General features: G+C 44.0%; 6 protein-coding genes across 6 annotated transcripts; 1 reads left to right on the plus strand and 5 right to left on the minus strand.

The window, feature by feature from the left end:
• Positions 1-738: 738 nt before the first annotated feature.
• On the plus strand, positions 739-2,693 carry nanp (N-acetylneuraminic acid phosphatase). Its single transcript, XM_083658025.1, has 2 exons — positions 739-881; positions 1,379-2,693. The coding sequence occupies exons 1-2, from the start codon at positions 792-794 to the stop codon at positions 2,018-2,020; spliced, it is 732 nt and encodes a 243-aa protein (XP_083514151.1). The 5' UTR covers positions 739-791; the 3' UTR covers positions 2,021-2,693.
• Positions 2,694-2,717: 24 nt separating this feature from the next.
• On the minus strand, positions 2,718-16,703 carry polr1b (RNA polymerase I subunit B). Its single transcript, XM_083658024.1, has 15 exons — positions 16,572-16,703; positions 15,841-16,014; positions 14,652-14,798; positions 14,015-14,147; positions 13,353-13,489; positions 11,628-11,851; positions 10,895-11,066; positions 10,160-10,328; positions 9,018-9,299; positions 7,078-7,211; positions 6,763-6,933; positions 5,363-5,519; positions 4,305-4,501; positions 3,954-4,204; positions 2,718-3,611 (listed from the first exon to the last, which is right to left on the minus strand). The coding sequence occupies exons 3-15, from the start codon at positions 14,724-14,726 to the stop codon at positions 2,729-2,731; spliced, it is 2,985 nt and encodes a 994-aa protein (XP_083514150.1). The 5' UTR covers positions 14,727-14,798; positions 15,841-16,014; positions 16,572-16,703; the 3' UTR covers positions 2,718-2,728.
• Positions 16,704-19,042: 2,339 nt separating this feature from the next.
• LOC310795901 (mitochondrial ribosome-associated GTPase 1-like) lies at positions 19,043-30,679 on the minus strand. The gene is made up of 11 exons (XM_083658004.1): positions 30,552-30,679; positions 28,192-28,274; positions 27,652-27,759; positions 26,337-26,423; positions 26,178-26,234; positions 24,428-24,518; positions 24,270-24,331; positions 24,015-24,111; positions 23,125-23,206; positions 22,922-23,034; positions 19,043-20,998 (listed from the first exon to the last, which is right to left on the minus strand). The coding sequence occupies exons 1-11, from the start codon at positions 30,652-30,654 to the stop codon at positions 20,907-20,909; spliced, it is 975 nt and encodes a 324-aa protein (XP_083514130.1). The 5' UTR covers positions 30,655-30,679; the 3' UTR covers positions 19,043-20,906.
• A 3,577-nt stretch (positions 30,680-34,256) lies between these two features.
• On the minus strand, positions 34,257-36,428 carry LOC310796434 (G2/mitotic-specific cyclin-B2-like; the record flags this gene model as incomplete). Its single annotated transcript, XM_083658617.1, has 7 exons — positions 34,257-34,458; positions 34,588-34,664; positions 34,751-34,861; positions 34,995-35,135; positions 35,347-35,583; positions 35,668-35,826; positions 36,213-36,428. The coding sequence occupies 7 exons, from the start codon at positions 36,426-36,428 to the stop codon at positions 34,257-34,259; spliced, it is 1,143 nt and encodes a 380-aa protein (XP_083514743.1).
• Positions 36,429-42,466: 6,038 nt separating this feature from the next.
• On the minus strand, positions 42,467-50,655 carry LOC310796435 (eukaryotic translation initiation factor 2D-like; the record flags this gene model as incomplete). Its single annotated transcript, XM_083658618.1, has 8 exons — positions 42,467-42,565; positions 43,939-44,093; positions 47,210-47,496; positions 48,959-49,066; positions 49,168-49,258; positions 49,382-49,465; positions 49,548-49,738; positions 50,600-50,655. The coding sequence occupies 8 exons, from the start codon at positions 50,653-50,655 to the stop codon at positions 42,467-42,469; spliced, it is 1,071 nt and encodes a 356-aa protein (XP_083514744.1).
• A 1,305-nt stretch (positions 50,656-51,960) lies between these two features.
• On the minus strand, positions 51,961-53,902 carry LOC310796436 (uncharacterized protein; the record flags this gene model as incomplete). Its single annotated transcript, XM_083658619.1, has 2 exons — positions 51,961-52,405; positions 52,497-53,902. The coding sequence occupies 2 exons, from the start codon at positions 53,900-53,902 to the stop codon at positions 51,961-51,963; spliced, it is 1,851 nt and encodes a 616-aa protein (XP_083514745.1).
• Positions 53,903-71,309: the final 17,407 nt, after the last annotated feature.

Raw genomic sequence — 71,309 nt, forward strand, 5'->3', positions numbered from 1 at the left:
AGATTTACAGAGGAATGTTGTTCCAGATACATAAAATGGCAAGTTTTCCGATAATCACCCAGGTAGTCGACTAACATTTTTCCTCATAGCTTTCGTCTACGAAATCAACACTGCTATGGATGCATGTCTCTCCAGCTAGTGGTGCACTCCTGTTCCAAACTCACACACACTTTTCCACAACTACACCATGTATCTGAAACAATGTTTACTTACGGTCAATGTCATCAAAGTTTCTGAAGACCATCTCCACGTGATCCCACTCCATAAAGCTACATTTCCCAATGAAGGGCTGGGCAAACACCACATACTGATACATATTTCAATTCAAATACATGTCACTCTTGTGTTAGAATGAGTAAATGGGCATTGACACTGTTTTTATATAACCCTTGATCAATTATCATTAATCTTTTATCTTTTCTTTTTTATTTGTCTGTAGGCTACATACGTGCACTGCCAAGAGTAGCGGCAGCATTATAAACCAGAGACCAGACTATATCAAAAACATAAATACACAGTGGCGTCTTTCATGCATGCTAGCAAGCGAAACTGCTGTCTGTCTGACCACAGACTGTAGAAAGAGACGCAGGATAGCCAAGCGAATGTGATTGGATGAACGTTTGACGCTAGGCCAATCACAGGCAGAGAGGGTGCCTCCAGCCTTCGCCATCATCCGGGAAAAAAATATCGCGTACAGTAAAGTAAACAGCCAGGCGACCACTTCCGCATAAACTACAGTACACGAACCACACGGAACCACAGCTGGTAACCTGATAAACGTGGTCCCAGCAATGGATGAGGAACATGTGAAGGCGATATTGTTCGACTTGGACAACACACTCATTGAAACATCTCGTGCTGGTGCAGTGGCGATACAAAAGGTGAGTTGATTAAAAATCCTCCGTATCAGATCAAGTTAACCAGGTGCTCATTCAACTCTCAACTACACAGAATAGTACGAGCAGTTAAATGGCAAATTCAAATGTGTTGAAAGAATGATAATATTTCAGCCAACGTCAACTCAAAGGAAAGGTCCAGACCAGAGTAGATAGAAGACATCTCCATTCACTCCAATGGACCGGTTTTTTGCTCTCAAGAGTTCCAGGAAGTAAGGTCCTGGATTAAGCAGCACTGTCGAGTTGCAGCAAAATAGACAGTTTGTGTTGTACTCTGAAAGGGTTTTCCCCCCTTGAATCAAATTGTACTTTATCAGCTTTATTTTAGCATGCAAAAGTAGCGCAAGACCCATTCCTGGCTGTTCATTGGCTAATGAGTCTCGCATTTTGGCTAACTTTAAAAATTTAGCTACAGCCTCTTGTGGTTTATTGCTTATACTGACTGCAATTTGACAAGGTCGTGTGCCATTTGAATCTTACAGACGTGTGAACTTCTAAGGAGTGCCCTGGGCCTCGATGACAACACCATCAGCAGCATCTGTGATCAGTTCAAACACAAGCTTCTGCATGAGACATTTGACCCCGCAGCTGGCAGATCCATAGACCAGGTGCGTGTGGGCCACTGGCAGGACGCCATCCAGGACATCCTGGGTAGTTGTCCCACACCCTCTCTGGCAACCGACTGCTACTACCTGTGGAAAAACAGTCGCCTGGAGATTCTTGTTCTTTCTCCTGAAATATGCAGCCTGCTGAAGGAACTCCGGAGCAGATACAAGCTACTGCTGCTGACCAACGGGGAAGCTCAGACCCAGAGGGAGAAAGTGGTGGCGACTGGATGCGAGGAGTTCTTTGACGCCGTGGTGGTCGGGGGAGAACATGCAGAGCAGAAACCGTTGGTGTCCATCTTCAGACTGTGTTTCCACCTGCTGGGGGTGGAGGCCCAGCACTGTGTTATGGTTGGAGACTCCCTGGACACAGACATTGAGGGAGGCTTCAATGCTGGGGTGCGGGCTTCAGTTTGGATCAGCACCACAGGAGGCACTCTGCCAGAGGGTTCAGTTAAACCAGACTATACCATTCCAACTGTGTTAGACCTGCCAGGTGTTTTGACAGAACTGAAATGACAACTGCTGATTTAAACAAATCATGTGTGGAGCAATCAAATGAGGAATATCATTAGAAAAACTGGGATGTTGTGGGAACTTTCTATGCAAGTCCAGAGATAAATAACTGAAATATCTTCCAACTCGAATCATATTTGCAACAGGTGACATGCCTTAATATAGTGCACAATTACTGTATGAACGCTACTAAATTGTACTAAACAGTAATTTTTTTAATCTATAATTTATCCAGGAGTCGAAAATAAAATTTGGTCAGCACAGGTGTCGACACTACTTTATTACGATTATTAGTAAGACCATGTGAATCAATATCAAGGAACAAGTAAATTACAATAGTTAATAATTATTTTACTCAGAATTACAGAAAAGAATTGACTCATTATTTATGCATTCCTTCCCAGAAGCCCTCATGTGCAGCTGCTCGTCTTGGTCTATCAAATCAATAAACCACCTTGGACAAAGGAAGCAAACCTCTCAGGCACTTGGCTACTCTGTTATATGTGTAATATGTATATATATGTGTAATATTACATGGCTGTATACTTTTATTTTTGTAGCACAGTTCTAGTATAGAACTATAAAATACGGCAAAATATTTCAACTAAATACATAGAGCCATTCCATAATACAATGCAAAAGTCTTGAGGGGGCATGATTTGTACTTGCATAGAGTTAAGACCTGCATCTTCACTCGGTGTCCTGCAGGATTCACTTGACGTCTAATTTGACTCTGATATTCATCGCTGCGAGCTCCGCAACAAAGTAGCGGAAGACGTAAGGAACCGACACCGTGTCGATGGAGTCGCTCTTCCCGCACAGCGTGCAGACTGTCTGGCGGTGGCGCATGGCCGACCAGGCGGGCGGCGGCTTCTCCAGCAGAGGGGAGAGGAGGCTGCCGCAGTCGACGCACACCTGCGCCACCGAGCGGTCCGAGCAGTTGAAGAGGCGGTCGTGGAGCAGGAAGGAGGAGCCGTGGGCCAGCAGGGCGTCTCGCTCCATCTCCCCAAAGCGGATGCCTCCCTGGATGTTCCTCCCTCCCACCGGCTGGTTGGTCACCTTGTCCCGCGCGCCCGTGGTCCTCACCTGGAACTTGTCGGAGACCATGTGACGCAGCCGCTGGTAGTACACCACGCCGATGAAGATGTCCGCCTCCAGCTCCAGGCCGCTCAGCCCGCTGTAGAGGCGCTCCGTGCCGTAGTGGTTGTAGCCGGCGGCGCGCAGCATGCGGCCGAAGTGCTCCAGCGCCGAGGCCTCCTCGGAGAAGGTGAAGGGCGTGGCGTCGTGGCACAGCCCGTGCAGCGCGCCCGACTTGCCCGCCATGCTCTCGATCAGCATGCCGATGGTCATGCGCGAGGGGAAGCCGTGCGGGTTGAACAGGATGTCGGGCGCCATGCCGCTCTCCGTGAAGGGCATGTCCTCGGCGGGCCACAGGCGCGACAGGATGCCCTTCTGGCCGTGGCGGCTGGCGAACTTGTCGCCGATGGTGGGGTTGCGCGGCACTCGCATGGTGATGCAGACGCGCGTGAAGTGGCCCGAGCCCGTGTCGTTGCCGCAGACCTTGATGTTGTCGACGATGCAGCTCTCTTGGCTCCTAAAGGCAGAAGGAAAAAAAACAGATTTGCGTTGGAAATCTTCACTCACTCTTTTGACAAACAGTGAAACCTACATGTCTCATCACACAAATTAAACATTCTGGTACTTGTCAAAGGTGGTAACTTCAGTCCTAATTACTAACAAATTGATAGCACTTTTACAGACAGAATCTCCTCCAGATGTATTGACAAATGTTCATTATCCTTCCCAAAATGGATATACAACATTCTGGAAGTGGCTTCTTACTTTCATGCTCCCAAAGTGAGATTATCTTTAGGAGGCTGAGAAAGACACAAACACTAAAAAGATGTGAGCAGGCATTGTAAGTGTTGTGACCTACTTATAGAAGGTGGGGTAGCTCTGGCCAGTGTTGAGGTTGATGTAGCAGTAGTAAGGGTCTCCGTACTGAAGCCTAGTCCCAATGGGGGGCAGTCCATCCTCGTCCAGTCTGCCATCCACCTTAGGGTCACCTGGCTTGGTCCCAAACACCAAGGAGTCTACTCCCTTCATCTTGTCCGACAGGTCCACCAGCTCAGTCTTGTAGATCGTTCCGTGGGCGAAACCCCTCTCATACGATGACTTGTTCACGATCTAGTAAGGTGAGAGCAGGTCAGGATGTTTATCCAGGTAAACAATAATTATTAGTTCTCTTCAGTAGTGTAAAAAGAGTAAATTCTAAGTAATGTCTCACCATGGCATCTTCCATGTCATAGCCGGAGTAGGATATGACTGCCACGATGGCGTTGGTGCCGATGGGGTAGTTGTCCATGTTGTAGTGGTCGTACATGTAGGGCCTGACCAGTGGGCTCTGTGGGGTCAGGATGCGGTACAGCTTGTTATCTGAGCGGTCCTGGAACGAGTGGAGGGGGAATCCCATAGTCTGCTTACCTGCAAAGAGAAAGCAGGAGTTAGAATGCTTCACGCTAGTAGAGAGGCAAAGTGGAACGTCACTTCCTGCTTCAGCACTGTACCAGAGATTTTCATCCGCCATTTATTTCCCCATAGACATTTCGTAAAATGCTTATAAAATAGTTTTTGCTTTGTCGAACCAAACGGTTCAGCTAACGCTATAATCGGGAGAGACCATAGAACATTTCACTCGGACCAAAACAAAAAAAACAACATAGAAAAAATATTTTCTTTAAACCCAAATTCTTTTACATTTTGGTCCCAGTGAAATGTTATGCGATCTCTCCCGTTTCTAAATACCGGTATATCTGTACCGTTTGGGTTGAACCAGTAAAACTATATTTATATGCATTTTACGAAATGTCTATGGGAAAATAAATAGCGGGTGAAAATCTCTGGTACACTGCTGAAGCAGGAAGTAAGCGGTCACTTTGCCTCTCTATTGTATGCTCGGTAATTCAATACAGAATTCCGAAATCAGCTCTCACTTAACAAGTGGCTTAACAGGTTATCACATCTGCATCACTTCGGACACGTAGGTTTCAACAAGCTGACTGATGAGAAACATTCGTCCAGCTACTAACTGTCTCATTCTATCGGGCCCAACCCGTTTCAACTCTCAAGGCACTGCTAGTGACCCGTCTTAACAGAACCTCTACCCAAACAGAGTCGCCCGTATTAACGACAGCTGCACTAGGGCAGCATTGCATATTGGCAGCATCCAAATGATAGTGAGAGGTAACGGTTTCAAATTAAAATTGAACTCAAACCCAAAATCTGCTTTTATATTGAATTTCACGGACAAACTATTTTCAGTCCATCGGTCAGTACAAGACTTACCCATCTGACACTGGTACATATTCCTGGGACTTTGGTTGTGGTCAGAGTATGGGATGAAGTTGGCCACCACACTCAGCATGCTGTGGGGGAAAAGCTCCTGGTGCGTGGTCACTCCCGGCTCAATCTCATCCTCCATGATGCCCACGTTGATGTAAAGCTGCAGCAGGGCAGAAAGAAGACCGTTACATCCAAACTACAGAACAGGGGCGTATCTACGGGTGGGCCTGGGTAGGCACAGGCCCACCCACCTCTTGCCCTGGCCCACCCAAAAAAAAAAAAAATGTAATTGGTTGTTTTCTAGAGGCAAACTTGCTGCTGCATTGCTAGCCAATGGTTTTGTTACTTTTGTAAAAACGCAGGGCACATCATCTCCAGAGTCTAATGCATGACAACTTCATGACATCTAGGAATTTTGTTCTCTCTGTGGATAAATAAACCAGAGGGCGTCTTGTTCAAACTTGAAGCAGCCTCAGTGTTGTTATTTTTTAAACTCACAGCAGTATATGGATCAGTGGTTCTAATTTCTGTATAAAGTAACAGTATACACACAAGTATAAGCATTCATGTATGCAACATTTGGCACCTATATGTAACCTTTTAAGGTTGAGATAATTGTATTATCATTATATGGTCCAAATATTTCAGTAAAGCACTTGAAACACTTGAAATATTCTTGCTTGTGTGGTATCATTCTACTTGAAATGATGGTCAAATGCATTATTTTTAGTAAAATAACACGTCAAATTTTTCGGGCGGAATCCATCCAATCCAATGCTACAGAATCCAACAAATCGGTCTGTGTGTTCAGGTACTGGTCTCGTTTAACTGCCATTAGGGCTGCAAACATTCTTGATTCATCTGTCGATTATTTTAAACCAAGTCGTTATGAATAAATAATAATAAATAAATCTATAAAATGTCACAAAATGGTGAAAAATGTCGATCACTTTTCCCCCAAAGCCCAAGATGACGTCCTCAAATGTCTTTTGTCCTGACCAACAGTCCACAACCCAGAGATAACCAGTTTACTGTCATAGAAGACTAAAGACACCAGAAAATATAAGAAGTTGGAACACAGGGATGCAAACTCTCCAGAGTGAAAAAGGTGACAGATACCAAGCCAGACACAAAACCACTCAAAATCATTCAATTAAGTGCCCTATTTTGGGATCAAAAAGGTGACTATCACCTAAAGGTGACTAGTTTGCATCCCTGGGAACAAGATATATATATATTTTTTTTTCCATAAAAAGTTGTCTAAACGATTAAGCGATTATAAAATAGTTGGCGATTAATTTTCTGTCAATAGACTAATCGATTAATCGAATAATCGTTGTGGCTCTTAACTACCATAGCAACCTTATCAATAATTATTGACAATAACACAGTTTACATGTTACCTGTTCGAAGGTGCCAATCAGCTCTTGCTTGCCCAGCGCCAGGTTGCGGACGGGCCGCACCATCCGGCAGGGTGTGGTGAAGAGGTAAAGGCCCGGGTACAGGCTCGCCTTGCCAGTCTTGGGAACCAGAACTATCTCAGTCCAGGGGGGGATCTTCTTCTCTTTCATCACCTACAGGTGTGCATTATAAATATCAGCACTGCCACCATGCATGCATGCATGCATGCATGCACACATACATACATACTTCAATTATTTCAAAAGCTGACTGTCACCAATAAATTACAAATGTACAACATGCGTGCCTTAGTGTACCTTGAAGCTGCGCAGCGAGTCAACCAGAATGGGTGCCAAGTCAGTCTCCACCCAGCCCACCACGGCCCCGTCCAGCACCACGGGGTAGCAGTCTGAAAAGGCCTGGCCAGGAGAACCGTCCACTGGGGTCACACCTAGGCCACCAGAGAGAGAGACACTTTACACGGTGTACTTTAAATTAAACCAGGTGTTTCCATAAGTGCCAGCTGTCAGGCAAATCCAAATGGCCGGACATTAAAACATTTTCCAGCCAGCTGGCTACTTTCTTACGGTCACAATAACCGCAATATTGCAATACCGTGCTATAGACAAGCTAACCGCGGTGGATGGCAAGCAACCCAGCACAACTGTGCTGTTATTGTGTGTAATTCAGAGGTGTCGCTTCGTGAGATGGCCTCTAGTTTCCGTGCTGGGTGGTGTTTGGACCTTCAGTCCAAATCACCGTGCTTAAACATGGCAAAGTATTGAATCACATCACAGCCCCCCTCCCTCCGCTGCAAGCGGAGACTGTAGTAGGTGATATGCAAATTGGTTTGTGACATCAGTTATCCCACCCCACATGGTATGCACTAGAGCAGCCATTCCCAAACTGTGGGCTGGGTCGGCCCACTGGTGGGGCATGAAGGTATTGCAAGTGGGCCACAAAATCATTTGCAAAACATTACGATACAATTATTTAATTTGTAACCAGTTATTTGTTAATTAGCCTATTGCAGACAGAAGTGTGGTACTGACACCTCTGTTTGTTTGTTTGTTGTACGTGTCATTTTGTTGTGTTGGGTTGCTGTTCTGCTTTGCTTTATTGGTCTATATGTCTGCAACCACATGTTTGTTTATAACAAAAGCCAATAAACATATTTTTCCCCACAAAAAAAGAACGGCTTAATTTAGCGGAATTGTTCTCAGCTATCTTGCACCACTCTGCTTAAAGCAGCATCAAAAAGTAATCACCAATTTCTGGCAGCTGGCAGGGTCATTATGAACCAGCAGAATAAATCTCACCTTCATCACAAGACAATGACTATGTTTACATGCACACAATATTCCGGTTTTTGCCCATATTCGGAAAATGACAATATTCCGACTAAATGAATGATCCACTAATATTCCCGTTTACATGCAGCCGTAGCTCGCCCTCCCCGACACGTGAGGGAGGGGGGGGAGAGAGAGAGAAATGCAGGTAGGCGGAGTTTTTCTGTTGAGAATAAACAGAGGAGCGCTTGGTCCATTTCAGGAGCTTGCTGCTAGAAAGTTTGGCATTGCGGTATTTGCACATCCAAGTCTTTCATAAAAAGTAGGCTAGCCTACGTTATTAGCTACCTCGCAGGCTCGCAAGCATTTTGGACTTCTGTGCAGGGCACCACTCTCTCTTTAAATCGTTTCTCATCTCCTCCCGATCAGAAATGTGGGCTTTTCTTTTCGCATGCCAGAGATGATGGATTATATGATTATATCGCCTCTAGTAAGTGCTTTATAGCACACATAAGCTGACCGCAAACAGGCAACATATGCTTCGCAAACAGTAAAAACCCTGATTGAGACGCATATTCCCGAATGCGCTGTATACATGATCAAAGAATCCTCCTAAAACCTGAATAATACTGGAATAACCCACGTGTCTTAATCGGAAAATGCTAAATTCGGAAAATGCAACTGGAATATGCCGTTTACATGACCCTAATCAAATTCAGAATATTGTCATTTTCCGAATAATAATGGAATATTGTGTGCATGTAAACATATTGAGTGTCTCTGCTCCAGCATGAGGCAGCAGTAATGGGGTGCACATGATATGAAAAGAATGAGTGTCACCCATTCGATGCAGGAGGTGTGCTCCTCCTGGCCATAGTACACTGCCACACACTGTGTTGATCCCCAGGCTCATTCCAGCACATGTTTCCCAGCCTGAGGTAGGTAACAACAAGTGGGCACTCACTCACCCAGGGAGCAGAGCAGGGCGGGCAGGGTGTTGGTGGGCAGGGCCGAGCAGACGATCTCGCAGCTGGCCGTCATGTGGTTCATGAGGCCGCAGGGCTCCCCGTCCGGAGTGTGCACGGGGCACAGGAAGCCCCAGGACTCGGGCAGCAGCTTCCGCACCGACGTGGTCCTCATCTTGGCGAAGGCGGCGCCTCTGTGCACGCAGCGGAAGTGCGACAGGTAGCGGATGAAGTTGAGCTTGTCGGCGACCACGCACAGGCCCGTGTCCTGCAGCATGCCGAGGCCTTGGGCACAGAGGGAGGGAGAGAGCCGGGTCACGATCATTTCCCTTTTACAACGGGGCAGAGCCGTATAATAACAGAGTTGCGACATCTCCATTCACTCCAGTGGACCGGTTTTTTACTCTCAAGAGTTCCCGGAAGTAAGGTTCTGGATGAAGCAGCGCTGACGAGTTGCAGCAAAATGGACAGTTTGTGATGTACTTTGAAAGGGTCCGACGTTTAAAGAATCAAATTGTATATTATCAGCTTTATTTTATGCATTCAAACGTAGCGCGACACCCCTTCCTGGCTGTTCATTGGCTACAGGAGTCACGCATTTTGGACCTCCACTGGCGCTACTCTTACTAGATTGCTCTGCAATGGGGGAACCATATAATATGCAACTACTCGTTTTAGCCTTCCTGTTGGGTGCCAGTTGGGTGGAGTTTGCTGCAGAGGACAAGATGACGAGTGCCAGTACGTTCAGACATTCAGAGGAAAGCATTGAAATCAAATTATCTTTGTCAATTCTACATGAGGTTATTTAAATATATCCTGATAAATCCTACCAAACTGGATTAAAAGTTAAACTATGCTAAGATTTAGCAATACAATATAAATGAATACATTAAAATGAAATACAATTTGCCCCTGAAGCTATTGGTACAACATAATCTACAAACAGACTGAAGTAGTCGCGCACGTCCACCAACCTTCAAGGCAGGTGCAGGACCAAACAAAGCAGCAAACGTCTGTTGATGGCTATTAAATGAACTAAAGGGGAGCTACAGTGTGTGGACCTTATTCTTTTTTCCTTGTCTACAACTTAATCTACTACCTGATCTGAATCTGATCAGGCAAATGGAAGCCTCATACAGCCATACCCGTCTTGGAGGTGAGATTCCCAGTGGCCAGCAGATACTCAAAGGGCTTGGTCACATCGGTGCCCAGGTTAAACATCTTCAACAGGTTTTCGGTGGCTATTACTTCAAGTTTGCCGCCCCTCTTGTCCATGGCCAGCTTCACAGACACCAACCAGGCCGTCAGTCTCTCCTGTCGGCACATTGTAGGTGTCATACGGTAATCACAATAAGATTCAAAAGAATGACGTACAATTTATTCAGTTGACGTATGTTTAACGGTACTTGAATGTAATTTTCTGGAGATTCAGAAATCGGACTTTTTGAAATTCAGTTGATCATTAAAGGTGCAATAAGAAAGAAACATAGGTCAAAATGGCCATGATATCTCTTCCACTGTTTGATAGAATTCAATATCAGTGACTCTACAATTACTGCCGGTTTGCAAAGATTTCTGTTTTTCAAAACTCACTTTCGAGCCCGTACTCTGTCCTATCATCATTAATAAACTCTCCGACTCCAAGTAACAGTCCCATTACTCTGTCCTATAATGAATGAACTCTCAAGTAACAGTCCCATTACTCTGTCCTATCATTAATCAACTCTCAAGTAGCAGTCCCAGTACTCTGTCCTATAATTAATGAACTCTCAAGTAGCAGTCCCATTACTCTGTCCTATAATTAATGAACTCTCAAGTAACAGTCCCAGTACTCTGTCCTATAATTAATGAACTCTCAGAGTAACAGTCCCATGACTTGCCTTCAGAAACATGAGGTAGAGCTGCCCGGGGGTGAGCACCTCTTGACACATGATGCTGTCCGGGTTTTCCTCCATGCACTCCTGCTTGGCAAACGTGAACAGCTTCCTGGTCATCAGACACAACAAGTAGAACTTCTCCATGTCCGCCTTCAGGTGGATACAGATGCACTCGCTGAACAAAACAAACGAAATAGGATTAGGTCGTTATTGGCAAACTGATCATTCTTTTTAATGATCAAGTTTTTCTTCCTGATTTTTCTCCCATTTTCTCCCCAATTGTACTTGGCCAATTCCCCCTGCTGTCCCGGTCGTTGCTCCACCCCCTCTGCCCATCTGGGGAGAGCTGTAGACTAGCACCATGCTTCCTGCGATACATGTACTGTACTGTACTGTACAGTCGCCAGCCACTTTCTTTCACCTGACAATGAGGAGTTTCACCAGCAGGACGTAGCGCGTGGGAGGATCATGCTATTTCCCCCAGTCCCCCTAACCGACCAGAGGAGGCGCTAGTGCAGCAACCAGGACACATACCCTTAATCCGGCTTCCCATCCACAGACACGGCCAATTGTGCCTGTATGGACGCCCGACCAAGCCGGAGATAGTGCGGGAGCTCGAACCTGCAACTCTCGTGTTGGTAGGCAGGGAATCTACTACCGCTGCACCACCCAGGCACCCACAATCTGATAACAGTGGTGTAAGTCCCCACAAAGAGGCAGAGGATCGAGCTCTTACTCTAGCAGGAAGTTGGCACACTGCTCGTTGGTAAACCACTCCGGCAGGTTCATCTTGACCCGGAAGCGTTCTCCGAGGTAATTGAGCACCTTGGCGCGCGTGGTGCATCCCTGCGCCGAGACAATACGCAGCATCTCTGCCACGCAGCTCGCGTAGAAGGAATTGTCCTCGCAGCCCTTGATCAGCTCCTGTTGGATCTGTAAGTTTGTGAAGTCCACCAGAGCCTGGGTGACACAACAGAGAAAACGTGTGTTTTTAATGATACCATCTATGGCAGGGGTTCCCAACCTTTTTTGTGCCGCGGACCGGTAGATAGATGAAAAAAAAAGTTGCGGACCGGTTGTCAATTTTAATAACAATTTAATTTTTTTTTTTTATAAACATAGGCTATAATATTATAGGCTGTGTGGTAGTTGAAACATAGTTTCAAGTTGACGTTTATTTATGTTTGTAGTTTGTAAAAAACTCGCGGCCCGGTACCAAATGCGTTGCGGCCCAGTACCGGTCTGCGGCCCGGTGGTTGGGAACCACTGATCTATGGCACCAAACCAACATTTAAAAAAGATCCCATGACATTTAGACTCAATTTATACGACACAAGTTTAAATCAAGAATAATATCAGACTTTGACATTTGAAGGCCAATGTCACTCTTGCCGTGATTTACACCTCAAGCATGTTTTTCTATGTGAGAATATTTCTTATTCGCTTGATGAGATATTTGATTGTCCTCTTGTGCACTAATTCACAACTGCTGCAGGCTTCTAACTTTGTAAAAAAAGGCATGCTAGACACTGAGCTGTCTTTTTTCTGAAATGTTCCCATGTGCTATAAATTCATAAATACATTCTCTGAGGAAGATCATCCTTATAAAGTACATACACACAACACAATGGAGCAAAGTGTTTTACATTGGAAGAACCAAAAGACGGTTACAGGACAGACTAGCAGAGCATGCTTATGCGATTCGTACAGGGAATTTAAAATACCCTATAGCTAGACATTATCTGGAGTTCCACAACAGCAATCCATCTACATTACAGGCTTTTGGCATTGACCACATCCCATCGTCCATCCGAAAAGGTGACGGGCAAAGGAAACTGAACCAACGTGAAAACTTTTGGATTGACAAACTACAGGCCACTAAAGACCCAGGAATTAATGAGGACCTAGATTTCACTGTTTTTTTGTAAACATTTATTATTTTTTGATTTGTAAACATCGTTCTGATGTAAATGTATTACTATTGAGATTTATTCATGTTGTTTTATTTATTCAGTTTCTGCTCAACATTGTGGCCCAAAACCATTGTGTTGTTTGTGTAGTGTTTGTATGTTTTTGACATAATGTAGGCCAGAATGCTGCCATCTATTGGAATTTGTGTATTTGTACACGCTCTAACCAACAGCACCTTCTGTGGCAGTCTCCCATTGGCTCAACACCTCTACATAAAGACCGGGTGGGGCAGGAGATCTGCTTGACTTTTCACTTCCTGAAGAAGGCTAGATGCCAAAATGCGTCAAAGTTGATTTGTAAAGTCTAAAATGACATTGCCATGTAAATAAAGGCATTTTAACTTTTTTAAAGGAGAGTGCCTTGGAGTTTTTTGTTTTTTCAAGACAATGGAGCAATGTTTCACTTAAAAAAAATCACTTGCAGGTCTTCAATAGCACATTAACTGACATACTGCTTACCACTATGCATCATCACGCTGGCCCAAAATTACCTTAAGTGCAAAGCCTAGTGGGAGGAAGAAGAGCTCTTTCTGGTATATGAAGTTCAGCATCACTGTCCCATTGTCCAGGTAATGTAGATTCATGTTGACGGCTGTATGCTCATCCTTCACACAGCGCATGGAAATACCTAGGGACACAGTAGTAGATACATACATCATACCGGAATGAAATGTTGGGAGCGGGGGAGTCTGATGCAACGCACAGGTCCTGGACCTGGTGAGACGTAGGAGGAGCCCGGACAGGGGGCAACCCACAGAGCCCAGTCCCTCCACGTGCCAGAGCCTCCCGGTCCCGGCAGAGTAGTTCCAGAGCAGCGGATTGAGTGGCCCTGTCTTTCCCTAAGAGGGCTGACCGTGGGTAGCTACTGGGACGTAAGTCGGGGCTTGATCAACCCCGGCTGGGTCACCTGGGCGAGGGTGTATGATGTTGCAGTACCCGAAACATCCTATGACCCCAGGGTACATCACTGATGATACGTCCCAGTTGCATCCATGTGATGTTTTTTCTATATAGATAGCTTAAATGTAACTAGATAGGGAGCTTGTAGTTAGATGGTGACTAGTGACCTCATGTTGACCTCAAATTTAGTTTCAACTTAGGCTATTACATACACAGTAATAATGTCTTTACACATGTCAACTGATGTATTTACCATACTGAGTGTATCCCTGGCCTCTGCTCTTCCACTTTGGCCTGGACATGGCGATCGGATAGTTTCTCCTGGGCATGATCAGCATACGGATAACCTTCTCGATTCCATTCACAATGAAATAGCCACCCATCTCCTGTTTAGGTGAGAGGGAGAAAAGGCATTTGACTTTACACATGAAAACAGAGGCAGGTACTGATTGAATAGAGAGGCAAAGTGGAACGTCACTTCCTGCTTCAGCACTGAGAGAGATTTTCATCCGCCATTTATTTTCCCATAGACATTTCGTAAAATGCTTATAAAATAGTTTTACTTCGTCGAACCAAATGGTTCAGCTAACGCTATAATCGGGAGAGACCATAGAACATTTCACTCGGACCAAAACTTAAAAAAACAACAACGAAAAAATATTTTCTTTAAACTCGCATTTCATCCCAGTGAAATGTTATGCGATCTCTCCTGTTTCTAACTATATCTGTACCGTTTGGTTTGAACAAGTACAACTATTTTTATAAGCATTTTACGAAATGTCTATGGGAAAATAAATGGCAGATGAAAATCTCTGGTACAGGTGCTGAAGCAGGAAGTAGGCGGTCACTTTGCCTCTCTATTGCTGTCTGATGTATTTTCCATGTCTTACCTCGGCTTCTTCGTGGTGCTCGATGAGTTCTTTGGGGGACAGGCCGTGCAGGTTACACAGCTTGGACTTCACCATGATCGGCACCTGGCCTAGAGACTGCTTGATGATGCCTTTGGGGACGTTATTGAGCGACCAGGTGACGTCCGCCTGAGAAGATACACAAAACACGACCAATCAGAACACCAGGCCATGCTCGAGAGCACAAACACGACCAATCAGAACACCAGGCCATGCTCGAGAGCACAAACACGACCAATCAGAACACCAGGCCATGCTCGAGAAGAGGCTGGTGCACTACGAGGGATGGGCATTTTAAGTCATTTAAATACTCGAGTACTCTCCTTATATTATGAACGAGTAATCGGGTACTCGTTACTCAAGTACTGAGGTTATGAAGGAGTACATGAGGAAACGAGTAATCCTGCCCATCCATAGCTTGCAGAGGTGGAAAAAAAGGGTGAAAACAATCAAATTTATCTGAGATTGCTCTTAGTGATGCGCTCTATGAAAGAGGATTTTTTTTCATAACTCCTTCAGACATTTCCTCCAGTTTGTCATGAATAATTCATGGCTCCACTCTCTACATCTTCAAGTACATTTTAACACTCAATCCCACTAGCATCCAAAGAATGTTTTGTTTCCCCCAACACAATGATTACTTGCTCTGTAATGAGACATATTGGTATATAAAATACATATATAAATAAATAAATAAACGAAAATTGCATAGGCTTTCTTGCACAGTTTTGATTAACTTTAGCCAGTGGCCTTTGTTCAATTAAAAGCCTTGCTTACTTGTTAATTTGGCAGCTGGCTGCGGCTGCATGTCTCCATGTGTCCCGCAGTGTAAAGTAATGCAGAATAAACACAAAGCGGTCAGATCATGGATAAGATGAAACGTAAATACGTGCGTACGTGTCTCATTACAGAGTGAGCCTCAAGATGTTGAAAAAGACATGATTTGGGTGCTAAAAGTGCACACCCAGGCAAGCAAGATGTAAGTAGCGCTACACTACAGAAGCCAGTAACTGTGGAGAGTTTGGTCAGACTCAATCGGTATGAAGGACAAAGATATAAAAATGTGGTCCAGGTTGAAAAGGCCTACGTGTGTTTCAGTGTTTGACTGGGAAGTAAAAGGGTTTAGGGAAGAAAAGCATGGTAACTGGATGCACTTGCTGGACAGGCTTACCACAATCTTTCCTTTGTATGAACACCTTCTTCCCCGGCACTCTGCCGGGAACACCCTCTGCTCCCTGCAGGGGACTTGCTGCTTGGGCGCCACCAGCGGTTTTTGGATGGTGGCGTCAACAAACGCAAGGCTGATCCTGTCATTTTTGAATGCAAACTCCAAGGGCGGGACGGCCTGAGGAAGACATGTCACATCACATAAAGCAGTGACACTTCAAAGCAGGGACAATTTGCACCAAGATAAATTAGATGAGAGGTGATTGGGAGTTGAAAGCTGGCTGTGAGTGTGTGAGCACAACTAAACTTACTTCACAATAGAGGTGAGGGGAGGAACTTGAGTTGACACAAGCCAACAGCTCCAGTAAACTTACCTGGTGTAGTCTTTATGGAGCAAGGGCTACTGGAAAACTAGCTAACCAAAGTCAAACTGGAGTTCATTTTTAGTTTAGCTGCAGTTCGTTTTTTTAAACAGGGTTAATTTTAGTATTTTGCCAAAAACATATGTAGCCTATATCTGTCATGTATTTGTTATTTTAAACACAACACAACGCAGAAGTTCACCGGTTACATAAGACAAGTGGAATGTGTGCCCAGACGTTCATGCTGTTAGATTTGCTGGTTATTTCCGTTTACTAAATGCTTCATACGTATTTGGTTCTAGTCTTGGTTTTAGTCAGTCATATTAATCTTGGTGGGAAGTGGGAACATGTGTTGTGAAGACGCGTTACTAACCTGCACAACGCGACCGAGTCCCTCAGTGACAGCCTGGTCAAAAGACTCGATGTGCGCCTTGGTCAGATCCTGAACAGCGGCATGTTGTGTCTTCTTGGGGACGCCAAATCCTTGCTCTGTCAGATTTTTTAGACTCGGACCTTTGGGTAAATTAGTCCACTTGTTTGAGAAATCCATGCTTGCACAGCTTGTTTACCACATGTGCATGGTGAGACCGGAAGTACAACCCTTTGCCACCAGGAAGTGAACGGGATATTTATGCACAGGGCACGATCTTTTTTTTCCTATGATGGCGAAGGCATGACCCGCCCCTCTCTGCCTCTAATTGGCTGACTGCACTCGGCTGCTCTCGCCCATGGATGTATTATAATAACTGTGTGTGTGTGTGTGTGTGTGTGTGTGTGTGTGTGTGTGTGTGTGTGTGTGTGTGTGTGTGTCGCCCGTGTCCTGACTCCTGGCTCGTGTGTAACACTGGCTCCGATTGGCTACCATGAAACACATGACTCTGCCTTAGCCAATCATAATCGTTTATCTCGTTATGTTAACCCACCCCGGTCTCCTCTGGTAATATATTGTCCTATATGAACAGTTGATTGCTGTTAGGCCTACAGTTTTTCAATTCCTTTCAGAGAATTTAACTCTTTAACTCTTCAACGTGAAGAATCACCTGTGTTATAATGGAAATTATACTTTACAGCCTTTATGATGTTGGATGGAATTAAACTGACAGATATTAAATGTAACAACAAGCATACTTGCCAGATTTTTCAGAAAAAGAACAAAACCACTCCTAGAGGGATTTTTTTCTGGAGGTCTCAAATTGAGGACAGACTGAACGGCTTACCATATAAGTAGCTGTAGCCTACTGTGTTTCAAACAAGGTTTAGGAAGTAAGCTACATTTCAAAATCTTACATAAGATATACCCTGTTAATTGTCTTATTGCTAAATTTACAGACAATGATGATTCTTGTATATTCTGCAAACGCCATAATGAAACAATTTCTCGTTTATTTTTTGATTGTTAAATATCCCGAAGATTTTGGATAGATTTGGAATATAATTTCTTTGAGTGCTAATGTTGTTGTCAGTCTTAGAGATTATGTGCTGAAATTATTCACCTGATTGTATATTACTCTTTGTCAATAAAAAAAAATATCAGAGCGACTCTGATTATTAGCCTATTAATTAATTTACTATACTATACTATAGTATTACTATACTACGATGCATCATATAGTTTTCTCTTGCCGTTTTCTAAGCAAAATGTAGTCGGTAAAGGATACTTTCTAACTCGAGATCTGTACCTGGCAAAAAATGATTAGGAGAATGAATCGTCTTAACTGCACATGACTTTGTTGGTGATGATGGGTTTATACAGACATTACAAAAATGAAATTCAATGTCTTTCAAGTACTTTTTCCAAGGACTTTTTTTTTTTTTTCAATGACTAAATGCAAAGCAAAGAATTAATTTTCAAATGTAAATTTGCCCCAAAGGGGCATAACATTTGCATTATATTACGGATTATGTCTTTAACAATTCAATTTTACTCTCAATCCTGTGAATAATATTGTACAGTTAAATTTAATACTTTTTAAAGATCTTTTTGATATCAACTTTGGTCAAAATATAAGATGGTGGTGGACAGTGTTATGTGGTTCATTTGAAATTCAAGGACTTTTAAGTACCTTGTTTTAAAAGGGGGCTATATTTTCAAGGTATTCCAGGACTTGGAATTTCCCCCCCTCAAAAGCAAAATCCAAGCACTTCCAACTCCAAGCCCCTTGGCAGAACCCTGATAACACCTACCTGAATTCTACACAGATTCATTGAAATGTGTCTTTTCAGAGCATTAAATAGTCTAATAAAGATGTCTGACTCTGTATAGGGCTATATATACCTGGATCAGTTAGGGAACCTGGCTTGTGGGGAACACTGGAAGAGCTAATCAACATTTTGCTTCATCACTTCGTTCTTCTGGAAAATCCATTCCTGTACAGTGTTGCCAGATTTGGCGGTTTCCTGCCTAATAGGCTGATTTGGATTGCATTGTGTGTGTGTGTGTGTGTGTGTGGGGGTCTTGGATGGGATTACACTTTCACGGATACATTTTAAAAAGGTTTCCATGACTTTTTAATGATTGATAATAGAATTTCCATGTAATGTGACTCTGAATCAATACCAGAAATTATTACTATGGACAGACACAGCTGCTCTTTATATTGGTCTTTAGTGTCACTGCATCATGGAAGCTGTTGAACTAAAACAGGAATTTCAATTTTACATAAAGATAAAGATATTAATATATACCGGTGTATATATATATATACATATATATACATACACATATACTGTAGACTGTATACAAGAAGTACTAAAATAGACATAATTATTAGACTTAGACGTGAGCTACGTTAACATCAACAGCTACAGAGAATAAATTTGCAGTTATTTTACATTACATGGAAGGTTATCCACGGGAAGATCGCTGTAACAATTTCATTACACACAACATTTCATGACTTGTATTCCTACACTTTCAAGGATTTTACTAATTCCATGACTTTTCCAGGCCTGGAAAACAAGATTTAGAAATCCCATGACTTTTCCAGGTTTTCCATGGAACCTTGAACTAAACGTTTAGTCTTTTGTGTGGATATTCATGTAAAATGGTAAATGGCCTTTTATATATATTTATATAGCGCTTTACAATCAGTAGGTATATTCACCCATTCATACACAGCAATTTGGTGTTCTTGCCCAAGGACACTTTGAGATGCAGACTGGAGGAAGTGGGAATCGAACTGCCAACCTCCTTTTTCCAAAGCGATTAATGGACGACCCACTCTACCTCCTGAGCTACAGCTGCCCCAAAATGGGTCTCTTCAAGTCTCCTTCACAACCAAAGCCTTTACCACAGACAGACTGAGCAATTAAATTGTCGTGTGTTGGACTATCATGTGTTTCTTCAAGCTGTCTTTATGAGTAAAGCCTTTACCACAGAGTGAGCAATTAAATTGTTTATCTCCTGTGTGGACTATCATGTGTCTCTTCAAGTCCCCTTTATGACCAAAACCTTTAACACACACTGAGCAAGAAAATGGTTTATCTCCTGTGTGGACTATCATGTGTCTCTTCAAGACTCCTTTATGACCAAAACCTTTACCACAGACTGAGCAAGAAAATGGTTTATCTCCTGTGTGGACTATCATGTGTGTCGTTAAGTGGTCGTGACGAGTAAAACCTTTACCACAGAATGAGCAGTTCAATTGATAATCCCCTGTGTGGACTATCATGTGTCTATTCAAGTGTCCTTTATCACCAAAACCTTTACCACAGACTGAGCAATTCAATTGTTTATCTCCTGGGTGGACTAGCATGTGTCTGTTCAAGCCTCCTTTACGATTAAAACCTTTACCACAGATTGAGCAGTTAAATTCTTTATCTCTTGTGTGGACTATCATGTGTGCCCTCAAGTTTCCTTTATCACCAAAACCTTTACCACAGACTGAGCAAGTAAATGGTTTATCTCCTGTGTGGACTATCATGTGTCTCTTCAAGACTCCTTTATGACCAAAACCTTTACCACAGACTGAGCAAGAAAATGGTTTATCTCCTGTGTGGACTATCATGTGTGTCGTTAAGTGGTTTTGACGAGCAAAACCTTTACCACAGACTGAGCAGTTCAATTGATAATCCCCTGTGTGGACTATCATGTGTGTCTTCAAGCTGGCTTTACAAGTAAAACCTTTACCACAAACTGAGCAGCTGAAGTGTTTCTTCCTAAGAACTTCACTGTTTTTCTGTGAGTATAAACCTGACTGGGATTCACTATTTTCCATCCATGTCTCATCATTGTCTTCAGTCTCAGAAGAGTCTGAAGTTTTGTCATCACTAGTTGGTTGTGAATTACTAGCTGGATATAAGTATATAAGATATAAGTTCCTGGCTGGTTCTGATACTCCACAGTCCTCTTCATCAGCTTCTGTTTTCATCTGTTCAGTTGAGGAGCAGCTGGCTAGAGGCTCTGCCTCTCTGTTCTCCTCAGACTGGCTTTGATGAAGCTGTGAGGACTGAGGTTTCTCTTCCTCGTATTCACTCTTCACAGGGACAGCAGTGAATGGGAACTTGGTGATATCAGCCTTCTCCAGCCCTTGAAGCTGCTCTGCCTCCTGACTGGTCCAGAGCTCCTCCTGTTCCTCTTTAATGTGTGGGGTCTCTGGGTCCTCCTGAAGCTGCTCTCCCTCCTGTTCCTCTTTAATGTGTGGGTGCTCTGGGTCCTCCTGAAGCTGCTCTCCCTCCTGACTGGTCCATAGTTCCTCCTGTTCCTCTTTCATGTTTGGGGGCTCTGGGTCCTCCTGACCGATGCAGAGTTCCTCTTTAATTTGTGGGTGCTCTGGGTCCTCCTGATGCAGATGTAACGCCCTGTAAAAGGGCGATATGTGTGGAAAGAATTGAATGGCGATGCTTTCCTCAGATCAAATGTATTTTGTCTTTAAGTCACAAAACCATACAGGTACAAATGTCACAGTGGCTATTATTACTAAGTTCCTGGCAACAATATAACAAAATATCAAATATACTGTAGCTACATCAATAGACCATACTTACATATTACTATTGGAATCTATACAGGTAAACCAGTAACTTAATATAAATTCACTCATACAATAAAACACCAGTAACTTAATATTCATATAAACTCACTCATTCAACACAAGACTAGTAACTAACGTGTACATGGCCACAAAGAACTACTGTTAACAGACCACATGAGATGCTAGTTAGCTTTGCACACTGTTCTAAGCATGCACCAGACGCTGCCCGTGGCTAACGTTAGCTTAGCCACATTAGCTTCGCTCCCCGTCAGTAATTAACTGCATTCCTTCACAAAGCACGGACGTGTCACACTACAAACAGTTTCCCGAGGGCATACATACATTTACAAAACATACAAGACAATATCAAATGTTACCATGAGGGATAAATACCTGTAAAAGGGCGATGTGTGGAAAGAATTGAATGACGATGCTTTCCTCAGATCAAATGTATTTTGTCTAAGAAGCAGTGCATCCCAAAATATCCCTCCAAGCGCCTAGGCGCCGCCTGCTGGTACCCTCCAGTAATTACTACTGTAGCTTAAGTCACTTATCATTCTTGACCTCATCAAAGTCGGCCAAAAATGGGTCCCAGATAGTAGAGAACCTCTTAAAGGAACACTCTGCCCATTTTCAACCAGCTTTGTATCATTAGAACATCAGTAGTATATCAGAAAACTGTAAACTGTTTTGAAGTCTGTCATTTAATTTGACAGTTATTGAGTGTTCAAGTGTATCACTGGTCCACACTAACTCAAATTAATAACTCATTAACTCAAATCAACTCTCAATAACTGTCAAACTAGATGAATGATGAATAGTTTGACAGTTATTGAGAGTTGATTTGAGTTGATTTGAGGACCCCTGGGTCCTTGAGGGGGTTTCAGGGGGTCCCCATCCAAAAGGGGGGTCATTTTTTTTTATTATCTATAATTCCATTAATAAGTAACACAATGACTATTTTGGTCATGGGTTTTATACACTTTCTGGACCATGGCATAAAATCCTATCAAATGGGCGTCAGTGGTCTAATTTGTGTCAGTTTAGGGGTCCTTCATGAAAAAAATTGAGAACCACTGATACTGTATAGACTAACTATGGGGCCTTGCAAACCTAGTGGTCGGCAATTACTATACATTCTTAAGCATGTATTGTTGTAACAAGTCAAACAAAATACATTTTTCACAAATCTCTTGACCAGGGTGGGAGTTGCAGGCCATGGCCTCCGTTGCCCCTCCCTCTGGCTGTGGTGCCCTGAGATCCTTCAGGCCATATCGGGGGGTGGTGTGAACGGCCTCGCCTGTTAACAAGGACGCCTAAATGAAACTTGTGGGTTCAGCGTAGGTTGAGCGTTGCTTCGGTGTATAGTGTGAATGGGGGCTAACCCTAAGCCTAACCTAATGTAAACAGCGTGCTTCAGAGGCAACGACAGTCTTGTGATGAGCTACAAACAGCATGAGAGTATCACCCAGTTCAACATGCAACATGCACTGCTTCAACTGGCTATTCTATGGTAATATTACAAAAATTGTCCGATTTGCTCCCTATCATTTTAGAATGGTGTTATTTTTGTTTGAAGAGCCTCCAGTCTGGAGTTATTTCATGTAAATGGCTCTAGGCAGGGCTCTTTAAATCAATTAGACTGATGGATATCCAGCTTACTTAGGTTGTATGTAGCACGATTATCTGATTATCTGATCATTATAATCTGATATTATTGTGATTATCTGTCAGAGTAGGGCTTTCTTACCCACTCCAGTTATGGCTTTGACCCGTTGAGTCTTTCCTAGTTTGACAGCGATGCGTTTGAGGACGTGCTGGATGTCATCACTAGGCTCCTCCAACTCATACTTCTCAACGTAACTGCAAAGACACAACAACACACAGAGCAAAATGAATGCAGAGATCCTATAAAAGCCCAGTCAACCATAATGTAGGGGAGAGAAGTCACACCTGAACTTCTCCAGCCTGTTCAGAGAATAGAGCAAGTAGTCAGCCATGATGTCTTCCCCCACTAAACGGTCCAGTATAGTTCCTAGGAAGAGACAGAGATGGGCAACTTTGTACAAGATTTCTTGAGTGCATTATTAAAAATAAAAATAAAAATAAAAATAAAAATAAAAATAAAAATAAAAATAAAAATAAAAATAAATCACTCCAATAGGTTGAAGCCACGTCTTGTCATAGACAGTCCGCATGTCTGGGAACGCCCACAAAATGTTAAACGGCTGGCGCGCGAGTGGGGTAAAACCGCCCATATATCTCATGGGCTGACTCACCAAAAGACGGTGCTGCGGCTCATGTAGTTACATGTTTGGGGGTTCTAGAGCAGAACACAAGACGTCTGCTCAGATGTGCGTTTACTGCGGTGGTTAAATCCCCGATCGTGTCTGCCTGGGCTGGGCTATCAGCTAAATTCTAACTTTGCTGAATGGATAGAACGGGGGAATTTACCCCACCCTGACCCCGCCCCCAGGCTAACCCAGCGTCTATAGACCCTTCTCACGGGGGCCATTTTGTGTCGAGAAGCCAGGGTAAACACAGGTGCAAGCAAAACACTAATGAGGGTTTCCAAATTCCAATCATGGAAGTTGGAAACCCTCATTAGTGTTTTGCTTGCACCTGTGTTTACCCTGGCTTCTCGACACAAAATGGCCCCCGTGAGAAGGGTCTATTGTGGGCGTTCCTAGAGCCTGTATGGGCGTTCCCAGACAGGCGGACTGTCTCTATTATGTGACAGAAAGGAGATTGAATGTAGTTAGTTTTTCCAGCAGGTGTTCCTGAAGGATTCTCTTTCCCTTTTGCTGCAAAACAATACATTCAAATGATGCATTTTTGCTCACCACATAAAGCTAGCTTCATGCCACTTTCAATGCTCTGGATCTTAGGAGGCAGGACACCTGGTGTGTCCAACAGGTGGATGATGGGTCTTTCACACACCTGAGGACAAGCATCACAAACATCAGAAAGTGCATTATGCGCATAAACAACACCCCATAAACACACAAACACACAACACCCCCATAAACACACAAATACACAACGCCCCCATAATAAACACACAAATACACAGAGCCAAAAATGAATTGTACACCCACCAGAATTTTGGTCAGGACTGCTTTGGTTATACCTGGCTCTCCCCCCACCCTAGAAGCATGGCCTGAAATCAGTTTATGAACCGTTTACTGATTAGAGAGGGAATGAATAATCCACATGGATCATATGAAATCAATCAATACGCAACCATTTTGCATACCTTTTTTCAAATTTGTTCTTCTTAATGAGTTGATCAGAGACGACTTCCCCACGTTTGGCACACCGATCACCATCACGCAATAATTTGTATTCTGAAAGTTACATTAATACATAACATAATTTACCCTCAATTATCCTCTAAATCTGTAACCAAACTGAAAACACATTTCTACAGAATGACAGAAATGTATCAGAAACGTCAAAGTGAAAATAAATGATTCCATAAGTCTTCTTCACCTTCATTGAGTCAACACCTTCTGAACAGGCTTTATTCGTTTTGCACTAGTGGACGTTGCAAAGAGCAAAGAGCTCAGGCTCCAGTTAACTGTTCAAGTTAGTCGGGAACCATGATGAGTGAAGTAGAAAAACCACTGTGCGGTTGTATGCCTCCACCAACAAGTCAAGTCACAGTGCAGTCTTCTACATCCACGTCTGTCCAGACTCACACACCTCTCTGCTATGTGGGGGAGGAGGTCTACATCCACGTCTGTCCAGACTCACACACCTCTCTGCTATGTGGGGGAGGAGGTCTACATCCACGTCTGTCCAGACTCACACACCTCTCTGCTATGTGGGGGAGGAGGTCTACATCCACGTCTGTCCAGACTCACACACCTCTCTGCTATGTGGGGGAGGAGGTCTACATCCACGTCTGTCCAGACTCACACACCTCTCTGCTATGTGGGGGAGGAGGTCTACATCCACGTCTGTCCAGACTCACACACCTCTCTGCTATGTGGGGGAGGAGGTCTACATCCACGTCTGTCCAGACTCACACACCTCTCTGCTATGTGGGGGAGGAGGTCTACATCCACGTCTGTCCAGACTCACACACCTCTCTGCTATGTGGGGGAGGAGGTCTACATCCACGTCTGTCCAGACTCACACACGTCTCTGCTATGTGGGGGAGGAGGACGTCTGTCCAGACTCACACACCTCTCTGCTATGTGGGGGAGGAGGACGCCTTGAACCAAATGTTCTCACAAGAGCTCAGACTTGGCAAGTGTTGGTTCGTCCACGTCCACGACAAACCAACACCTGTGTAGCTGATAAGACCCTTTCATGCACAACAGCATAACTGTCTCATAACCCAGCTGGAACATGTAGATACATGTAGATACATGTAGATATTACATGTAGATACATGTAGATAATACATGTACATACATGTAGATCAGGGATACTCAACTTGCTTTGCCCGGGGGCCACTTTCATGAAATGATAGAAGGCCAGGGGCCAGTTAATAAACAAACAATATACATTTTTCTGTAGCGGATTGTAGGTTTTTGGGGTGTCAGCCGGAGTTTAGTCTGACAATGTTGTGCACACCGGATAGTTAGTTAGGTTAAGTTAGTTAGGTTAAGTACATACATACAGTACAGTAAGTGCCTGGGTAGTGAGCAGACGGCGGTATTTGACAATTTAGCAGCTAAATCATAGATTATTGAAAGATAATCCATAATGCTATAACAGAAGTGGATTATTGGCCAGAATGACATGACATTTGGACACTTATTCAGCGGGTATCTTGCATGTTGCGTTTAGGTGCACTGTAAAAAAAAAAAAAAAGTGGCCCGCGGGCCACAAGTTGAGTATCACTGATGTAGATAATACATGTAGATACATGTAGATACATGTATCTACATGTAGATGCGTGTACAGTAGATACATGTAGATACATGTAGATACATGTACAGTAGATACATGTAAGGCACAAATGATAAATGATAAAATTATCTGAAGCAGCTCACCTCATCTCTATTAAAACGTGGTTTGCTCTCAATCAGCTGTTTCACCATGGGCACCAACTACAACAGAGACAACAGGCAGAATGTGCAGGTTAAAGTTCATAGTTGTATTTCATCTCATCTGACTCATTTCTGAGAAATCTCAAATGCTTAGTCTCTCACCTGTTTGACGTTGTCGTCTCTCTGCTTGAGGCAGTCTGTGAAGAGAATGTTTCTTGCCCCATTTTTTCCCAGTTGCTTCAGGATTCTCTGCAGGGAAATTGTGAGATATTGTTGTCAGTAATTACAAAACACTGTCATATTTGCTACTAACAGGTCACTACAGTATGCAGTAAGTAGCAGAGTAAAGGCTTTTCAACGCAGAGTCCGTATTTTTCGTCCGAAATTGTCGCACATTTAAAAAATAAATACGACCTCATGTTGTGTCACTTGCCTTTACACACTGACTCAAAACCCTTCGTCCGTCATTAAAGTTTTTGGAACAGGTCAAAAGCCTTTTTTGAGCTGTTTGACCCGTCTGTGTGTCTGTGTTTGGGGGACAGAGACAGAGGAGTGGCCGAGCGGGACTCCAGTCTGAGCGGAGAGGTAGCGGCTCGCTCCACCTCACTGGCCCCTCTCTGCTCCCTCTCCCCGGCTCGCTCCACCTCACTGGCCCCTCTCTGCCCCCTCTCCCCGGAGAGCTCCACCTCACTGGCCCCTCTCTGCTCCCTCTCCCCGGAGAGCTCCACCTCACTGGCCCCTCTCTGCTCCCTCTCCACATGGAGCTCCACCTCACTGGCCCCTCTCTGCTCCCTCTCCCCGGAGAGCTCCACCTCACTGGCCCCTCTCTGCTCCCTCTCCCCGGAGAGCTCCACCTCACTGGCCCCTCTCTGCTCTCTCTCCCCGGGGAGCTCCACCTCACTGGCCCCTCTCTGCTCCCTCTCCCCGGAGAGCTCCACCTCACTGGCCCCTCTCTGCTCCCTCTCCCCGAGGAGCTCCACCTCACTGGCCCCTCTCTGCTCCCTCTCCCCGGAGAGCTCCACCTCACTGGCCCCTCTCTGCTCCCTCTCCACATGGAGCTCCACCTCACTGGCCCCTCTCTGCTCCCTTTCCAAGGGGAGCGGTGCTGCAGCACTCGACCACAGCGCACCACAGCCGGCTTGGCAAGGTGTCCAGTACGATACGCTTCCCCGACCTGCTGCCATCTGTCTTCTCCAGTCCACATCACCGCTGGTGCGGATCAGCCGCTGCTGCCTGTCAGTCATGTTGTAATGTGGATACAGGAGAGGACGAATATTTGTCTCGTATTGCGAATTGAACGAAGAACATAATAATAACAACGCATCGGAATCAGTGTGCAAGGTTTCTGTGCGTGATGATTTTCTTTTTGGATGACGGATTAAAAAAACGCATATGAAAAAAAAACAGTGTGCAAACTCCTTACGCTACAACAAAACTGACTTGCTACTAGAGACTACTTATTGCAGGCGTACAGTACCTGCTTATTTGACAGATCAGCCAGGTCCATTTTGTTGAGAATGAGCAGGTGCGGTCTGACATCTAGACTCTCCTGAAACAGAGGGTTCCTCCCAGAGAAGGGGATGTGCTCATGTTTAAGAAAAATGAAAAATCAAGTTTCCTGCACACATTACATTACATTACATTACGTCATTTGGCAGACGCTTTTATCCAAAGCGACTCACAATATCACATTTTTGTCAGCAATAGAGCAATCAACTATGCAACACAGTCTATGACAACTACAACTTCTGAAGGAACAGTGGTACAAGTTTAGTCTAGGTTAGTAGTTTGTTTGTTTTTTTTTAAGAGAGAGAGAAGTTAGTTCAAGAAGGGCCCAGACTCCGCATTGGCCCCAGCTCCCTTTCACTCTGTGCAGCTGTGCTCATTGATTGACTTGATAGCTTCTGCAGATCTGACATTGTGCTGAACTGCTGTGTTTATTTGCCCAACATGCTAAACTGGATTAGCGTAAATCCATAATAGAAAGAAATTAGGCATTTGTCCTGCTTAACCCTACAGCATTGAAAAAGGATATTCTGGCATCATGAATTTCTATGATACAGTCCACATCCTTCAGGCCGGCTCTCATCTGCTTCAGTCCTGCAAACAGTGATGATATATTACGTATATGTATGTATGCAAAGTCACAGCTTGGTTTGGTTTTCGTCATTGTCTTTCTCTTTGTATGAACAACATCAATAAATCAATAATCAAAAAATATAAGCTCAGCAAGGTCTCAAAGTGGCAAATATCAGTTTCAGGGTTCAGTAATAAGTAAAGTGAAAACTTGTAAAAATCTTGGTTATGCTACATTTTCAAAGCTTTATGGTAAATGGTCTGCATTTATATAGTGCTTTTATCCAAAGCGCTTTACAGTCAGTAGTTACATTCATCCATTCATACACCGATGGCGGCAGGCTACCACGCAGGGTGCTGGCACACCAACGGGAGCAATTTGGGGTTCAGTGTCTTGCCCAGGGACACTTCGACATGCAGACTGGGGGAGCCGGGAATCGAACCACCGACCTCTTCTATCCAAAGCGATTAGTGGACGACCCGCTCTACCTCCTGAGCTACAGCCGCCCCGTTATGATGCATGTGTGTCACCAGTTTTGTTTTATGCAGCTGGAGTTTGGGGAAGTAAGGAATTTTCCAAGGTGAATGCCATCCAAAACCGTGCAATCCGATGTTTTCTGGGCGTACATAGATTTACACCTGTGTTGGCTTTTCAAGGGGATATGGGTTGGGAGCCTTGTTTGATCAAACAAAAAGGTGAAATGTTGAGATTGTGGAACCGTCTATCTAATATGCCAGAGAGTAGAGTAGCAAAACAAGTGTTTCACTGGGATAAAGCACATAACTATCCATGGTGTAATGATATGTTGGCGATAGGTTGGCGATAGGTTGGCGGTTCGATCCCCGCTCCCTCCCAGCTGCTGTCGTTGTGTCCTTGGGCAAGACACTTAACCCTCCTTGCTCCCGATGGTGTGTAGGCACCCTGCGTGGCAGCCTGCCGCCATCGGTGTATGAATGGGTGAATGTAGACTATCTACTGATTGTAAAGCGCTTTGGATAAAAGCGCTATATAAATGCAGGCCATTTACCATATGAATGCTGTGTTCAGGGAAGCTGACCAGCAATTTATTTTCAGAAACAGTTTATGTTGTAGTGTTCGCTATATTAAACATAGGCTATTTCTTGACTATAAAGAAAAATGGGCTAATGACATCTTGCTCAAACCAAAACTCAGAACATATGTTCAGATTAAAAATGTGTTTACTCCAGAACCCTATGTTACTTTACCCCTGGATAGATCCAGAAGATCTTTATGTGCCCAGGTGAGAACGGGTACCCTCCCTTTGGCTATTGAGGTTGGCAGGTTCAATTCTATTGCTGAGGAGGAGAGACTTTGTACTGTATGTGAATTAGGTGTTGTGGAAGATTAATTTCATTTTTTGTTTCATTGTACGCTATATGAGGAACCAAGATTGTCTCTATTTCAGTTCATGCAAAATAAGAAACCTGAACTATTTTGGTCAGGAGATGATGCTAAGTTGGAATGGCTATTCAGAGATGAAGTCTTCAGTTTGGCCAGGTTTATTGGGAGTGCTTGGAAACTCAGAATGGAGAAGTTGTTCATCTGAATATACAACTCTGTCTTGTCTTGTTTATGTTTGAGCTTTTTGTAGCTTGTTTGTTGATTTGTTTGTATTGTTGAACTTGAATGATTTGTGTCTTGTAAGCCCAGACAGGTTGGGCACCATGAATATGGTGCATGACACAGAAATAAAAATGTATCTATCTATCTATCTATCTATCTATCTATCTATCTATCTATCTATCTATCTATCTATCTTATTATTCGGTTTCACTGGAATTCTGTTGCTAGGGAACAGTTTGGACCCTTGTTTATTTCCACTCAGCTAATGGTATTGTATTAGGCTATTAGCACACACTGCAACAGGAAGTACACTTTGGTACATGTATTATTAATGCTGTCAAATTGTCTTATTGTGTGTGTGTGTGTGTGTTGGGGGGTGGAGTGTAACTTTGAATGATAGCTAATGTCCAATTTATCCATTTATCTAACCCATTTGGGGAGTGTCATTTTAACTGGTAACTCCGTTAGTTAAATAACAGTTCAAAAATGAACTGATAAGGTTAATGACTGACGTGACGTTGGGAATTTGACACAACTTCGTCTCCATTAGCCTAATACAGTTAAAGCTATCATATCCGGGTAGCATACAGGCACTAGTCAGTTTCACATATTGTGTAGTCTCGCTGGCCAGCATTCTGTGGATAAGACTGAAATGAAAACGTATTCCATCAACATTGAAACAAGGCGACCTTTAACGTGAAACATGAGCTCCTCACCTTTAGCCATGTGTCCGGGGAACCAGTGGGCAACTTCGCGTTCAGCAAAGTCGAAAACTGGTCGAAACCTCCCGACATTGCAGAGTGCGTGGTACAGCTTCATTGTTATAGTTTATTATAAAAACTAGAGCGGATTAAACTTGAGGTTGATCTGGCAACAGTCAATGCTCCTCATCTTCTGCACAAGCCAGCCATGTTGTTGTGTTACAATGTTTACATGCCGACCCGAATCTGGCGTCAAACAACTTGGTTCCTACCCTTTGTGTGCAGTTACCGTTACAGCTGCATGATAGTGTTCTATAAACTGTTACACTATTCATTGAAAATAGCATGGCATTGTAGTACTGTAGTCAAATAAGATACAAATAAAAGTGAAAGCCTGAATTGTGAGGAACCAAAATCCTCAAGCTTTCAGTCTCATTCTTGATTGATTTTATAACTTAAAATAGCCTATATGAGCTGTAAATTCAATTTACATTACAATATTTATAAAACAATTATTGTTGTATTTCATCAATCAAGAAACTTAATTTAAATCTATTTGCACAATTCATCTCACTGCTTAACTTCACTTTATTAGATGCTGGTGTTATGCACCCAGCAATCTGGGAACCCAGAGATTGACAGATTGTGCACCCAGTGTCTCTTACTGACAACAGATCCTGTAATGTTATTATGTTACAGACCATGGCGAGTGTGTTCAATTTAGAGGCTAGATTCTCTGCCTGAACCCCAGACTGGCCCGAATTTCTCCTCTATTCCTCAGGCCCGGGTCAGTCTCGTGGTCAGATATAATAATTATACTGAAAGCTGAAAACTCAGGTCATAAGCAGTGTTGTAAGCAGTGTTATATATACGTATACATATATACTGTATATATACATACAGTATATATGTATACGTATATATAACACTGCTTACAACACTGCTATATATATATATACAGTATATATGTATACGTATATATAACACTGCTGAATGGTGTGAACGAATAATCATCCTGTGTCAGCGCTTTGAGCCTTGGAAAGGCGCTATATAAATCCAATGATTATTATTATTATTATTACTGCTTACAACACTGCTTATGACCTGAGTTTTCAGCTTTCAGTGCTCTCGACAACTAATGTAATTCACTGAGCCGCCCTGAAACGGTTTGGAGAGTGTGGTCATAGTCAACTAAATTACTTGCCATACTTCATAAACACAAAAGTTAATTGAATTACAAATAACTGAAATATTTTGGTAATTCTCTGGATGTGATTTATCTGATTGTGAGTGAGCAGAAATGAACACTTCATTCCCCTCTGGAGTCCGTAACATAGGGCAACTTTGAAGTTGTTGTGTGAGCTGTCAGTCTGTGGAAAACCATGGCAGCCACAGTCTAACAGGTTTCAGTGGAACAACCATGCCACCAAGAGGAAAGCTGGATAATAGCAAGCATTGTGATTCTCATTTGCAATGTGATGTTAAAGGTGTTGCTGCTGGATGTGGAGTTGGTATGAATTGGAACGTACAACGCAAATGCAATTCAATGAACACTGAGATATGAAACTATTTTCCTAAAGTGATTTTGTCATGTTACTAGAACTGGAAACACGAATGATTGGTGTCAGCTCCATGATGAGAAGCCCTTTTGGGCCTTTGCGGCGACGATGGAGGAACGCCAGGGGAGCACATGCAGACTCCACACAGAAGGGCCCTTTTGATGAGATAGCCCATCTGGGGGGCGGGGGCGCACACACACGCGCACCCTCTCAGCGCCCCAGGTGGGAATCAAACCCAGGACCTTCTAGCTGTGAGGCGCCACCATGCCCCCTCCTTCCTGTTCATTCACAGCACTTTCTGCACCATGACATCATCATGGTGCACCATGACATCATGGTGCAGGAAGTACTGTGGATGAAGGTACAGAGCAGTAATGTTAGTGATGATACTAAAAGTAAACATTTAGTGGTGGAGGGGCTGTCAAGGAGCGCATGAAAACCTACTTGAACAAAAACAAAGAGAAGAGCTTTGTGGGGGGGAATAAAGCAAATACCTCTGTCAGCATCATAAGCCACAAAGAAAACTGAAATAATAACCCAGGATACTTGACTTAAAATGAGAAAAAGAACATTTATTTACTCACATCTAACAAACCACCCACACACCCAGTACACCAATTAACTAATCAAGACACACTTGCTAAAGCTAAAGTACAATACATTTAATAAAAAAACATCATTATAAAAAAGACAAGTATAATTATAATATTATAATAGTATAAAGAATAAATCTATAAGAACATGTAATAACGATAATGTAAATGAGAAGCGCTTCAGGTGATGATGGCATGGCACAAACAGTGATAAGAGAAGCAGACATGGGAAGTAGGGATGCACCGATTGCCATTTTCTTGGCCGATTCCGATTTCCGATTTTTGAATAGTCTGACTTGCCGATACCGATTTTTGCCGATTCCGATTTTTTTTTCTAAAAACAACAATTGACAGCTTACACAAACGTTTTTGTAACTTTGTTTGAAAATTAAGATTCATAGAACAATTCTTACATCTAATGGGGATCCAAATAATCTTATCTTATCTTATCATTTGCATGAAGTAGGACCATCTCACTCAAACACATCTCAAAATAAAAGTGTTCCAGGTTAGGCTACTGGACAGAGCTTTTTTGTGCAAATACAATGAATACAAAAATTAAATTAAATCCAATAGCCTATATCCCACAGCTATCATGCATTTACTTTTCCAAAAGAAAACAGGTGCAACAGAACATCAAAATGATCCATGGACAAGGAGTTTATAGCCTGGCTCCAGACCAGTCCTCTTGAGTAGAGGGGAAATGAGTTTATGAGTTACAGTAACGATCTTCAGTCTGAATATCAGGCGGAGTTTACACACAGTCCGAAGTTTGGTATGCGTATTTTTATCTGCCAATGCCATCCGAAAAAATATCGCCACGCACAGAAATCCTTGCACACTTGTGAGTCCGATGCATTTTTATTATTATGTACGTTCTATTTGCAATACGAAACAAATAGTCTCTCCTGTATCTACGTTACAACATGACTGACAGGCTGAGGCACCAGCGCTGATGTGGAATGGAAAAGGCAGGTCGGGGAATGGTGGACACAATGCTCGCGTTCACCTCGCCAAGTCGGCTGTGCACTGTGGCCGGGTGCAGCAGCACTGCTTCCCGGGTAGAGAGGGGGGCCAGTGAGGTGAAGCGAGCCGCTCAGACTTGACTCCAGCCGAGCGGGACTCGGCCGCATCTCTGTCTCCACGGCTTATTTTCGACTTGCATGTGTGACAAACTACGAGATTTGTCTACTTCACTGACGGTGAAAAAAATCCACAACGAGGAAGGTATGCTGGCGTGTGTGGTGTGGTGGCTGGGTGCCTGTCTCGGTGCTTTGGGGTGCGCGCACGTCATGTGAAAATCGGCTCACAGAATCGGCTATTTAGAGTGACCGGCGCAGATCACCGATCGAGGCCGATCACGTGAAAATCGGCCATTTCCGGTCACGTGCCGATCGATCGGTGCATCCCTAATGGGAAGTGGAGCTACAGTAGGTGATAAGTGGAGGGATGGGGAGGGGGGGGGGGGGGTGGAACCGAGAGGGAAGACTGACAGGAAAGGGAAGTGGAAAAAGTGGTGTGTCCTAACGGCGAGACTGCGGGATCGCTGTGTAAAAAAAGTATAGTTCTCATCCCTTCATCCTACTCAGGGTCAAGAGTTCTATAAGCTCAGCAATGGAGAAGGAGTCGTAGCACTTGATGCTGCTCAGTTGTCTCTGGCTGTCATAGCCACCCACAGCGTAGACCTTGCCCAGCAGGACGGCCATCTTGTGTCTCCAGCGGGGCTTGTTGAGGGAGGCCACTCTGATCCACAGGTTGAGCTGTGGGGGGCTTGTTGAGGGAGGCCACTCTGATCCACAGGTTGAGCTGTGAGGGGCTTGTTGAGGGAGGCCACTCTGATCCACAGGTTGAGCTGTGAGGGGCTTGTTGAAAGAGGCCAAGAAGTTGGACAGGGCCTACCTGCGGCACCAGCTGGCTAGCAGAGGAAGGAGGCAGCATTTCATCTGGGGTAAGCGTGAATATTTGTCTGTGACGGCCTGGAGGGAAACACAAAGAATGTAATTAGGTCATGTTAAAAACACATGTCATCTTATTGAGACTGCACTGTTGGCAACCAACTCACCGTGAACTCTGTTTTGCCCTCAATCACAGCCAGCACATTTTTTACAATGTGCTGCATGATGGGCTGCAGGTGCACCTGGTCATAGGAGGAGTAATGCTCCTGTAGAGCAGACTGCAACACAAGGAAGTACAGATCAATTCACTCACATGTTCTTCTAAGTCTTGTCATTTGTCTTATGAACTTATGTTTACTTTCAGTCAACCTTTGACCCCATTTGTAGCCCTGTAGACTTCAGTAAACTCACCCATGGCTGTTCATTCAGCACCAGCTGAGAGAGGCAGAGGGAAGCTGCACCAACCTCAGAAGGGTGGTAATGAACCATGTTGTAGTCCATCACCGTTAGCTCCATCAGGTACTGGGCCAGTATGTTTGTATTTACATCAGTCTAGACAGACAGAAGACAGTCACTTTGAGAGCCTGATGACATAAACTACACACACATACACACCTATCTATCTATGATAAACCAATTCAAACTCTCCAACTAATGAATGATGAATACTAATATATATATATACAGTATATATATATTAGTATTCATCATTTATTAGTATTCATCTCCAGGATTTTGGGAACTATTCAGTAGACAAACTCACGCTTGCAGCCTTTGCAGCCCTCTTGAGGAAGTGCAGTGGCAGAGGGCGTCCCAGCTCAAAATTGAGGCCCTTCAGTATGACCTGCTCCATCTTCTTGATCTGGGCTGCTGTGACCTTATTTTCTGTCATACGGGTAAACCTTGCCACTGGTGGAGGGTAGACTTCCTCATATTTCGAAGCCACAAACATGGCCGCCACACCAACGAGCATCAGGTTTGCCCGAGACACTGGCACTGGCTGGACCTGCAGCACAATAAGAAGAGTGTTAGCTACTGTAGTTCATAGAAAGCTAAACAAGTCAATGTCTAAAACAGTTTGTACCTGGAGAAAACGGTCCAATATGGCAATTGTCAGGTACAGTGTCTCCTGTTGCAGGCCAAAGCAGGAGTGGACCGAGATGAGCCAGTCGACCAGCTTGGCTCTCATGTGTTCGGTGATGTCGTAGCCCTCCATGTAGTTGGGTCGGATTACCTGTTGGAGCTGTGGAGACAGAACAACTTGTCATATAAAAATACACACTCCAATGACAACGGAATAGCATAGCAGCTCAAAGTAAATCAGGCTGGCATTAGAAAAACAAAGACGGATGGTTGAACAGGTTTGAGGTAGGACTTTAGAAGGTATATTTTTATTGAATGTTTGTATGTATATTATATAATATTTGATGCCTGTTATTTGTTGTATTGCTTTGTCTGTCTGAGACGAAGGAGCACAATGGAAACAAGTCCATGACTTTATTGTGTCTATCCTTGTTGTTTTATTGAGGTGCATGTCTTTTTCTGTCATGGGTTTTTAACCTAACATCAAATCAAGCAATCAATCAATCAATCAAAAGAATAGTGAGGAGAAATAAAGAGCATAATTACCTCAAGGAGGCGCAGGTACGCATATATGTCCTTGACATATTCAGAGCAGAGCTCTGGCACGTCTCCATCCAGCTCATCGATGTCGTCGACAGACAAGAGTGTGTCAGAGAACGACCTTTCCTCCTCCTGCACCTTTTTGTTTCCTGACCTCGACGGACAGTTGGTCAGGTCACCAAGGGCCACTCTCCTTTGACCAGCTGCTGAGGCTGTTCCCATCTGCATTGGGAAAATCCAATCCAATCAAAAGAAAGCAAAGAAAAGAATACTGTAAGGCTGTGGCAGCTGTTCTCCACACACACAGGGTGACCAGACATCCAGGTTTGACTGGGCACACTATGGGAGGAAGGGATTGCCTCCATCTCTTGGTCTGCTGGTGACCTCCCTGCACTGTGGTTCTCTACCTGGCTTTGAATAGAGAGCTGCAGGAATGAGTCTGGAAGTATACTTCCAGGTTCTTCAGTGGAAAAGTCTATGGGATTAACATGGGGGTTTTGCTTAAATGCATAAAATAAGGTCTGTGGTTAACAAAAGTGAATAACTTTCATGACTTTTGGAGTGTGAATGCATTTTTTTTTTTACACGATTTTTTATAAAAGTTAAAAGTTATTTACGTTTGTGAAGAGTATCATGCTGAACCCAAATTCACATTCCCATAAACTTTTGTTAAACGCATACCTTATTTTATGCATTTAAGTGAAATCCCCATTCTAAAACGCCATAGACTTTTCCACTGAAGAACCAAATGGTGGCGATTTCTGGATAAAGCCTACAATAATACGTTATCCCTGCGGTACTCTTTAATTTTGTGTGTGTGTGTGTGTGTGTGTGTAGCAAGGTATGAATGAACATGTGTTTTGTCTCAAAACAGGAGTTGATTATTTGAAGCATGAGTGCAGTAAATGCTATACTGTTTGTTTTTTTTACTTTCGTGATGCATTTGGAACTTTAACACATAATGTCATGTTGAAATCTCTTGAGGAAATACATCTACCTCAGGTTTATCTTGACATTGTTCAAGATGTTTGTTCTGGTTCATTTATAAAGGTGATTTTTGGGACACAGCTCACAGATCCAATCGCTCTCCAAGTAGGTATTAAGACTTGCTGTCCATGGAGTGCAGTTAACTTTGTGTTGGCAATTAATCAATGGTTAAAATGCTTTGTAACTGTGCCCCCCCCCCCCCCCCCCCCCGTTATTTGCCTTAACCCAGCTCAGGGGTATGCAGATGTGTGCATGCGTCCTTGTGTGCGTGCTCTACCTGGCTTTTGCACTTCCTCTGGTGCAGGAGCAAGCCTCTGTCACTAGTTGGCTTGCTCCATCCACAGGGACACTTCTGCACAGGAAACGGCCCATCACGCCTGCTGGCCCGTTTCTGATGAAGAAAAACACGGCACAAACAATGACAAACAAGTCCACTGCATTTCTGCTTTTTTCCATTCAGTTACCATGCAGGATATCTTCCTCACAATTTCCACGTTATATCCATAGTAGCCTATACACAGAGAAGCTATATACAAAGTTAATTTAGCTCAAATAAATTAAAATCACTCAAAATAAAGTAGCTAATGAAAATACAATAAAGACATGGCCTGCATTTACACAAGAGAGGTGGAGTGCAGTTGTCTGTCAGTGATTCTCAACTTTTTTTTTTTATATCAAGGACCCCTAATTTCTTAAAGCCACGGACCCACATTTGATAAGATTTTGTCTCTCTGACCCAAATCTGAGTCTATTTGTTTATTCTTAGATTTGCAGAAAACTATCTATATTTAGGTAGAGATAACAAAATAGCTATAGTCTTCTACATTCTCTAATGTGTGTTAACTTCTTGTAAATAAAACAATAATAATAATAATAACTGATTGGATTTATATAGCGCCTTTCTAGACACTCAAAGCGCTTCACATATCAGGGGAGGGAACTCAGCTCATCCACCACCAATGTGTAGTGATGCACAGCAGCCAATGGTGAAGTAAGTTAAACAATCCATTTTCTGGGGTGGGGACCCCCTGGAACTGCCTGGATGACCCCAGGTTGAGAACCACTGTTGTATATGACATTATGTTTGACTACATCATGTTGTGTTGTGACAGTAATAAAGAGTTTAGCTCACCTCTGCCCTCAGTGTCCTGCCAGTGGCCCGTGCTGTCACTCTGGTGGTGCTGTCTCCCAGCTGCCAGCTGCTACTCTGCTGTAATAACACCCCACACACACACACACACACACACACACACGTTAACAACGTTAGCTAGCAAACTGCGCTAACAAACTTAACAAACAAACCCCGGGCCCGTTTGTGTCTGTTTCTCAAGTGTCGTTGTTAGCTAACGTTAAACTACAGCTGGCAAGATGGCTAATGTTAGCATGCTATCACGACGTCACCTGGCTGACACAATATAACTGTAAGCACGAACAATATTTTTGACACTGGCTGACTAGACTAAAGTGAATTAACCGTGGTTAGGTTAGCTAATTTAAATACATCAGCCACTGTTCATCTCAGACTCAAACCCCGGCCGTTTGTGTCTTGTTGTCCGATACATTTTAAAACAAGAATATTCTTTAGCCACCCGCAATTTGCATTGAAATAACGCTGCCTACCTGCATCATGACGGTCGAGAAAAGTGTTCCTCTTGAAAGCCAATGCTACCGATGCTCCCTACTACAGCTAGCAAGATGGCTAATGTTAGCATGCTATCACACGACGTTACCTGGCTGACATAATATACTGTAAGCACGGACAATATTTTTTGGACACTGGCTAACTAGAGAGCTAATTAACCGTGGTTAGCTAATTTAAATACATTGGCCACTGTTCATCTCATTTTCAAACACAAATTGTTTTAGCCACCCCGCAATTTGCACTGAAATACCTTACCTGCATCATGATGACGGTGGTGAAAATTAAATCGTTCCTTTTTCAAGCCGATGCTCCGTCTCAAAACTGCTCTAGCTCTCAAAAAGAAGTGTCGTCGAAGAGTGAAAGTACTCTTAAACTGTCTCAAATAAGTGTTGTCTAGCGTGAAAACTACTCTAGTCTCAAAGAAGTGTCGTTGAAGACTGAAAGTAGGCTACTCTCAAATGTCTCAAAGAAGAGTCGTCGAAGAGTGTGCGGTTTCGAAGGTCTTCGCTTCTTTTATACTGTCAACCTCAGTCAGATTTTAATCACATCTCGTCCACATCTCGTCCGCGCGGCGTGAGTTGACGTTGCAGCCTATCATATGAATGGAAATCGCCTAGCTATTTTTAGGCTACTAATCCTACTTCATTTTCTTATAACAATGTCAATTCAATTCAATGATAAGCTCTGTTATTTAGCTATAAACGTGAAGATGCATTGAAAAATAGGCTAACAAGTGAATCAATCAATATCTCATTAAATTACCGGTAATGTATGTAGGCTAGTTCTTACGGAATTGTGTTGCTAGGGAACCGTTCGTGTCACACACACACACACACACACACACACACACACACACACACACACACACACACACACACACACACACACACACACACACACACACACACACGTTTGTAACCACGTTTGTGGTACCCGGAAGTTGGGCAGAGTGAGAGCTTACTGCTTTTTCCTGCTCTCTGTGTTAGCGAAACAGCACAAGTGACCCTGGTCCCAATGACAGGCAATATGGGACATAGACATGGGATAATGCTGGTGTCGGCGAGGAACTATTGGTTATTTACTGAGCTGGTCTCTTCTGTGTCAGGACCAAACAAGGTAATTTGCTGCTGAGTACCGTCTCGGTTACATGTATGTGTGTAACTAAACTTAGTCGGTTAGCAATCTAGCTAACGCTAGCAGCTAGCTTCTGTCAGTGTCAGACAGACAGACATACAGACAGACAGACAGACAGACAGGCAGAGACACACACACACACACACACACACACACACACACACACACACACACACACACACACACACACACACACACACACACACACACACACACACACACACACACACACACACACACACACACAGAGAGAGAGAGAGAAAGCCTGGGAAGCTGAAGATGGAGCTGCTGGGCTACAGAGCCAGAGAGGAGGCTGCAGCAGCAGTGTTACAGCATCAGAAACGTTTCTGATGCACTCTGCTCTGTGATGAATGAGAATAGCAGAGCAACAGTTAAGAAGTGGAATTTAATGGAATGCAATGACGTGTCCTGTTCTGTTTCCTAATTCTCAATTCAATTCATGGATGGCATCTCCACCCTGCTGAGAATAGACAAACGTTTGAGCCTCAGTGAATACATGTTGTACTTGTACATTTGATCTACTTGAATGTTGTTGTTTTGATTGGTTATTTGATCATGCCCTCTCTCCTCCCAGGTTGAGTGAAAGGCTGTTGTCTGTGGAGATGCCAGCCGGTGTGTCCTGGCCTCGATACCTGAGGATGTTTGGGGCCAGTGTTCTGTCCATGTTTGCAGGAGCACAGGCTGTCCACCAGTACTACCTGCCTGATCTGGTGAGGGACACAATTCACTCCTTTTGTTGCTTTTGTAAACTATACACTAGTACAATAATACACCTGATAGATGCACCTGGCAAGGGGGAGGCCAGGCTTCACTGTGCAATATGCCCTAACCCGACATATTTACACACTACATCTTCTAAATGCAACTGGGATACATCATCGTCAGTGATGTAACCTGGGGTCGTTGGGTGTTTCGGGTCTCACAACATACACACTCGCCCAGGTGACCCAGCTGAGGCTACTTACACCTCGGCTTGTATCCCAGCAGCAGCCACTCACAGATCTGACTACTTAATCTTCCTCTACAATGTTGCTAGTGGACAGGCACCAGCGTAGCCAGACTTGGCTCATTGGGTGTGCCACAGAAAGCCAGGGTATTATGTCTTGATAGACATTACGATTATTGTTTCATTATTGTTTAATGCTGCTATGTCTTCAATAAAAATTTGATCACAAAAAAAAGAAAGCCAGGGTATACGGCCTCCACCAAGAAAATGTTGGCCTTTTCAAACCAGATTTAGATAAATATTAAGATAGGACCATATGACCATAACCATCAATGTTTGCTCCTTTTCACACTCATTATTAGCAGGTAGAAGCAGTCAATTAAATTTAATTTTTTGGCAACTTGTAAAACCACTTTGGTATCTCAAAAAAGTCTCGCCTACTTTTTCCAATGAGTGTTCTAGTCGGGAAGAACGCAAGTTTGGTTGGCATGCAGGTTCGTCTACTGCAGAGAGATCTGTAGCGTTCTCAGTGTCCTCTGACTGCTGCTGCACAAACCATCAGTGTGTTTTTGGCTGCGTCCCCCCGCTGTTATTAACGTCATTGTTTCGGCTGCATCATCTTCATCATCGTCTGTCTCAGTCTCCACTGTCGACCACCAAGCGTTCACACCCAAAGCGCTTTTTTCAGTCAGAACCAGGGGTGGAAAGTAATAAAAGTAATTTTACTTTTATTGAAAATGAAATAGATTATGCACAAATACTGCAGAAACATTAAACAAAACATGTCAATTCAATTATGACATGTACATTATTAGTGTTTCAGTACAGACCATCCCATAAAACATTTTCCAGTAACAGAACCATTCTTCAGGTGTCTCTGTAAGCTGTGTGTGTTGATTCTAAACTTCTAACTCATGAACACATGACATTGATTATATAATGATATAATGAAACATTTTTCTTCACAGAGGAAACATCCATCTAAGCTGAGAGTCTACACTGAGCTCGTGGCATCGCGGGAGAGGCCCGTCGAACGAGAAAAAACCCCAAGCAAGCAACCTAAAATATGTGACGTGATGGCAGTGGGTGTGCCACAAGCGAAGGTTGACAAGGTCGTGATTAACTTTATTTGCAAGGGCCTTCATCCATTTGCTGTGGTTGAACAACCTGCTTTTAAAGAACTTGTAGCAACCCTGAATCCTCAATGCACGGTCATGTCCAGACTCACTGTCCGGAAAATAATACAGGCAGCTTCCACTCAGATGAAGAAGACTCTGATGTCACACCTCAGTGGAGTCAGCCATGTCGCCACGACCGCTGATTGTTGGACAGCGCACCAGCGAAGTTACATCGGGGTCACCTGTCATTGGATAGATGAGGAAACCTTCGAGAGAAGATCTGCTGTGCTTGTACTTAACACTTAACACAAGTACTTAACATAATATATAGTTTTACATTGTTTTATAAATATAGACAAGACACATTTGTATTATTATATTTCATTTTACGATGTTCCTTCCAACGTAGTTTTCATCTTTCGGCCGTCAGGTCAGAGTCAGGTAGGATTTGGACGATGTTTTCCAACTCATCCAGCAGATCAGCAAACGAAGGTCTCCAGAATGAATCGATCTGAAATTATAGGCACAAGCAAAATATCATCACTGATCAGTAACACGTATAGCTGGCTATTATACAATTCTCCAGGAGTGGCAGCAGAGGTGCCTTATCTTGTAACTGTTAAACAACAGATTTTGGGTTAAGTTTATATGTATTTCGAAGTTGGTTCCAATTGTTTCAAAGAGTTAGCTTACTCCGTCACATCTGGTATAGGGGAGACCGGGGCATCTTGTCACATCGCTTTCACTTCAATTTCTCAGTCTCAGTACATCAGTCACCCTTTTTCCATATGATATTAAATAATACATTCTTGTGCACAAATGTATCATATTGAGATTTTTATTTCTCACTTTAATACACAATTAACTTCCCTCGCATCTCGAGTGCCTCATCAGTACAACAACCCCCAAATCGAGTGGGATCCAGCCTGTTGTCGTGCTACGCGAGTGGGATCCGCAGAGTACCAGGGAGCCAGCTGCTTCGTGCGGAGCGAGCGGACAATCCGATCCATAGGTGCTGCCCGCCCGCCTGGAATCTCCGAGAGACGACCCCTGACAGCCAGGGAAGCTGTCAGGCTCGGAGGCACGCGCCATTATCGTTATAAATGTAAATAATATTCCTGGAATGCGTGTTTTAACGAGCCAGTTACATTTCTTTGCATTCTTAGACATTACCGTTTGATTTAGTTTGCATAATTGCTCAAGTTAGTAGTTCGTTTATGGGCTAGAAACTCTGCCAGATGACAGGCACTAGGCGCCATTTCCCCCTTCATTTGGAAGAGAAAATGATCCTGAAATGAAGATTTGATTGACAGCTGCATGTCGTGAAATGATTGGTTGATATGGGGTAGAAATTTGATAGTACTAGGTGATGTCAGCAAACTGTAAATTACTGTTATCAATGAAATCTTGAAAAACAAACTTTTGATGTGAAAAAGTGTGAAAAACTAAAGAAATTAGATTGTTGTGATTTGTTTTGCATACATTATTAAATGGGTGCACTGCATACCCAGGTATTTGAACTAAAACAAAAGAAAAGTCATTCTTGGGTTCAGCTCAACTTTAAGTTATTGGATGCAGTTTAGAATGAATGTTTCACAGTCAAAGCTAGACACATTAACTAGCATTGTGCTCACTGCTATCATGTCTAAAAATAAGATAGGTAAATGTAGGAGTAAGTCAGAGTAGAGTCAAAATCCTTAGAAAAGCACAACTCTATCATTTTCACTTCCACTACTAATTCACTACTGTCACATAACCCCCACTGCTAAAACAGAATATTGATAATGCCATGGAGGGATGGGAAGCACCATTTAATGATATAATGTTTAAATTCAACACGAGATGCAAAATGGCACTCATGATGAGGGTGACCTGAGGTTGTACCTTGTGGTCGTAGGGCTCTCCTCGCATCATCTCAGGAGCCATCCAGTAGGCAGATCCCACCATGGACATCTTTCTCTTATTGCACGAGCACTCCACCTCCACCTCCTTAGAGAGGCCGAAGTCTGCCAGCACCACCTGCCTGCCCCACGGTGTCACTTTGACCAGACAGTTCTGAAAATGTACACAGGAATAATATACTGTATAAATATAGCTGAATGCAGCAAGGAATGGATATCAGTGACGAGTAGAACTTACGTACACCACTTGCAGAGAATAGTGCCATCATGTGACTAAGTGTCTTGAGACTTGGCAGTAAGTCTAATTTGGACACTTTGACGTTCATTGGATCTTAATATAGTCACATTTTCATACTCATTATAGCATCACAATGACATACAGATTCACTAAATTACACTATTGGTCATTTGAGCACCTCAGGGTACAATGGAAGTGAATTACAGCAGGATTTAAGCTGCAACACTCAGGGTTTAAACTCATGACTATTTCCTCTGAAGACAGTTGACATACACAATATTACTGAGTGGCAGTGATGCTGTTTTCACAGTAGGACTTTACCAGTGATTGGCTTTCAAGTGAATTACGTTTAGTGAACTTTGATGGTCTTAATGTCCAATATGATCTTCTGCCACTGTTACTGTATCATGGAATCAGCTTCAAGTACAAATGAGGCAGTGGGAAAACTTTGCAATTCAATTGCAGTGGTTGTACTGGTCAGCTTCCAGGTATGAATGTGTGTGTGAATGTGAACAGGGCACTCCTGAAAAAGAGAGCATTGCTCTCAGTGAGACTCCCCCCTGTATAAATAAAGGTAAAAAAAAAAAAGAATTGTTTATTTCTTTTTCTTTAGAAAATGATTTTTAGATTGCCAAATGGACTGCCATGCCATGATATCAACACAAGAGGTCAGTGTGACATTTCATTCCCCAAGACATGCAAAACTTTAATAGAAATGTGGGTAGTAATATCTGATGCTCTGTGTGTGTGTGTGTGTGTGGGGGGGGGGGGTCCAGGACAATATTGAGTTATTACTGTAAGAGATGAGCCTCTGTCAAACTGGCAGAGGCATCAGGTTCTGCTTTCTCTGTCATATTATCCAGTCTGATAATATCAATCTTCCCTCAACACTGCCAGCTCCTGGCCTGCCCACCAGTGCAAGATTTAAAAAGATAAGAAAACATAATTATACTGTAAGGCCCAATCCCAATTCTTTTCTTAACCCTCAAGCTCAACCCTCAATCTTAGTAGCCCTCAAAACTAAGTGTTAAGGGCTATCTTGCGACTTTAAAATGGGACAGCCCTTAAAGGCAGATACGTCTTCAGACTGTGGGGGGCAGCAATACGCCAAAGCTCCGTCCAGTATATAGTTTTTACTCACACACACACAAACACAGTATTACTAATACTGTCAGGAACTAAAAATACATTATAAGGAATAAGGATGGGTGTTTCACATTACCTTGTATCTAGTTTTGAGGTTTTCCCACTTTTTCCCTGCTTGTTGGGGTGTCACAATTCCCTCCAAGCCAGCCTCTTTGATGAATTGGCTGTGTAATAAAAAAAATAAATGAAGGTTATGACTAATGGTGAAAAATATGTATTAGGTCATACATTGCCATCTAATAGACCCGTTTATGAAATGTTCATATTCAAAACAGAATGCTGTTGGTCACTAGGGCAACAGTTGCCGTTGTGATCGAGAATTATGTTATGAATATGAACAGTTCACAGCCCAAATTACTCACTCCTATAGTTTCTTTGGAGCCTGCTTGCTTTTGAGGAACTTATCTTCATTGCTGGCCCTGAAATGAATCAGGGCCCGTGTTTTATCTGGTGGCCCTGAAATGGAACAGGGATAACAGTAATTTGTTTCTTTTATTTTTGTGGGTTACCTGTCTGTAAATTGGTTTTATTTTCATGCAAAGTATTATCACAATGAATACTGTCACCACAACATCCAGCAGAGCCAGTGTGACCGTGTTATCTGGTGACTTTCAACTTTCAAACCCCGCCATCGCACTAAAATAGCCCCTGCTCCGACATTTGCTCTGCTTGTGCTCAAACTCTGTGCTTGCAAAAAAAAAAATCAGAGAGCAGAGAAGAAATGCAAGAGTCGAAGTTTCACAAGCGCACAGAAGCAGTTTGACTGCGAGGGCAGGAAATCTGTCGGAGCAACAATATATTTGAGTAAGCATAAAGTTTGAGCACCAGCAGAGCAAATCCAAGTGCAAGCGGGGGCTGTTTGAGTGCGATGGCGGGGCTTTGAGAGAAACCCTTAGAAAATCTGCACATTAAATCAAGAAATCATGCTGTCAAATTGATGGACGGCGCTCTTGAATAAAGATAGGGAAAAATCTCCATACTAAACAAATTTTAATTTTTTTTTCAGCGCAGCTGCCAAAAGCGGACTATTTGTGATTGAACATAATGAAAGTTCTGAAAATCTAAATTGGTGGGATTAGAAAAAGGACAACAGGGGGAGGAAAAAAAAAAGGTCCAAGTGTTTAGTAAAGCAGATATGATGAACGTAGCTAACTGGATTACTTTGAGAGTACAGGACATGCAGCACTGAGAAACCATGTCATCATATGGTGAAAAAAGGGACAGGTGCTTGCTGACAGAATGACTAGTCAGTCATACAAACACATGGATGCATGGGGGTTAATAGAGAGGCAAAGTGAACGTCACTTCCTGCTTCAGCACTGTACCAGAGATTTTCTTCCGCAAATTTATTTTCCTACATTTTCCTTACATCTTGGAAAGCAGACTCTTTCATGCTGCACTAGTAGGTGTTTCTAACCAATAAAACAATCAGATTTTTGAACAATCCCGCTCCTTCGCAGCATCAGATAAAATTGACTTTGTCTGCCTGACTCATATTGCAGTGGTTAGACTTTTGAATGATCTCTCACTGCAAACACTGCAGCAACATGTCCACACCGATAGAAGGTAGGCAGTGCTGTGTGTACAGCTGATTTAATGAGACACAAAAAAGGCAGAAGTGCTAATAAACAGTATTTACTACGATTTTAACCACTGTTGATGCACGGAGCAGCCATCTTGGATTTTTTTAGGGCGGGGCTGCTGAGGCCCCTCCGAGTTTGGCAGAGAAAATACGAACACTGGTGACGTCACCGTCGGAGCTCATGACCTTTGAACCGTCACATTCCCGTTTCCCAGTTTGAATGGAACGGCCCATGAACCCATTACGGTATGAGATGTGACTAAAAGCTAGAACCAGTTTTTTTTTTACCTTGTGGCGATTTCTGATCTTCCTGCCTTTCCTCCTCTTCCTCGTCGCCTTGCTCCTCTTTTCCCTCGTCCTGCTGCTCAGCCAGGCTCAGCTGCTCAACATCTGGACACGCCTGGTCTGTCAGCGGGTCGCCGGCCGCAACGGGACTCTGCTCCTCCTCGCCACCCTTCTCACCCTCCTCCTCCTCCTCCTCTTCCTCCTCATCAACACATTCCTCTCCATTCAGCTCGAGCTCCTCACCGTCTGCATCCGCTAAAGAAGGAGGACCAGACTTATCGCCAAATGCCCTAAAAGATAGAAATGATAATAATAGGAGAGTTTAGTTGGAAAAATATAATGCGTTTTTTCATCACTCCTCTACAGAAGAGACATCAGGTTCAAGGTTCAAGATGTTGGCGACGGTGTGGAAGTGAGAATGCAAATCATTTTCATATATTTTGGGATTGCCCTTCCCTCACCCAATATTGGCAAGAGATACACAGGACCATGGAAGCTGTTTTTAGGGTTGAAATTCCATTTCGATGTGAAGTGATGTATCTGGGTCACGAAACATTTGAGCTGAGTAGAACGGATGCTTTACTGTTTAGAATGTTAATGGCTGCCGGTAAGAAGGCGTAACCAAAAAGTGGCTGCGTCCTCAAGTACCAACAATAAATGACTGGGTGGATATAGTTTATGATATATTTGTAATGGAAAGACTTACGTTTTCGCTGAGACTCAAGGACAGATTTGTGAGGATTTGGGAAAAGTGGATTGAGTTTATAACACCTAAAAGACGAGACTTTGTATAGAACTTTGTACCTCTTATGATTGTGTCAAACTAGTAGAGCATCCCCTCTCTCTCTGTTGTATTTTTGTTCTTGTTTTTGTGGTTTGTTTTATGTCAAGTAAATAATATAAAGAAGGAAAAGTTTTGAAAGGAGTAGGTAATGTAACAAGAAATGCTTTGGTTATATTGGAACCAGGTTGAGCCTATACAACCATGCACAGTTGCGAAATGTATGAAAATGTACAAATGTGTACTGTTGAATGTAAAATAATGAAGGGCTACTCTACTCTGAAAAATGTTCAACTGAAGTTAATGTGAAAAGACTTTTCTAAATAAAAAGAGAATTATATATATATAAAAAAAAGATAATAATCATCATCGTCAACATAAGAAGAAGAAGAAGATTTACTGTATCGTAACTTCTGCTTATAAATATGCTTATTTCAAGCTTTTTTTCTTTCTTCCCAATTGTACTTGGCCAATGCCCCCTGCTGTCCCAGGCGCTGCTCCACCCTCTGCCGATCTGGGGACTGAAAGAGCCATATACTAGCACATGCTTCCTCCGATACATGTGCAGTCGCGAGCTGCTTCTTTTCACCCGACAGCGAGGAGTTGGCAGGATGTAACGCATGGGAGGATCGCGCTAATTCCCCCAATTCCCCTCCCGCCGAACAGGCCAACCAAAGGAGGCACTAGTGCAGCGACCAGGCCACATACTGTACCACCCCTAATCCGGCTTCCTACCCACAGACACGGCCAATTGTGCCTATATGGATGCCCCGATCAAGCCGGAGGTAACACGGGGGCTCGAACCTGCGACCCTCGTGTTGGTAGGCGGGGATGCCCTGTTTTTTTTTGTAAGGTGCCAATAAAATCATGAATAGACATAAATAGTCTCTGCACCACAGATTATATGTGGTACTGCATTAATCCACAATCAATTCCTGAATGAGATTTGCAGGTTGATGGAGGCTGCTCACCAGAGGTTATCCATGTATGTGTGGAGGACAGACACTCCTCTCCCTCTCATGCCCTCACTGTGCATCTCTGCACTGGACATCACCGCGGTGCCGACTGCCACGGGCGCTCTGGATGGAACCAACCCGGGGGGGGGGGGGGGGGGGGGGTCACAACTCAGAATAAAGACTGTGAGGAACAGGGGAGGAATCTCACGTGTGATCAACTTTACCTGTTGCTCACCACTCTGACGGCACAGCAGTCGCCCCGTTTCACTTCGGGCAGACCGCTGGAAGGCACGGCCACTCCTGGCAACATCAGATCTTTGGAGAAGCATTATGATTTTGATTTGATTTGATTTGATTACTGCACGTTGTCACCGATATGAAACGTGTTGTATATCTAAATCTGTACCCGTTTTAATCGTGTACAAAAAAGAAGCTTACCTGCTCCTCCAATCATTTTCTGCAGCACCGGGGCCCATGTTGTGAATGTCGGCAGGGCAGAAGGGTGGTGCCAAAGCATATACACTGAAAAATGGGTGCAATTAATCATCTAACTTACTCAACGTCATCCAATCGATCCTATCAATGTAAGTGAATGGCTATTTACCTGTGGGATAGAGTCGTTTCTCCAGTTCAAAGAACATTGGGTTTTTATGGAGGACATAAAGTGTGATGGCATCTCCCTTGTGGGCATAAATCTTGACTACGTTCAGTTCCTCTTTGTTGGGGACGAGCTCGGACAGCTCCTCTGCCGACAACGATGGGAAGGCTGTGGAGACGTCAGCTTTGAGCTTTCTCCTGAATGACAACAAGGAAGAATATACATATATACATGTGGCAGGTTATGCAATGGATTCCGTGGCAGCTGGCTAAGGGGATTTCAAGGGTGAAATCACACATTTTAATTTGTTTACATCACTCATTGAGAGCAGGGTAAGGCATTTGAAGTTGGGTCTTTCTTTACCCACAGAATAGTGTTTGTCTCCGTCCCCAACTATTATAAATGAGTCAGGAAAACTCATGGGTACTCTACAAGAGCTAGTGAGGCAAATGTTGTCCCCTGTAGGTTTAGAACTGCATCTCGGAAAAAATGCCTTTCTGTAGTCTGCAGCCACAGAATGGAATATGTTGTGTTACCCCATTTGAAAGAAATTGTCACTGCCAAGTAAGCCTTTTAAAACAGCAGTGAAGGGATGGGTGACGAGCTGCAGACAGCCATGCATTGTATAACTGTCGCGGTTTGTGGTTTCCGTTTGTGGTGTGTGTATTGTTGATAATGCTGTTTTATTCTGTCTTGGAAGGCTCGTGCTGGGCTGACCACTGAATATTATTTTTTTTTACAAACGAGGACCACAATGGAAACAAGTCTTGTACTTTATTGTGTTTTATTCCTCGACAATTTTTATGTGGTTCATGGATTGTATCTGTTCATTTGTATTTTTAACAACTGTCTAATAAATTCATTCATTCATTCGTTCACTGAATGAATATTTTTGCCTAATATGAAGTGAATATTCTGCACTAATTTGTTTTTTCCCCAGTAAGGCCTACAGCTGTTTTTGAAAACCACATTGCTGTAATCCCTACTTTTCCCATAGTTCCCATTCTACCTAAGCTGTGTTTGAAATGTTCGGTTGCATGTGTGTAGCCTCGACTCACCTGTCTGATCCTTTGATCACGGTGTTGGATTTGACACGAAACACCTTGGCGAACATTTTATTTGAAAATAAATATAAACTACCAGCCAGTCAGCATGTTGGTTTGTGACTGTCATGTAGGGACTACTTTAGGCGTAAGGTTACGTGCATTGCGTAGTGATTAGGTCACGCAGAGATAACGCATGCGCAGTACGGTTGTGACCAGTGAAGTTCCTGTGCTGAATGCTAAGAGAGGCACGCTGCTAACACTGAAGCTATGATGCTAATAAAGAAACGGATGCTGAGAACAGAGCTTGTCGTCACCGAGTATCATTGAGCAAGTATACAACTTGTACAGTGACAGCACCAAATGGTCTGGAAAGTCGGCAAATGCGTTTGGTATTATGGTCCGACACATAATGCTGTCCGACAGGAAAATGTGCTGCTGCAGTGACACGGTTTAGTTCCGCAACAACTAAACGATGCATCTGGGAAACACACAATTCAAATATTCGATGTGAGCCAGCTTTAAAGATCTCAGTGGCGAAATAGCAGAACATTGGCTTTAGGTTTTGTACCATGGCATAGTTGTTTTGTGACTGCACTAGTATTGTTAAACTACGGCCTAAAAGGAAGCAGAACTTTAGAGAATCAATTCAATTCAATGAGGCTTTATTGGCATGAGAAAGTTGCCAAAGCAAGTGTAAAATAAAAACAAAAAATGTGCTTACAATTAAACATACACTAAACATCAGCTATGTAACATTGCACTCAAATAACAGTAGTAATTGCAATCAATATACAAACATTGTGCATACAATTGAAGATCTAAGTATAAACCAGTATAAACAGATGTGCAACATTGCAACATAGTCAAAGCACATAAGACGAGCTAAAATTAACTTTTAAAATGTACAAAAAGAAACAAATTGTGCTTAAATGGCTGTTGAGCTAAATATAAGTAACGTTAGAATGAAAATAGAAAGTACAAAATTGTGGAAATTGCAGTTAAAAATATAAGTGCAAATACAAATAAGTTGTAACTGTATCAAAACACTGCAATGTTAGTTTTTTCTTCCAGAAGGTATTGACACTTTGAGTTCCAATGATAGACCGGAGTGTCCGATGTGGATCCACCATCATCTATTGAGCAAGCCTGTGTGTGTGTGTGTGTGTGTGTGAGTGTGTGTGTGTGTGTGTGTGTGTGTGTGTGTGTGTGTGTGTGTGTGTGTGTGTGTGTGTGGGAAGCTATGCAACAGGGAAGCAAGCGGACCGGTAGCATCTGTCTGTCAGCCTCATTTGTGATTGGTTGGAGGGGTGGAGCGACCATTGGTCACAGTCATTCAGAGCTTGACTCCTATTACATCCATGCTCTGAGGAGGGTCAACTTGTCTCCTGCTCCTCGGCCCCCCTGGCTCTCCTCTGGGTGTTGGTACTGCTACTGGGCTGGCAGCGGAGGCTGGGGCTGGTAGTGAGCGCCGTGCCCCAGAGCCATAGCCAAGGTTCTCCGCCGCTGCTGGAACAGCTGTTGTTGCTGGCACTGCTGTTGATGATGCTGATTGTGTTGCAGTTGCTGAGGCAATGACTGCTGATGTTGACGCAGTTGTTGTTGTTGATTAGGTTGCTGGTATTGTTGCTGTTGATTGTATTGCTGCCGGAGCAACGGCTGCTGAGGACGGTGCTGCTGCTGCTGCAGCTGCAGCGCGTTGGGTTGCTGTTGGCCGAGTTGTTGAATTTGTTGCTGCTGTTGGTGATGTAGCTGTTGGTGCAGTTGCTGCCGCTGGAGTAGTTGCAGTTGTTGGTGCTGTCCCTGTTGTCGCTGTTGTTGCTGTTTGGTGGTGGTGGGCACAGGCACCGGGAGGGGCATGTGACCCGGAACCAGGTTGTCGTATGGGCACACGGAGGAGGAGCGGGGTAACAATGCGGTGAGGCTCTGTGTGGAGGTGCAGAGTTTGCCCTGACCCAAACCACCAGCCAGCGGAGCTCCTCCCATGGCGGGAGGTTTGAAAACATGCTCGCTGGTCCCTGCCAGGGCTTTCGAGGGCACCTGGGGGGTGCAGATGGCGATGGGCTCCACCCCACTGAACGTCCCCATCCGATATGCTTCTGGTTTGCGGCAGATGGTGGCCGTGTGAGTCTGCGACTGGTGCAGGATGTCGATGTGTGTAGTGTCTTCGGAGCCAGAGGGGGTGGTGGCCTTGCTGCTGCTGCTGCTGCTCCTCGGGGCATCCAAATCCAACGCACCCAACAATGGCAGCTGATCCCCGGCCGAGCAAGTCTTCCCCAATGCAGACATGGCGAGCGGCCTCTCTCCATGGTGCGTGTTGGCATTGTGTGGGGGGGCCAGCGAGCCGTCCTCAGCCCCCCCGCTCCCGCCTGTCCCGGACCCTGTAGCCAGCCGATTGGTGGAGCTGACGGGGTCCTGGATATGTATTCCATTCACAGCCCAGCTGATGGAGTACAGGGAGGGAACATGCCTCACTGATCCTGATGGGTAGTCACTGCTGGTGCTGCTCTTCCTGGATGGTGTGTCACTATGAGAAGCTGGAGGCGTCTGGTAGGTGTAGCTGGAATCAGAACCTTTCAGGTCCAAGATCACCTGTTCGCTGGCTGGAGGCAGCTTAGTGGGCTCGGCTGTCAGGTTGGTCATATCTTCTAAAATGGTCTGCAGGTGGGTCGCCTCTTCCAGCATGCCGATCTCATGGTCCAGCACAGGTTTGAGCATGGTGACGAAGCTGCAGTAGCGTCCTCTCTCCTCAATCAGCGCTTTGTGCACCGCTCTCTTCTCAGTCTCCTCCAGGATGGTGTAACTGACGTTAAGGGCCTGAAATGTGCTGACCAGCTGGCCCCGCACGTTGTCCTTCCCTTTCTTCCCCTTCTTCTGCAGTTTGATGCTGTTTGAAAACTTCTTCTTGATGTCCGCCCTTGCCTTCTTGTACTCTTTAGCATGGTCTTTGTCCAGCTGACTGGCCACCTTCTTCCACTCCTCCATCTTCAACTCCAATGGAGAGATGAGACTGTCTGAGAGGGCTGTAGTAAGCAATTTGAGTTTGGACTCGATGTTGCGTTGTCTCATACACATCCTGGTTAACGCAGAGCCAATCTCCTTGGTCGCACCTCTGGTTCCAGTGGCCATGTCTGCCACATTCTGAAAGGCGTCCAGGAAGGCTCCGGTCACCAAGCAGGTCTTCCTGAGCTGTGACTGCAGCTTGGTTCCTTTGGTTAGAAGATTCTCCCATGCAGGATAACTGGACTTCATGTCGTTCAAGATGTGATGGAAGAGCCCCCCAAGGGCGCTGCAATCCTTCTCTATACTCTCCTCCATTTTGCACAGACTCAGAAAGAAAAAATCTAACTTCCAAACTCAGCAACTTCACTCTTCCAACGCACTGATGCACTGAGCTTGGTGAGTTGCGCCAGTCTTATTTATACTCCCTGCAGTGAGCACTAACGTCCCCTGTGCTTCTGATTGGTCTGCTGATTCAAAACAGAGGGCGCCTCGCCTTCTGATTGGTCTGCTGACCCAAACGAGGACTCCTCCCCATAGCAACCGTTACTTGACATCCTGCACACGCCCCCCCGGGCAAGCTAGCAGCGTGTCACGGTGAAACGGACTGGTCTGACCACAGACTGTAGAAAGAGATGTAATGCAGGATAGCCAAGCGAATGGTTTGGATGGAAGTTTGACGCTAGGCCAATCAGAGGCAGAGAGGGGCGGGTTATGCCTTCGCCATCATCCCAATATCGCCTACTGCGAAGGTATGTGTGCGGGACGTGTGCGCATGCGCATACGTGTGTGTCACGTGATGAATGCGAGTAGGGGCGTTACCTGATTGGAGGTCGATTTGAACTCCTGAACTCAGTTACGTCACTCAGAGTTAAGCACTGGCAGTTGCAGCTTGGTCCCTCAACGCAGTAGACGCACAGAACAGAAGAGCATCTCCGTGAAGAACGAAATAGCAGAGCATATTGCCATGATCATGGTGGATTCTGTTGACATCGACAGGTAAAATCACAAATGTTCACTAGCTAGTTAGCATGGGTCTTTATGTGTGTAATTTAAGTAATGGTTGAGTGGTTAGCTCACTTTCCTTATAACGTTAGTCGTGCGAAATATGGGTCTTTAATCTGCGTAATTTCAGTAATGGTTAGCGGTTAGCTCAGTTAGCCTATGTTAGGGAACTGTGTATGTGTCCCTAGATAGTTGTGTGTTGTTTTGGGGGAAGAGTGAAGCACCTGTTCGACGACGTCGCGTCGTCTGTCTGAGGCACCAAGTCCGTATTTTCTTCCGAAATTGACGCACGAAAAAAAAGAAAAAGAATACGACCTAGTTTGTGTCACAATTACGTCCGTCATTTTCGGACGAGTTTCGATTTTCTGCGTTTTTCGCATCAGTCAATAGATTTTTGCGAGCTGGGACCCGTCTGTGTTTTCAGATGACGGATTAAAAAACACGCATATGAAAACAATCGGACTGTGTGTGCAAAGACCAGCGGTTGCTAACGTTACAGCCTCTCTCTCTTTTGCTGTTTTGTTAACAAAGTGTCAAGTAATATGCCGGACCCGAACACTCGGCTACAGTTATAATGTTCGTTACAGAACGTTAATTATCATGGCTGTTGGTAGCTGACTAGTAAATATCCACTTTAAAGGTGTCAGTTTCAGCCCTGATTGACTGTGTTTTCTTGTGGTGAAAATGCTCTGGTAAACGCCGCCTTGGATAGTTTACCCACCTCTGTATTTACCAACACACCCCTGCTCTGGTTTGGAGATGTTGGGTCAGATTCAACATGTTGAATCATTGTTTGTCCATGTTGAGCCCATGGCGCACCAATCAAACATTCTCCAGCAACTGCCAACATGAATGTTGTCAGACATGTTGGAGCATGTTTGATTGTTGTGCCATGTATGTAGCGTTACACACACAAGTTTGAAAGTTTAATGGAGTTGTAGCAGCAGTTGTGTTTCACTTTCAAAGTGTCTAGTCTAGTCCTGTCCTGTCTAGTAGGAGAAACAGTCAATACAATTGTATGTAGAAGAATAGCAAAGAAATACAGTGTAATACATAGAATAGGCCTATATGTGTTTATATACACTTGTGTATGAGTGTGTTGTGTCAAACGTGTGTGTGTGTGTGTGTGTGTGTGTGTGTGTGTGTGTGTGTGTGTGTGTGTGTGTGTGCATGCATGTGTGTGCGTGTGTGTGTGTGCGCATGTGTATGTGTGTGTGTGTGTGTGTGTGTGTCTGTGTGTGTGTGTCTGTCTCCAGGCCCATGGAGCCTGGTATGAGCGGTCACAAGAAGAAGTTTGAGGAGCTGTGGGAGGAGCAGCTGATGTTAGTTCCAGACGACTTCTTAGAGTTGTCGTTCAAGGAGGAGCTGAGGGAGTTGGAACGGGTTTGGATGGAGAAGATGGACCTGGCCGAGTTTGAGCTACTGGAGAAAGCTGTCGACGAGCTGTCCGACTCTGGCCTCTCCTCCTTTGAAACCAAGGTAATAATTGACTCTGTTTACTACAACCATCTTTCTTTCTTTTTTCTTCAATTCCAAACAGCCTCGATTGTGTGAGTTTTGTGCGTTTTGTTTTCCCTGCCTTCATCTTCTTATTTTTATTTGACCTGTTGACCGTGAAGCCAGCTTGTGTGACGTTTGGCATCTTGACCCTCGCAGGTTCATCGATTGGACCAGGAGCTTCGGGGCGTCGAGGAACTCCACGAGCTCTGGCTCGGGGAGTCCTCCATCCTCCTCCAGTCCTCCAGCCCCATCAAGTCCCCCGAGTGTCCGCCTCTCGCTCCACTTCACCCGGAGGAAAAAGGGGACCTCGCCCTGGCTCGTGACCTGCTCGACAGCCGCATGGCCTTTTATAGAAGACTGTTCTCCAATATGCCACTGGAAAACCACTGTCGAAATGAGAGCTATGCCAGGATGTTGGTCAGATTTGCAGAGCTGAAAGCGTGAGTAGCTATAATGTTTAACCTACTCTTTCAATACCTTCTATTTTAACCTCTTTCAGCCTCTGATTGCATGCAGTCATTTTGATATGCTTATCAAAGAACATGCAGTCATTTTGATATGCTTATCAAAGAACAGTTTGGTGGATATCAATTCTTCCCCCTCCCCTCTTTTTTTCTACTAGGGTCCAAGATGCTAATGAGGCAAGAGCCCACTTTGATGTGGCGAGATGTCACAGCCAGGATTTTGCATTTGTCCACATTGCTTTTGCACACTTTGAACATTCTCAAGGTAAAGAGAGATGCCATTTGTTGCTGTTGAAAATATGAAGGAAAATATCAACTTATTCTCATGACTTGTGGTATGATGTGAGATGTTTCACTGTCTGTTGTCTTATCTCACCAGGCAACACCAAGACAGCCATCTACATTTTGCAGAGGGCAATTGAACTGGACGCCAAACCAAAGGAAGTGCTGGAGGCTGCATTACAAAGCCTGCACACAGGAAAAGCACAACTTGTCTGTTCTGAGGATGAGCAAAATGTGTCAGGGTAAGAATAAAACAACTGCTTTCAATTTTCACCAGGTATTAATTTTGTTCTAAAACATAAAATCTTACATCTAATCCCTCTTCTCCGGCCCTCAGAACAGAGCACTTGAGTGGATCATCAGATGACCAGCTGCCAGGATGCAGGTCTGAATCTCAGCCGAGAGCTGTTGGCTTGGTGAGAGTTGCGTTTCTTCCTGCCAGTATTTTCCCCCTACTTGTCAAAGAGTGGATGAAACTGATTACTGATCAGTCTTTGACGTTGTGCTCTGACCTTTTTCTTTGCAGCAAGGGAGAGTTCCCATAGTTCCCATCCCAGAAACGGATGTTGACGATGGCGACGAGATACCTTCAAAGAAAGGTGCATCCATCCCCAGCAGCAGCTTGTCCAGGTAATTATGTAGGACGGAGATTTCCCCCTTTTTTTTCCCATGACAAGGACCCACAGTAGTTAGGCATTCCACCATGGACTTCTGTTTTGTGATTACTACAGCAGAATAACATGGAGCTAATATCGCAATTCATTTTTCTGTCCCACCATACCTGTTGTCCCATTTTTGTATTGCGATGCTGAATTTCAATATATTGTCCCATCCATAGGTCGCGGCCCCCCCAGGTTCTTGAGATGGACCAGCAGCTCCGGCCCAGCAAGGGGCTCCACGAGCGCCGGCTCTCCTCCACCCCCATCGAGTCCCCCAAATCGCCACCTGCCACTGCACTTTACAGGGGCAATAGCAGAGGTGGAAGTAGCAGCAGCACCGGCGGTGACACTATAGATGCCGTGGCTCCATTTTCCCCTGGTGAAGTGCCTTTTTTTTATCAGTTAGACTTTCAATGATCTATAAAAAGAGTAGAAACCGCACACTCTGGCTCCGATGCAATGAATTTAATAAAAAGACAACGTTTCGGCCTGGTGGCCTTTGTCAAGTCATGTACTTTCAATGATCAACACAGGCATCACCTTGGTGGTGTATTTTAAAGATGATGATATTTACAATTAGATGTTTTCAGTTTCCATCGATATTATAAATGTGATGGGAATGGACAGGCTTTTTTGGAGAGTGTATAATCTAGTGTTGCAACAAGAAGTCTATTACTAATGGTTGAGGAAGTTGTGCTCGCTCACCTCTGGAGCCTCTGCAGAGACAAACATCTGCTTTCTGTTTCTCTCTCTAACATCAGCAGATTACGGACCATTCCTGAAAGCAGGGAGGGTGGATTATTCTTAGAAACAAGGGAGGATTCTGCACACTACAATAGAGAGGCAAAGTGACCGCCTACTTCCTGCTTCAGCACTGTACCAGAGATTTTCATCCGCCATTTATTTTCCCATAGACATTTCATAAAATGCTTATAAAAATAGTTTTACTTGGTCAAACCAAACGGTTCAGCTATATTTAGAATCGGGAGAGACCATAGAACATTTTACTCGGACCAAAACTTAAAAAAACAACATTAAAAAAATATTTTCTTAAAATCCGCAGTTTTGTTTTTTTTATGTTATGGAGAAATAAATGGCGGAAGAAAATCTCTGGTACAGTGCTGAAGCAGGAAGTGACGTTTCACTTTGGCTCTCTATTGTGACTCAATGAGTTTGAATTAACGACTGACTGTTCCTTTCCGACTTGTTTTACAGCTCCCTCCTTCCCAGATGACATGTGGCCCATCAAAGCTGCCAGTCATCTCACCATGAAGCAATATTGGGATGTGAGTGAAACAGCCATGGCTCCATTGCAAAGCTCAACAAACTTTTGTTGCCTGTTATTAATTATTAATGAATCAAGACATTTAGCATGTCAACGTGAGTTCATGTCGTCAAGTGTACCCCATCGCAAGCAAAAGGATGTTATGTATTTATTCAAGCATGCATGCCTCCCTTCCTTTTAAGCAGAGATAGACATAGTCCACAGTTACTTAATTGCCATTTCTTGTTCAATATTTGCCAAGTCTTTTTTTCCTGCTTATTAAAACAGTTATATATACATTATATATGTATATATATATTTTTTTACATTTATCCACACAGCAATTGAGGGATCTGAAGAAGGAGAACTTTAGCCTGAAGCTGCGGATCTACTATTTGGAGAAGCGCAAGGGGCAGGAATGTGATGACTCCACCGAGGACATATTCAAAACGGTGTGTATATACTATATACTTAAGTATGCTCAAATGTATATTAGTTCCTATTTATGGATTTGTTATGCATTCACGTGGCCTCACAGTGCCATATAATGTGTATGTGACTGTTTCCTATTGGGAATAAATTACATCACAACTCCAGCTGTGACTACAGCTGGGCGTTATTCAACCCATAGCCTGCAGAGCTGATCTCAGAACAGTTGATTTTGCTCCTTTATTTGTGTACGTTGCCACAGTAACCAGTTTCATTGTTGTGATTGTATTGTTGTCTTTTTGGGTGAGAAGTATTTATGAGAATCTCATTGTCTCACCTGGAAAGTTCATCTTTTCTTTTTTCAATTTAGATAAAAGAAGTGAAATGTATTGTAAGACTTGTATCTTTTTGTAGTACACACATATTCTTTTGCGGTGCTGGCCAATACACCTATTTGCACTGAGTCTATATGTGTATATTCAGAGCACTTCCATTCCCCCGAACCCCATCCCCCCCTGATTTTTCTCCCCTATAGACAAGTTTCCTGGGCACTTCCGGTTTGCTTCCGGACTCGGGCCGCGATATGTCTGTCTCTTCTGGAATACAGAGAAGCGTAACGTACTAGCGTAGTAGCCATAGCGACCGCCGAAAAAATGCAAACTTGGGATCATTCTCCGAGTCTCCTGTCTAACGAAAGAGTGTCTATCCCACACCCGTTGACAGTGGACACATGGGAAGATAATATGTGTAAATGGCCGAACGTAACTACAGGCAGGATTATAGCGTATTTTGAGGAATCAATGGAGGCGGACGGTAACGCGATGAACTATCTCAAAAGCTCCGAAGCGTACCAATATCTCCACAGCAACAAAGTAGGTTGGGTATGTTGTAACGCTATGTATTTCATCAAATTACCCACAGTCAGGCTATCTCCCGTTGTGAATGAATATTACGGCTATTATTCCAGTGTTGTCATTAAGAGGCCATTTCGCAGCAAGAATATATAATTGGTCGGCACGTCGTTCTCGGTAAGGACGCTTTCGTTATTGAAACAGACAACATGCATGCATGCTCCTACTGTAGCCTATCTATCTGCATTTGCAGACATTCATGAACCCATATCTTCTGGACATATCTTCTGGACATTGCCTTGATGAAAAAACAACGCAGCTAAAAGTAATAAGTGATAGTGTCAGTGCAGACAGCGGACACAACTTGAATCTCCAGCAATAGGCTACGCACCTTAATCTCTCCCACTCCACACCTGGCACCTGCGTCAGCTCTCCTGCACTCGTTCTCGGCTCCCATGTGGCTTTATTTGTGGTAAGCATTTTGATTCATCTCCTCATCATACGAGCATCGGGCAACAAGCGCGTGCCATTGATTGATTGATTGATTGATTCGCCCGACGTAGGTAAAAAGGCTTTTTACCTCCGCTAAATTGACAGCCTACGTCGGGTCTCTTTCGCTTTGACGGCGGCAGACACGCTTCTGTTTCTTTCCAATCGTCTTGCTGGCCTCGGCTGAAGTAGGTTACTTGTTGCATGATCTCAATTAAAAAAAGGACTGGCCTAGCAAGGCATGTCTGTTTTGACATTTCAGTTTCCTCCTGTGTGTTTCCTCACAGCGGGTCCAGCGCTGGCCGGCGGGACTGATGCTGCTTGTGCGGCTTTTAAACGGTGCTCTACACTAACGAAAGCGTCTGCTATTTTTTTCTTTTTCACCAACACTCAACATACAGGGGGCGGAAAAATATGATGTAATAAGTCTCTATTTAAGTCGTAGCTGGCAACATCACTTAGGCTGCTGTGGACGCAATGTGGACTTAACCGGAAGCCGGGGACATATAAGGCTGCTATGGCGCCGCCCTAGGCCAGCGCTGGGAAACTTGTCTATTGTACTTGGCCAATTCCCCCACCCCCCTGCTGCCCTGGTCACTGCTCCACCCTCTGCCGATCTCGGGAGAGCCGTAGACTAGCACCATGCTTCCTCCGAGACATGTGCAGTTGCCAGCCGTTTCTTTTCACCTGACAGCGGGGAGCTTCACCGGCAGGATGTAACATGTGCGAGGATCACGCTATTCCCACCAGTTCCCTTCTGCCCTGAACATGCGCCTCGACCGACTAAAGGAGGCACTAGTGCAGCGACCAGGACAAATACCCTTAATCCGGCTTCCCACCTGCAGAGACAGCCAATCGTGCCTGTATGGACGCCCGACCAAGCCGGAGGTAACACGGGGGCGCGAACCTGCGACCCTCGTGCTGGTAGGCAGGGAATCTATCGCCCCAGAGGACTTCCATTCTACATTATCTGCCATGGCTGCCAGAGCCTGAAATGTTGCCCTGTGTCTCACTGATTTTTAACCAGGAAACAAGTGAGAAAGTCAGCGAATCAAATAGCTGCGTTCACCACTAGGCGTGCCTAGTCCAACTTGTTTCATTCCTAGTGCCAGTGTTTTTGCTATACATCCACCTGTATTTGTCCTATAATGGAATTAATGTTGTCTCTCCGCAGAACATTGAACTGAAGGTAGAGGTGGAGTCCATGAAGAGAGAGCTGTCAGGGAAACATGAACTACTGGTGTCTGCATCGTAAGTCGTATACATCGTATACAACCCCAACATATTCAAGAAACTAGCAGTGTTAGCATCACAGCGATGAATAGTCATGTTTGTTTGGTATTATTTGATATATCAACTATCTTATTGTTATCCTGCAACCAACATGATTAGTTTTACTACCTGAATGTAGGCAGCAACTTTGTACCCAGAGGCCGCTAACCAAGCTTCATACAGTAGGATTATGAACATCCTGGAAAAGTTATAGAAGTGGAAAATTGTGATTGCTAAGTCTAGCAAAACAGTAACAACTTCCTGTATATGCCTTACTATGTGTCCACTCTCGACACAAGAGGTATCATTGATTGGGACCTGGTTTTGGTTTTGTTAGAAAGGAATTTTGAAGGGAACATAATTGTTCAAATCCCTTTAATAGAAGCTTAGGATGCCACGGTAGGTACCAAAATCCCAGAAATTATGTCAATGTTACATTAGTCTCTAAAGCTTTGACTACAGAACTTTGCGTAGTATTCAGGGAAACAGTCTCAGAAGGCAGGAAGATGTCATGGAACCACACTGGTGAAAATGTGTCTGGACGCTCACCTCATCTCGTCTGTGTATGTTGTCAGGAAAGCATTGGAGAGTCTGTCTGGAGAGGTGGGAGAAACCCGGCGTCTGAGAGAGCAAGCTCAGAGAGCGGACGCTGCACTTCAAGACACATCCAAGAGGGTCGCCGATTTAGAACAGGTGAATATTCAAGACTCAGTGAAGCTAATCATTACCATTGATTTTCAATACACTTGAAAATATATGTGTTTTGCAGGAATAACTGCATAATAGTAGATGGTCACCAAACCTTATGAGGAGTGATCAACTCTTGATTTGATATAGTTATGTAGTAAGTGACCTTTGATACTGTCTGTCTTCCCTGTAGGCACTGAGGGATGCGCTGGACAGAGAGAAGGACAACAAGGCACAAAGGGATGCTCAGGTTGGTCTTATCTGCATGTTTCCTTCTTTAATCTCTGCGTATGTTTCATAAGATGACTGACGCTCGCTAACATGTGACTTTAACTGGGAATGCATATAAGGCTAACCAGAATGTTGTCACTGCAGCTGTTCAAATATTCTGCCAGGTGAATTTGATGGTTATTCATGGTTGTCCTCTATTGGGGGGGGGGGTGTTTTTAACTTGTCTGTGTCTCTCAGCTAAGTAGTAGATAAGTACAGAAGCATGAGTGTGTGTATGCCGTATGTTTAAGAGTGAAAGGAGTGAAATGGACCATAACACAGATATTTAATTTAATTAATATTTTTTTATTTATTTAATTCAATCACAACAGATCACTATAGCACTCCCCCCTGTGTCACTAAACATACTTGCTGATATTTGCTCATGTTTTTTTTCCTCTTTTCTTTGTCATGTATTCTGTGCTTGTGCTAAGAAGCAGAGTGAGCTTAGCCGTTTGAAGTCCCACAATAAGCAGCTGAAGGATGAGCTCACGCAGGCAAAAAGCACAAATGAAAATGTGACAAAAGCACTGGAGGGAGCCCAGAACCAGAACAAGGTACGGTACATAGAGACAACTTTATTTTTATTTTTATTGCACAGTATTGAAAGTATGTTTGATTGAAGAGTTGCTAATTATGAGCTCACTAAAAAACAGACCCTGACTGAGAAGTTGGAGGAGAACAAGAAGGAGATCAGCACGCAGATGGAAAACGCTCTGAAATGCGGCAGATCCATCCAGGAGCTCGGTCAACTCGTCCAGGAAAAGGACAAAGAGGTGAGCTTAAAACAACACACCTCAGTTCACTCATTGTTGACTTTAGAGCAATTGAGATAATAACCTATCCTGTGGTTTGATTTATCACGGCAGCAAATATTGTTTGCTGTGACCCTACTGTGCCGTCACTATGATTCTGTGTTAGGCGTGTCTCACACGAAGCCGTCTTGTCCTTCTTCTGTTGTGCAGATTTCAGAGCTGTGTCGTCATGAGGCTGTGGCCAAGGCTAGAGAGGCCGCGCACAAAGCCAAACTGCAGAAATACCAGCAGGCAAGTCACCTGCACATTCACTATGCCAGTGTAACGCTATGCTACATGCTAATCCTCACTCTTTGAGTGTGCTCAATCTGCCCACACCATTATTCTGCTTGCAGAAAGTCAGAATCCCTTCGAACAGTCATTGAAGAAAAAAGTCACTTCATGCATTACAGTATATTGACATCTATATACTCTGTATCTTGACATCTCCCTCAGAGGGCGGAGAAGCACCACACTCTTTTGATGGAAAAGCAGGCAGTGGTGGCCCAACTCCAGTTGGAACACCATAAGAAAAGGCTGGAAGCCCAGAAGCTGGAGCATCTCCTGGAGATGAAGGGGATGGACCTTGATGACATGCAGCAGGCAAAGGACCAAGTGGAGTCTGAACTGGAGGATAGGAAGAGGAAAGGAGACAACGCCCTGAATGTAAGGCAGCTGGAAGCTAGTAGTGTGCTAGTAGCTCCAGAAAAAAAACTAATCAGAATCAGCCATGTTGGTGCCAGAGCGTAAGGGCCACCACATGGACTTCAGTCTTTTTTAAACATCTTTCCTTTTCTTAGCTTGTTCATAGTTGCTTGTTGTAGAGTCCGTCTTTGAATCAATACAGCAGCATCATAAAAACACATCACTCCAGAGCCCAGAACGAGGAGTGATCAACTCTTGATTTGATATAGTTATGTAGTAAGTGACCTTTGATACTGTCTGTCTTCCCTGTAGGCACTGAGGGATGCGCTGGACAGAGAGAAGGACAACAAGGCACAAAGGGATGCTCAGGTTGGTCTTATCTGCACGTTTCCTTCTTTAATCTCTGCGTATGTTTCATAAGATGACTGACGCTCCTTAACATGTGACTTTAACTGGGAATGCATATAAGGCTAACCAGAATGTTGTCACTGCAGCTGTTCAAATATTCTGCCAGGTGAATTTGATGGTTATTCATGGTTGTCCTTCATTATTGGGGGGGGGGGGGGTGTTTTTAACTTGTCGGTGTCTCTCAGCTAAGTAGTAGATAAGTACAGAAGTATGAGTGTGTGTATGCCATATGTTTAAGAGTGGAAGGAGTGAAATGGACCATAACACATATTTAATTTTAATTTAATTAATAAAAAAATAAATTAAATCACAACAGATCACTATAGCACTCCCCCCTGTGTCACTAAACATACTTGCTGATATTTGCTCATGTTTTTTTTCTTCTTGTCTTTGTCATGTATTCTGTGCTTGTGCTAAGAAGCAGAGTGAGCTTAGCCGTTTGAAGTCCCATAATAAGCAGCTGAAGGATGAGCTCACGCAGGCAAAAAGCACCAATGAAAATGTGACGAAAGCACTGGAGGGAGCCCAGAACCAGAACAAGGTACGGTACATAGAGACAACTTTATTTTTATTTTTATTGCACAGTATTGAAAGTATGTTTGATTGAAGAGTTGCTAATTATGAGCTCACTAAAAAACAGACCCTGACTGACCATAAGAAAATGCTGGAAACCCAGAAGCTGAAGCATCTCCTGGCGATGAAGGGGATCGAGCTGGAAGACATGCAGCAGGCAAAGGACCAAGTGGAGTTTGAACTGGAGGATCTGCAAGAGCAAAAGAGGAAAGGAGACAATGCCCTGAATGTAAGGCAGCTGGAAGCTAGTAGCTCCAGAAAAAACCCCATCAGTCATTCCAAACCTTTTCTCTGATATATACTCAAATTAAAATATGAACTTCTGTGTAACAGTATTGCCATTCTTCTCACCCCCCTCCAGGATCTGCAAGATCAGCTGAAGAAGCTGAGCGGGCAGATTGGGGACAGGGAGCGACTGGAGAGGAGATTGCCTGAGGTGGAGAAAGAGATGGAGGAGCTGCGGGAGAGGCTGGCCCGACGCACGACCAACTTGGATCAGAGCAGGAAGGAAGGCGAGGCTCTGAGGAAGGACAAGAGCCGCCTGGAGGAGGCGCTGCACTCCAGCAAGGAGGACCTGCACAGGTACATGCGCGCGCACGCACACACACATACACACACACACACACACACACACACACACACACACACACACACACACACACACAGCTACTTTATCACAATACTTACATCAGGATACGATATTATTGCAATTTTAAAAATATTGCGATTGATGACCTTTTTTCAACTGCAAATGATCTCCCCAAAGGAAAAAGCTTCTATCTAATGACATCAAGTTTCCAATCTGTTCATTTCACTTCAATCATTTTTATTGCAGCAAAATGGGATTGTCAAGCAGACAGACTGACCAACACTGTCATAAAAAAACCTGTCATAAATGTTGCATGATGCACTTGACACTTCATATGATCAAATATTGTGATATTTGGTATTCGTGCCAGACAAAATATTATGCTGTATCGACCCCCCACCGCCACCCCCTAGTACACACACACACACACACACACGCACACATACACATACACACACGCACACACAGACACACACACACACACACACACACACACACACACAGGCCAGATCATTAACAGGACAAGCTATTTTGCACCACACACTCGCAAACAAGATACACACATACTATCATTACTGCCCATAATGACAGTATACACGCATGCACGCGCCATACTGAATCCTTTACAGATGAGCCCAGGCCCCAGAGGACAGTTCACTGACATATCACTTTCCTACAGTCGTTGCTGTGTGTGCACACACGTGTGCTGTACGTGCATATTGTCTTTAAGGGCTAGACCGTTATCTATGAAACCTTTCTTTGATAGAGTAGTATGTTTTGTTGTGAAACTTCTGATCCCTGTGTGTGCGTTTGCAGGTTGCAGGGTGAGGTTAAGTGTGACATTACGCAGATGGCTGACACCCAACGCCTTCTCCAGTCGCTGCGTGCGGAGCTGCAAAAGATCAAACACACTCACAAACACACAGGTACGCCAAGGCATGTTGTCTCTGAAAAGAGTCTTGTGCTGATTTACAGCCATTGTTGTTGTTGTTTTTGCAGTCTCTCTACCCTCTATTGAGGACCTCTACCAGAGCCAATCCCTTCATAAGCACTGAACATGGTCAGGGACCCCTCACACCCTCTTCACAAACTCTTTGAACCTCTGTCATCTGGCAGGAGGTGCTGGAGTATCAGAGCCAGAACCACAAGACTGTTAAACAGTTTCCTCACACAAGCTACCAGGCTGCTAAATAGCCAATCCATCTCACCCTGATAAGACTCTTAATTTTTCACATTTACACTGGACACTTATACTGGTTTTACAATCTTACAAACTTAATAGTTTTAACTTTTTTTCTGTGTTGCATACATATTTGTGTTTCTTATATATTGTTTTGCACCTTTAGAGAAACATGTTCTCATTCTGCCTTGCATAGAGATGTATGGTAAAGTGAGAGTAAACTAAACTTGAAATGTACTATTAATTAAGGTATTGCTTAATAGAGCTTGAAGAGGCTTTAAAGGCCACATACCAACAAAAGATGCACACGTTTTTACATGACGAGCCAACTTTCAAAATGCCCACTTTACTTTTCAAAAGAGACACTTTGGTGGCGTTCGGGTAGTGTAGGTAGATTCCTTGCCTTCCAACATGAGGGTCGCAGGTTCGTATCCACGTGTTACCTCCGGCTTGCTCGGGCGTCCATACAGGCACGATTGGCTGTGCCTGAGGGTGGGAAGCCGGTTTGGGCATATGTGTCCTCGTCGGTGCACTAGCGCACTAGCGAAAAATAATTTAAAAGGGACACTTTGGTGAGCCAAGTTACATGCGAATCCGGCAACACCTCTGATCTGAACCAGGGCTTAAAATCCGAGAGAAATTCTGGTTAATGCTGTGCAATCGTGAGCTAAATTTCCCTCTCCTTGCTTGTACTTCTGAGCAGAATCCAGCGAGGCGTCCAAGGAGTGTGTCCCTGTCCCTGGCTCGGGCTCGGTGGACGTAGGGGAGCTTCTTCTGGAGATCAGAAACCTGAGGCTGGCGCTGGAGAGGAGCATCCAGAGCAACACGGCACTCCAACAGACGCAGGAGGAGCTGCTGCTCAAAGGGGCCAACCGCCCGTACACCATCAACATCAACAACTACCCTCTCTCCGCCTCAGGTAAACAACAACACAGACCCAGAGGAGCAGTACTGCCCGTCTGTGACCATAGACTGTATAGAAATATGGACATAGCTACCGTGATGTCACCCATTGGTTTGTGAACTCCTGATTTGAAGCCTCAGGTTTGACATTTTGACCGTCGCCATCTTGGTTATTTGAGCCAGAAGCAGCTAGCGTGAGACCAATGGTTTCCCACAGAGCCACAGCGCTGCCTGCTATTGGTCACTGGAATCACGCCCCAAAACATAGTCTGCTTTACAGTCTATTTGACTCTAAATGGGAGCGTAATTTACAAAATGATCATCAGGCTGTATTGAAGAAGACTTGAAACGAGCGATTTAGACCACAAAACCCAGGTAATAAATCAAAAAAATGTATGTTCCAAAAGTCATAAAAGTTCTTCACGTTTGTGAAGATTATCATGCTGAACCCAAATTCACGTTCCCATAAACTTGTGTTAACCACAGACCTTATTTTATGCATTTAAGCGAAACCCCCCATGTTAAATCCCATAGACTTTTCCTCTCACAAACCCGGAAGTATACCTCTGGACTCATTCCTGCCGCTCTCTATTACTCTGCCCAGTTGTGTCAGTGACAGTGTTGCTTTTTCTTTTGTCTCTTGTCCTGCCATTCATAACTCTGTCCAGAAATGACACGACGTCATGCTGAGAAGCAGGTGGACGAAGGCTACCAGCACAGCAGCAGCTCTGGTGAAGGCGTCTCCGGCGCTCCCTCCCTCCCGGTGCCAGGCCACCGGCTCTGGGCCGATCGTAACGGCCGCCATGTTTTGGGCCAGATTGAGGACTTCAAAGCCCTGTACAAACAAATCTCAGAGGGCCACAGGCTCACACGCAAGATGGACAAACACCTGCAGGACAACAAGGTAATGACACGCTATGTCAAACATCTATTTCTCCCAGTTGTAAATGTGTGGTGGTGGTGTTGTTTTTAGATCAGATCTTCTTTCAGGGTTTGATTTCACTCACACACACACACACACACACACACACACACACACACACACACACACACGAATGTGAAAGACAACTCATTTATTTGTAGCAATTCCAATTTCCCACTTTTTCTCAGTTTCCTCTGTTTTGTAGCATCCTGACTATCCAGTGTTGTGCGAGTTCACACTTCAGAAGAGCTCGCTCAAAGTTCATTTCACACTGATTAAAATTAACTAGTTCAAGTTCATAGTTGACAATTTTGAATTTTCGACTAAGTTCACAGTCCCTGTGTGAATAGTCTCCAGCTGTGTACCCCCCCCCCCCCCCCCACCCCACCCCACCCCACCCCACCCCCGTTGGGAAAACTGGATGGGGATAGATGAGCTTTTAGTTGAGTTGTATTGCCGCTTTTCATTGCCACTATTTTTAGACAAAGTGGACATACCGGCATACAGCAGTTTAGCAACATTCTAGACAACAAACAGCCTATTGAAGTGGATCTATTGTGTGCATGTCTCATCAGGCGAAGGAACCGCAGCATCTGAAGAGTTTGACCAGCGGTGTGAAGAGCATGCAGCAGGTCCTGGAGGAGGCCCACCGACTGCTCAAACTGCTGTGGAGAGTCTCTCTGCCAGCTGGCAACACGCCAGGGGACGGCAGCAACAACCAGCAGGTAGACACACGCGCACGCACACACACACATGCGCACAGTATCCATTCAAGCATCTATATGGACCACACTTACTCCTCTCTTATCCTCCGTATCAGGTTGAGCTGTTGAAGGACGAGATAGCCAGGCTGAACAACCTGATGTTCCAGAAGCAGAGGATGCTGAGTGAGGCAGCCGCCTTGGCACACATAATCGCACCAGACTCTTTGGTCTCAAGGGCCATGCTGGAGGACCAGACGAAGGTCAGTGATGGTTGAGGCGCAGGGTTTGAGAATGATCTGATGCAGGCGATTCTTCATGAGCGGCTGTGGATTTAGTCTTGTTTGTTGCATGAAGCAGATACCAAGACATCTTATCATGAGGAGATATATTGTCATATTGTGTGTGAGTGACTGGTTAAATCTGTGCATTTATGATGCCATCCCTACTTAACTGAGCCGAGGCAGCTTTTCTGAGCAAGATGTCAGAGGCATGCGGTTGCAGGCAGTGTGAAAGCTTGGACATTTCCATTCATATATTTTTGCCAAAATGAACAGACTTCGCTGCATGTCTGAGACCAAAGATAGGAAAAAGCTGTAAGTGCTAGCCTGGCCTTCATGTTAGTGTGCTTTAATGTGTCTTTGCTCCCACAGGACGTCCCGTGTTTCCCGTCAGTTTCCAGGAGATGCTACAGCCCCCCAGCCAGAGAAAATGAGTTGGGCAGTACCAACTGTAGTTGCACATGACCGTATATGGCATGACAGTATAGGGATACTGACATGTTTTGGTACCCATTATAAAAGTAAAAAAAAAAAAAAGTTTTTGTAAATACCGTATTCCTGGAAAAAAACCTTATGTTACCTATGTTCTCATTATAACTAATATTAGCTTGTTTTTGAAAAATTATTTTGTCTGGTGTTTTTTTACTATCTTTAAAAACTTATAACTGTTTTATAACTATATTTGAACAATTGTTAACTTTATAATGAATATGTATGTTTTTGAAAGTTGAAAGTATTTAATATTAGCTTGTTTTTTGAAAAAATATTTTGTCTAGTGTTTCTGTTAACTGTAATAAATATGTATCTTTTTGAAAATAATTTGCCCAAAACTGGTGAGGACAATCAATCATTACATGTTCTACTTTCCTACATATTGCAATATTCACAAATACCAGTCTCATGTTAACCAGTGATCTGTAGTGTTTAAGACCAGTGTGCTCAAAGCGCCTGGAGCAGGCAGCCTCTCTGTGATTGGCCAGGAGCGAGGCTTCCGTTTTGACAGCTCTTGCCTTCTCCCACACCAAACCAAACACTCTGCGCCCAGCCCAGCGATTTCATTAACCAACTGAATTACTCTTCTTGATAGCGGACAATATACGTTCCTTAGTTTAATAGGCTATATATGAACGCTAATGTGGCCTCACCCTCGACCATGCAACCAATATTATTAGTTTTATTTATTTTAGTAATCATGCTGCTACCCAACTTGTACCCAACAATGGGATTTGTGCAGTGACCCCCGGCGTAAACAGCTGGTGATGTTAAAGACGGGACAGTGCTGCAATGTCTCCTCCATCGAGTCTATTTAACTATTTCTAAATTGACTAAAAGCTCAAATATACAGTAGTCTTTTCCAGATTTTGACCTATAACCATGCAGGCACTTCAAAAGTCATACAGAGAGAAATACAGTCATATACTGTAGAGAGAAATACAGCATTAGTGGCAGTGCCTTTGTGGTTCACTGTGTATGTCAGCTGCCATCAGAGGAAGAGGTTGTGAGTTCTAACCTGGGATGTGTTATAAATAAATATAAAAATAAATATTTGTATGAAAT

Source organism: Poromitra crassiceps, assembly GCF_964638095.1.
Source record: "Poromitra crassiceps genome assembly, chromosome: 22".
NCBI classification, from domain to species: domain Eukaryota; kingdom Metazoa; phylum Chordata; class Actinopteri; order Beryciformes; family Melamphaidae; genus Poromitra; species Poromitra crassiceps.

Bases quoted from the DNA above. Each gene is read 5' to 3' on its own strand.
- nanp (XM_083658025.1), top strand. From the start codon at position 792: ATGGATGAGGAACATGTGAAGGCGATATTGTTCGACTTGGACAACACA. The intron at 882-1,378 runs GTGAGTTGATTA...TGAATCTTACAG, and splicing joins GTGCAGTGGCGATACAAAAG to ACGTGTGAACTTCTAAGGAG.
- LOC310795901 (XM_083658004.1), bottom strand. From the start codon at position 30,654: ATGAAGCTGTACCACGCACTCTGCAATGTCGGGAGGTTTCGACCAGTT. The intron at 28,275-30,551 runs GTGAGGAGCTCA...CACTGTTTGCAG, and splicing joins CCCCGGACACATGGCTAAAG to GACTGAAGCAGATGAGAGCC. The intron at 26,235-26,336 runs GTGAGAGACTAA...TCTCTGTTGTAG, and splicing joins GAGACGACAACGTCAAACAG to TTGGTGCCCATGGTGAAACA.
- polr1b (XM_083658024.1), bottom strand. From the start codon at position 14,726: ATGGTGAAGTCCAAGCTGTGTAACCTGCACGGCCTGTCCCCCAAAGAA. The intron at 13,490-14,014 runs GTAAATACATCA...CTGTGTCCCTAG, and splicing joins CCAGGGATACACTCAGTATG to GTATTTCCATGCGCTGTGTG. The intron at 6,934-7,077 runs GTACACTAAGGC...GCACACCTGTAG, and splicing joins ACTCGCTGCGCAGCTTCAAG to GTGATGAAAGAGAAGAAGAT.